This window comes from Triturus cristatus, chromosome 3_1, assembly GCF_964204655.1.
Source record: "Triturus cristatus chromosome 3_1, aTriCri1.1, whole genome shotgun sequence".
NCBI lineage: Eukaryota > Metazoa > Chordata > Amphibia > Caudata > Salamandridae > Triturus > Triturus cristatus.
In genome coordinates this window covers 610,762,943-610,835,031 of record NC_140583.1, presented here as the reverse complement: position 1 = coordinate 610,835,031, position 72,089 = coordinate 610,762,943, and positions in this window count along the sequence as shown.

Below are 72,089 nucleotides of genomic sequence, written 5' to 3'. Positions count from 1 at the left end.
CGCTCAACAGTCCTGTATGCTATTGCATGCTGTCGGCGGGTGCAAAGAGTGGGTCCAAAGCCCCCTGTCTACTTGCACCCATTCCTCTTTTGCATATGCGCCCAGATACCCCTAAGGGTGACAGTGCTGCGCTTTACAATTGCTCATTGATTGATTAATTGATATATGGGATTGCACCTGCGCATGGGTGTCACTCACCTGCCAATTCGTATGCTTGCCGCCGGATCTAACCCTGAAGCTAGGCACTAAATCCCACGCATGTGCCAAAGCGCCGTGCCCATTCAGGTTAATGCTTATTTGTGCATACAATGCACAGACTGCCCGCAGAAGTCATTGCACCAGCTCCTGCAGCGAGCACGTGCTGTGCAGGGGCTGCTGCTCGTGCGACCATGTTATTCCCGTAGATTGCTCTGCCTTCCCCGATGAAGTCAGTGACATGTGGTTCATTTTGGACACTTAGGCCAAGAAGGCGCTCTCTGCTCATCGAGTTCTCTGCTCTCTGACGTCAGCCTGAGCCCTCTAATGAGAAGCGCATGCGAGCCAAGCCCACGCTGTCCCGGCAAGAGGGGGGCCAGGGCTTCGTAAACAGCAGATTTTTCGCATAAACATCTTGGCAACGGGGCGGCAGAACATTACATCCACACCCTTCACCAAATGGACTGTGCCAACCTCCGCGGATAGTCAGAGGAAAAGTGGTGGCACTGCGTCACTGATTCACAACCAGGGGTCGAAGGTCAGATGAGCGCCGCCAGCCTCTTTTTGATTCTCACTTGTGGACGAAGAATAATCAACCTTACCTCCTCCTCAAAATGACACCAGCAGAGTATCACATCCCAGCACACAGCGGTACCGTGCCAAAGTGAACGTTTCCTCTGGGCATTTGTTTTCTTGGAACAAAATAAACGTGGCTTGATTCTAATCAAAACGAGGAAACCATTCCAACTTTTACACTATGCGTAATCCAAGCATATAATCAAATTTTAGGTAGGACGATCCCATTTGGAAGCAGAAAAATAGCCCAGGGCAAAGCTCGAGAAACAGTGAAGTGACGGGGCCTGCTTCACGAATGTTCGCACGTAGGTTCATCCGACGCGTGCAAAAATCAATTTACAAAAAATCTGTGAAAAATCCTGTCTAGCCGCTTAGCTATAATTATAGGGTAGGTGCAGTGCAAGGGGCCCACAGATGCGAGGGGCCCCACAGCCTCACAACTGCAGCTTTCCATTGTCATAGTGTGGAGGGGAGGGGGCGTTCTTGGCAGGATTTGAATTCCTGGGGCCGGTCCTTGGTCCCAGTCAACAACTCGCTCTGGCCATGCATGGGTTGCAAGAAGCACACCTGGGGGCATATTTACAAGGGCTTATCACCACCAGAACGTCAGTTTTTGTGATGTTCTGGTGGCGATAACCCCTTTGCCTTATTTACAAGACGGTGTTAAGCCACGTAACGCCTTGCAAAAAGTGCCCCTTTCACTCAGCACTTAGCGTGTAAGAGGTGGGCAATGGGTGTTGCAGTGGGCATTCTGGAACACCCATTACTTTTTGATGCTGTCCCCTATTTATAAGGGTGGTGTAAATATGGGGCAGCGCAAAAAAAGACCAAGGAAAACCTGGTCTTAACCTGTGGAAAACATTTGACTCTTTCTATGTGTGCTCAGCACGTATAGAAAGAGCAAATCGCCCTTAGTGATTGTTAATGTGCAGGAAGGTGTCCCTTCCTGCACATAAACAATCATTAGAAACGCCCAGGAGCAACTTCTATATGTGCTGCATTCTGCAGCACACATAGAAGTTACAAATTGCCATTATTGATTGTTTATGTGCAGGAAGGAACACCTTCCTGCACATGAACAATCATTCCCTGCAACTCAGGCACCCTTGCACTATGGTGCAAAGGTGCCTGCATTGGAGCTAGGCAGCTAAGTTTAGCACCGAAGAACCTAACCTTGTGCTGACAATGACCCCAGGAAGCATTCCCCAGAATGAACCATGTTGACCACAGAAGCAGGAGGGCCATAAAAACGAGAATAGATTGCTGGGGAGTTCATAATCAATGACTTAAAAAAATTGCAGCCTTCTGTAACTACTCTGCAAAGCCCCCTGAAAGGATTAAACCACAATATTCTCTCACAGCTGGAGTTTCATAGACTAATAAGGAACTGTTTCCTTTTAATTTCCGTTCTCTCCCATTCACCCCTTCACAGAATGTTTGTACATGGCATTTCTAGAGTACAAATCTAGTCAAAAGGAAGATGAGGGCTGTACGGGGTTAAAGACAACCACAAAGCCATCAAGTGATAGACAGTTGCTGGGTTGTGGACGTTAAAGCACAGTGATGTAGTGTCCTTTAAAGAGGTGAGTCTTCAACTCTTTCCTAAGTTGGGACAACATCCGGGCGGTCCTAATGGCTGGAGGAGTGGAAGAGGGCAATGTTTTTCTAGGTCCTGGGTGCATAGATGGAAAAAGCCTGCTACCTTCTGTGTGTTTTTTAACACTTCTTAGTCTGCAGTCTGCCTGTGTCGCGGAGGCATGTGTGCCAAGAACGACCAGAGATGATGAGCTTCCCTGCAAGATAAGCAGGGATGCTGGTCATAATGGCTTTGTTAATGATGCAGCTAGTTTTGAAAATGGTGCGGGCCGACAAGGAGAGCAAATGGAGTTCCATCACGTTGGGGGTGAATCGATCACATTTCTTCAGGCCCTGAAAGAGACGTACCACTGCATGTAGTTTGTTTGTGTGGAGGCTATAAAACGATGGAGCTGTTTGTTGTCCCTTTCCAGTTTCAGGAGTATGAAGACTTGAACAGCAGTTCTGAAGTCTTTTTCTGGTAGAAGCATTTTCCCTTTCTTTAGAAGAGAGAGCTGGTACCAGGCAATCTGTTTTTTTGTCAATGTGTTCCTCAAGATTAAGGTTTATGCCCAAAGTGAATCCAAGTCACTTGGCATTAGGAGAAAGTTGAGGTTTAAAGCCATCAAGGTGCATGTCATTGAACCAGGTCTGTAATGTTTCTAGTTTGCTGTTTTTTGGCAAATAAACAGGAGTTTGTCTTGGTTAGGTTAAACTTCTGGTAGGCACTGGGCAATCAGGTCTCTGGATGATGTGCAGGCAGGGTTTACGGCATTGGATTCTGAAGCAGAGGAGACTTTCAAGTAGTGTTGTATATTGGCATATTGGTGAATCTTGATATTATCTGTGAGTAGAGCATCAAGCAGCTTCATGTAGAGGTTGAAGAGGACAGGAGACAGTATGGAATCCTGGGAGACACCACAGGTGAAAGAGATATTTTGGGACCTGGAGGTGCCCATGTGAACAAACTAATGTTGATTGGATAGGTTGGGGGAGAGCCAGGGAAGGATATTGCTGGTAAATCCCATTTGAGGCTCTAGGATGTGTTTGAGGGTGGGATGGTCGACTAGGTTGAAGGCAGCTGAGAGGTCCAGTAATATCAGGAGGCAGGAGTCATCTTCATCTGGGTTTAAGAGGGCATCGTCTACAATGTGTAAGGCAATGGTCTTTGTGCTGCAACGTGATCTGAATCCAGAATGGTAGTTGTCCAGGAGATGATTCACTTTGGGTTGATCTTGGAGTTAAACTGCTTTTTTAATGATCTTGCTGATGAGTTGTGGGTGAGTAATGGGTCAGTCATTGTTGAGGTTGTCGGGGTCTAGTGTATGTTTCTTTAGGAGTGGGAGGATCTAGCCCATTTTGAGAGCTTTTGGGATGAGGCCTTAAGTGAGGAAGACATTAATAATGGTGAAAGGGGTGAGAGTGTGTTCCCAGAGAAACTTTGTTGAAAGCTGAAAGTAAGATATCATTGTCATAAGAAGTGGATTCTTGTATGTCAGCAAGATCTGAAAGAGATAGGGCTTTGATGGCTGACCATTTAAGAATTCTACAAAAAGGAGTGAGAATAAGAGATGGAGCAGGCCAGGTGTTCTCAATGTGCTTTTGATTTTCTGTATTGTTTCACTAAAGAAGAGGTGAAGGCATTGCACCTTTCTGTGGAGTGAGGAATAGGCGGGGATCACAGGGGTGGATTCAGTGCTTGATTGTCTTGAAAAGCATTCTGCAGCTATTGGTAGTTTCATTAATGGTGCTGGTATTGTATTTTGATTTGACTGATATGATGAGCTGTCTGTGTGTTGCATAGAGGACTTCAGTAGCATGAGGTTATCATATGTACTATATATCTTCCATTTTCTTTCTTCACTGTGAGTGGATCATGTTTTTCAGCAAAGTCTTTAAAGTACCAGGGCGCTGAAGGCTTTGGCTTGCACTTGCGTGGTTTATTTGTGGTGTGGATGTTCACATAATTTAAAAAAAACTGTGATGAAGTTGTTTAAAAGAGTGTGGGCATCAGGCATGAAGATGATAGCGTGAGAGATGAGTTCTAGCATTAGGTTGTTTATGAAAAGTCCTGGAAGGATCTGAAGGTTTGAGCTTCTCTTTTGTGTTAACCTTGGTTTGTTGATTGGACTGGCAAAGTGGTCAGTCCAGTTTGCGATTATGGGTGGTTTGCACTGGATTGTTAGAGATGCAGAGAGACAAGGTCGAATATGTGAACTTTGGAGTCTAGGTTGTGTGACATACTGTACCATGCTGAGTGTGCTGAGGAGGTTATGAGAAGTTTCTCTTGTCTTTTGGAGATTGTGCTGTCTGTGACGTTGAAGTCACCTAAGAGACTGGTGTGGGCATGCCGGCTGGACAAGTGATGAGGAGATCTAAGAATTCATCAATGAAGTCCTTTTTCTGCCCAGGGGTCATATGGATAGGATACAAGTTGATTGTCTGAGTTGTCGGGAGTTGGAAATGGCATGTAAGCAGCTCTATGGAGATGTTACAAGCTCCAAACCACAAGAACCAATGGACCTTCAAAGGACACAGGAGGGGATCTTTTATTGACTTTATTTTAATTTCGTCCTCCTTACAATTTTTTAGCAATAATTTTAATATCACAGAAAGTGAATTTAGTGATCATAACCCCTTAATACTTCACATGACAGGTCCACTGTCAGCAAAATTCGGGAATGCTCCAAGTAAGGGCGTACTGAGACCAAAAGATTGGAGGCGCAGATTAAAATGGTCTCAGGTATCCCCAGAAATATTTTATAACAAGGTTAAAATAGCATGTGCTGATGAACTGTCCCTATGTGCAATGGAGTGGTCTCCTCCAAAAGCGATCCTTTGTGCATTCGAGTCTATTTCACAAAAAGTGGCTGAATTGCTATGCGCCCCAGCCAGAGGTCAAACCTTGTCTGGTCCTAGATGGTTTGATTCCCATTGCTCTAAAGCAGCCAAGAGGTTGAGGGAAGACCTGTCATCAAAACCTAGAATTCAATCTGAAGTGCCCAGCTGTCGCAGGGAATACAAGGTAGCCCTTGCTAAGCGGAGGGGAGCATTGAAGGAAGAAGCGTGGAACAAATTGATCGATTCCAGCACTCTCAGAAATAGCTCGAGGTTCTGGAGTGTTGTGAACAGGCCCCTGTTTGACCATGAGGGGGGGGCCCTCGGCTCACAATTACTGAGTAGGACTGGGTACTTCATCTTAAAACTATGTTTGATTGCCCGTCTGAGCTTAACTGCAGGAACTCCCAGGACAGGAAGGACCCAGAATTAACATTTGAGAGGGGTGAGATCCTGGAAGGTATCACAGGATTATCTGTTGGTAAAGCGCCTGGTCCTGACGGGATCCCCCCAAACTTATTTAAGTCAGACCCCTCCTTTTGGGCACAGATACTGGTGGCAGTTTTTAATGCTGCAGCAAAGAATGGTTGTCCCCAGTCTTGGGCAACCTCTACTATAGTTCCTGTTTTTAAAAAGGGCGATAGAAATAGTACCTACTGCTATAGACCAATTTCGCTCATTGACTCAGTGGTAAAACTGGTGGGACGGGTCCTCTTACAGAGATTATCAACTTGGGCGGAGGACAATAAGATTTTGTCGGAAGTCCAGTATGGTTTTCGATCGGGACGCTCCATCGTTGCTCAGTGTCTTAATTTATTTATGATACTGAGCAAATATACTGTTGCTCGTACTGGGACCATTCACCTTGCCTTCATGGACTTGTCATCTGCGTTTGACTGTGTCAACAGGAACAAGCTATGGCTGTCCATGAGGACAATGGGAGTGGAGAACAGTATTGTCAATTTTCTGGAGGACCTGCACATGTCAACTAAAGCTAATGTCAGGTTCTCACAGGATTTGCAGGTCACGAGGGATTTTAATATCAAAAAGGGAGTCCAACAGGGCTGTATTTTGGCCCCTTTTTTATTAAATTTTTATATTAATGAACTGGATAGTGTACTAAGGGCAACGGGAGTTGATTACCCAAGTGTAGGACGGCTAGGGATTCCTGTCCTGTTATATGCGGACGACGCCGTCCTCATATCCAGGACTGAACAGGGTCTGCAATTGCTTTTAACTGCCTTCTCCAGATTCATGACTGACCGGGATTTGGCAATTAATAATTCCAAGTTGTATGTCATGCAAGTGGGGCAATTGGGGAAAAAGAACTTCCAGTTTAGTGTAGGTGATTCCAAGATCCCCGTACGAATGTATTTTCCTATTTAGGGGTCCTCTTTAATGACCAGCTCAAATGGGGCCCCCTATTACAGAAAAAAGGGGATCTAGCCAGGGTTAATTCAGCAATTTTTTATTTTGCATCTAAAATAGGGAAGAAACCAACAGGAGCTATGCTGCAAGTGTATCAGGCCAAAAGCCTGGCCATAGCTTCTTATGGCAGTGAAATTTGGGGATACACTGTTGCAGAAACCTTACAGATAGCGGATAATGTTTTTTTGAAACGCTTACTACCAGTGTTCCCCGTGGCACATCTAATTTAGCGGTCCACGAGGAACTGGGGGTTCCCTATTTCAGTGACGCACTTGCTTTGCGACCCCTGATTTTTTGGCGAAAATGTTGGTTAAATAAAGATATTTCTCTCACCCACCTGATCCTAAGAGAATGCATGTCTCTTGACAACTTGGCTCGTATTCTGTGACTGAGATATATTGAAAAAAGCTTTGATGGGTTAGGGCGGGGGGACTTATTTGCCAACCCTAATGTTATTACAAAGAAGGATGTGGATTCGACCAAATTAGACTTTTTGTCACTAAGGAATATGGAAAGGGAAGCCAAGGAGGTGTTGAAACCTAGCGTGTGGACGTATATAATGCTTAAAACAAACCCCATGATGGAACCCTACCTCATGGGGTCTTTGTCCACACATGAGAAATTTCTGATAACCAGGTTGCGGTTGAACCTTTTTCACGTTTTGCTCGCCAGACACAAGGGTTTTAATAGAGGTCAAGAGCTAGCGCCCTGCGGCTGCGACGGAAAGAACGAATTTTAGACAGGCTCGTCCGGCACTGGTGTACCTGCAATTATTGAAAGAGGACTGTATATTTTTTATAGTAGGGTTTTTAAAAGCCACTGTTAAATCTAGGAGTTATATGGATGTGTAAAGAGTGTTTCCTCCGGCTTTTTTATTTATTTCATGTAATTTCAACTGCTGTATTGGTTGTTATCTTAACTTATGCAATCTTATTTAAATTGCTTTTATGTCAATGCAACTTTTATGGTTTGAAAGCAAAAACCGAAAAAGTTTTTCTGATTGATTGATTGAACATTAAGGGCAAAAAAAGTATTCAGTGATGCGCACACGAGTATAACTTTGCCTATTTTACTACAAAAGCACATAGCTATAAGAGTTTTCAGTAATGCGCACACTATTAAAGTGGCAGTTTTGTTAGTATGGTGCACATCAGTTAAGTATATACAGCATTTTGAAGCAAGGACACCCCAGCGTATTTCTGATATGGGCACAGTACACTTATTATAAGAAAACACTGATCACTATATGCAAACAGGAAACAGCGTATCAGTATTCAGTGGTGAAATAAAAAATACTTGTATGAAAGGGTAGGTGCCCAGGGCGGAGTTGCGTTGGGTGAATATTAGGTGCTGAGAAACTTTATATCCATCAAATGGGTGAACGCTTGAGTCAATGGTATCCATTCAGAGTGTAACTGCACCTCCTCCATTTTGCAGATGCCAGGTGATCCTCCCATCAAGTGGAAAACTTGGTACAGAGCATTTATAAAATATCTGGGTGCCATTGGGGGTAATAGTTATTGCCCTGCTAGGAAAAGGGTTTTTTAAAACACAATTTGGGATTTGAAGGGCAGGCAATTTATGAAAACCTGCCAGCAGTGCATGAGGGCTCAAATGAGGAAAACAAGCTTGTTAAGTACCAGGAGGCTGTGAGTAAATTAGAAAAACAGTTTGACACGGAACCAAGTCTGATAGTAAATTGGCACAAGTTCTTCACTAGTGAGCAGCACCAGGAAGAATCAATTGAATGCATTTGTGACGACTTTATGTATTCTGACTGCGGAATGTGAATTTGGGGAATTCACATGTCAATTTCTAAGAGATCAAATTGTAGTCAGGTGTTTGGGCAACTATGTCCAAGAGAAAATACTCACCTTAAAAAAATCCATTCCTATCAAAGACTATTGATATTGTGAAAAGTATCGAGATTTTGCATAAAGCGTCAAAATAGTTAGTGAGAAAAGAAAACATAGGATTAAATATTGTGTTAGAAAAAATCTCTAGAGAACACAGAGCGTGGAAACAAGTGTCTCAGAAGAAGAAACAAGAAGTTTATAAAGAGCAGGAAATATCAAATCAATTTTTCAAGCAAACAAATGTTTGCTGTCAGTGTGGATTTCCAAACCACACACCTACAGGTAGGCAGTGCCCAGTGAAAAGTGCAACTTGTCAAAATTGGGGTAAAGTTGGTTATTTCACCAAAGTTTGCCAAAATAACAAAAACAGAGTGGGCACAGTAGTAGAGAATGAAAGTGATGAAGAGTGGAATGAGTTGAGTGAAAAGGACAAAGGAGATGGTTTTGATTGTGCATGAGGTTATAGAGTTGAAGTGTGTTGATCCATATACAGAGGCTGTTGTTGATGGAAAAACAAATATGTTAGTGGATACTAGTGCCAAGATGACAATCATTATTGCGGATTTGTTTTCTAACAAATGGGGGAGAGAATGAGCTCTTACCACTGGAGAGGTGCCCGGTATCTATTGAAGGAAAGAAATGGATCTAGTGGGGTATATTGACAGTTCCTTATAGTTTAAAGGGAGAGACATTGTTGGTAAGGTGTATGTGGCAAGAAAGGGGTTGAATATTTTGGGTTGGTACTAAGCCCGGGCGGAGAAACTGACTCCGCTCACGGAGCTGGTGGAATTCAGGAACGTTGCACTCCATGTGCAATGCAGAGTTCCTGCATTCCCCGCGGAGCGGAGTTTTTCCTACACCGGCATGTGGGGCACATACATAATGTGTGGAAACCATGTTTGTGAGTTGATACCAAATGTCTAATCTACAGGCCTGCACAAAGTTGACACAAAATCATTAGTCAAATGCATGTACTTTTCTATGGTGCATGAAGAAAGATGCTCTCGCAACGCAAGGCTTGCTCAAGAACCACATTCGAACAGTACAGGATGCTAGCTTAGCCACAAGCGCTGCAGCATCCCATATTTAGAAGTAACACTGCTACGTGCTAGATATTGCAATAATTTCTATGGAAAAGTACTAAGGCTGGTACATTTCATTAGGCTGAACATTCCCAAAAGTGTCACATACTCAGGAGACGTGGTCAGAAACAGTATGTAGCTTCCTGGAGGCAGCCATGTCAGAGTCGACCCACTTCAGTCACTACGGAGCCGGTTTGTTAAAATGACTACCCGTTGTGACTGAGTTTTGCCACCGATGCATGCACAAAATGGATTACTCCAACCACAGTACACACCAGAGATTGATGACATGTGCTGATCGCTCTCGATGCGTCTTCCGCTGATAAGAGTCTTCCTCTCTCCCTGTGTGTTGGCCCGCTGTGTAGTGCACCACTCAGGGTGGCCGGTCCAGGATGGAGCCGCCGAGCGACCCCTCGGAGGGCCTTCTTAAAAATAATTACTGCCCGGGCAGCGACGACTCTGCTTCGGTAACTAGCCCGCCACCACCATGTGCTTGGCTGTGTATTTGTGGCCTGGGCTGCTGCCTGCCTTTTCTCCGAGGTTTCTAGCGCTATGGAGTGCTAACGGAAGGAGGCAGGTCACAGTTGGAGGCTGGAGCACGGGAGCGGCATGCGGTTGACAACAGCGATATTGCCCAGGCCAAGCAGCTTATGCAGAGTGCAGACTAAAAAGAGAGCCGCCTCCGCAAGAGAGGTAAGTCAAGTCAAGTCAAGTCATGGATATTTATTGAGCGCACATATCACCCAGGGGTCTCATGGCACTTGCGTGGACTCCCCTTAAGCAGAAGGACAGAAGAAGAAAAAATGAAAAAAATACTATTAATGGTCAAACAGACAAGATTTAAATTCCTTGCGGAATCGATTGTGGTCTATAACAGAAAGTAGATGAGGTGGAAGTTTATTCCAAAAGGTAGGTGCCAGATATGAGAAAGATCTCCCGCCATTTCTGGCGGTACGAACTCTGCATGGAGTGAGGAGAGATTTGGTACTTGACCTTAATGTCCTAGTCGGCTGGTACCAGCAGAGTTTTTTTGCAAAATATCTAGGCCCGCTTCCATGCAAGTTCTTATGCACTAGACAAAGAATCTTGAAGCGGGTACTCTTCCTTATAGGAAGCCAATGTAGAAGCTTCAGATTAGGCACTGATGGGGATCTAGAAGGAAGGTTCACTACCAGTCTGGCAGCTGTATTCTGCAGGACCTGGAGCCTAGAATAGAGTTCTTCATTGATTGAGGCCAGCAGGGCAATTCCGTAGTCAATACGGCTGATGATCAGTCTCTGGACAAGTGGCTTACTCGATTCGATTGGGATCCATTGAAAGATTTTTTTTAGACTGCACATGATTCCATAACAGGTACCAATTACCTGGTTTACCTGAGTTTTCATTGATAGCTGGCTGTCAATCATTACTCCAAGGTTCCGCACCACTGGTTTTGGGGAAGGACAGGGACCCACATTTTGGGGCCACCAGTCGTTAGACCAAACTTCATGTGCCCTACCGAAGAGAATGACCTCAATCTTGCTGCCATTTAGCTGGAGATGGTTCGCACTCATCCAGCTATCAATGTGTATCATGCAGTTTTTAAAACATATCTTTGTGTCAAGGGGATCAGGTCCTAGGGTGATCACTAGCTGGGTGTCATCAGCATATGATAGGATCTGATCACCATAGCCAGTGGTGTCACATAAAGATTGAAGAGCATAGGGCTCAAAATAGAGCCCTGAGGGACTCCCATCTTTAATGGACGGCTACTAGAAACCATATTGTCAATCTATACCGTGGTGGTTCGATTGGTTAGATAGCTTTTAAGCCAGTCCAGGGCCTTACCTCTGGCACCCATCTCCCAGAGCCGCTGTTCTAAGATGCTGTGGGAGATGGTGTCAAAGGCAGCAGACAAATCCGACAGGACAAGCATGGCGGATTGTCAGTTGTCCTGGGCTAGTCTGGTGTTATCAATAACTTCCACCAGCGCTGTTTCAGTGCTGTGGGCAGCCCTGAAACCAGACTAAGACGGGTCCAGTAGTTCGTGGCTCTCCAAATGTGCAGTGAGTTGCTTATTGATCAGAGACTTGAGGACCTTTCCAAAATAAGGAAGCAGAGAACTAGGACGGTAATTACTTGGAGTTTTGGGATTGACTGTAGATTTTTTAAGGTTAGGCCTGACCCTCACAGCTTTCCATATAACTAGGACTTCTGATTGCAATAGTGACATATTAAATACATCAGTGAGATTTCTGAGAAGCAGAGGGTGGTGTTGAAAAAAGACGCGGTGGTATCGGGTCTACCGGAGAACCAGATTTGATCTTGGCCAGAGCAATTGACACTTCATCTGGGTTAAACAGGGTGAACTCCTCTAACAGTGGGAAAATGCTATCGCAGTCATTTACAATTTCTTTTGCTATTTTAGTATCATGTTTTGCTATTTTGGTATCATGTTTTGGAAAGGAATTGTGAATTGCGACAATCTTATCCTCAAAAAACGAGGAAAGAATATCTATCCAGTCTTGTGAGGGAAGATTACCTGGCTGGATAGGGGAAGTGGTAAATTCCTCCAAAATTTTGAAAAGCTCCTTATTGGAATTGGTGGCCTTTTCAATCCTGTTCATGAGGTATAATTTTTTTGCTGACCTAATGTTGACCAGATAGCTCTGATGGATAAGTTGACACTTTTCCCGATCTTCGGTACTTTTACTTTTTCTCCAATTCCGTTCCGCTGTCCTACTAGAGAGTTTTTCCATTTTTAATTGTTCCGTGAACCAAAGTGAAGTCCTAGGCTTAAATTTAACCCTTGAAAAAGGGGCCATAATGTTCAGCGTCGATGTATTTTCTGCCTCAAAAGAAGAAGCTATGTGGTCGATACTCTCAGTGTGAGATAACAGAGGGGGGCTAAAGTGAGCTGAGAAGGATGCAGTGGTGACTTTCCGCCAAGGCTTTCTTCATGTAAGTTCGCTGCTACAATCCTTTTTCGTGTTAATTATTGGTATGGCAAATTTCAGCTGATCATGGTCGGACCATAGCAGGGAAAGTGGGGGCTGTACTTTTATACTTGTTATATTAGTAAATACAAGATCAAGAGTATGTCCAGATGAGTGGGTAGGTCCCTCCACCATTTGAACTAATCCCAATATGTCCAGATTGGTGATTAGTTGACTTGTATCAGGATCTGATGATAATTTCGCATGATAATTAAAATCTCCTATCAGAAGAAAATTATCAGCTGCTAATACATGGGGGCAATGGCTTCCAGTAAATTATGTATAAAATTAGCTTTTGTACCCGGGGGCCTATACACTATCGCTCCTCTCCAGATTCCCTTAGATTGTCTTTCGATTCTGAAAATGCATAGTTCTAATAGGTCCGATGTAATGGATTCTAATACAGTAATTTCCAATTCAGCCATTGTGGTTATTGCTAAATCTTCTCCTCTCATGATATTTCTATCTAATCTAGTTAGATGGTATTGGGGAGGGAAGGCAATGACCACATCTTGGGAGGCATGCTCATGGAGCCAAGTTTCAGTAATGAAACAGATGTCGGGTTTTTCGATGTCCAAAAGGCTCCATATTTCTACAGTATGCCTTGGGACTGAACAGGCATTAAAATATAGCCCTTTTAATTGAGTGCATGATGTGTGCCGCAAGACTCTCTTGAGTCTGGACAATTACACCTGCAAAGGGTACTGCTATAGCCTATGGTTTTGTCTGTTGGTGTGACATAAGTTTGGTACTCTGCCCGCTTGGCGGAGTTTTCTGGTAACTCTGCGGAATTCCACGTAGTGAAACTGCGTGAGCGTCGCCCAGCCTTATTTGGTACCATCAAGGTATATTCAGGATCACATTGACACCTGGCAGGAAAGTTCAAGTGTCACTCGTGAACGATGAAGAGCAAACGCTGCCCCAAGGATTAAGCCTAGCAAATTGTGTGTGGGTGGAAAAATGTAAAGGTGTGTTTAAAAATGTGTTGGGAAAATCAAAGTCTTTAAGCATAAAATCCGGGTGTAGGATGTGGTAGTGCCCCTAAAACATAAGATGAGAAATGTCTCTTTCAGCATCAGGGAGGAACTGGCAGAGATGTTGAGGAAGATGACCATGGATGGGGTGATTAAATCCGTTAAGTCCTCACTATGGTGAATCCCCATTAGTGATGGCTAAGAAGACGATTGGAATATTAAGAATCAGCATTGACGTAAGAAGCCTAAATACGTTTATATGAGGAGACTCCCATCCACTACCACGCGTTGATGACATTATTACAAACTTTTCAGGATTGAGGGTTTTCAGTAAGATTGATGTAGCATCGGCCTACCATCACGTTGAATTTGATCAGGCAAGCACACATCTAACGGAATTTGTTTCTCCGATTGGAACATCTCAGTTCAGAAGGATGCCGCTCGGGTTGGATTTGGCCGCATCCGTTTTTCAACAGATTATGGAATCAGTATAGCAAGGGGTTGAAGTAGTGGTCACATTCCAGGATGATATACTAATAGCAGCGAGGTACATTCAGGAACCGAATGGAGTGTTGCAAACACTGATGGAGAGACTGGACATGGCAGGCATTGTTGCGAATTTCAAAAAGTGTGTTTTTGCTAGGCCACACATGGAATATCTGGGACATGTGATTTCAGAGAAAGGGGTGGAACCACGTCCAGGGATGGTGGATGCCATAAGACAGACTCCTGTTCCAGAAACAAAGGAACAGGCCTGTTCATTTCTAGGGGATTGTAAGTTTTTTCGAAGTTTGTCAGAGACATTTTCAGACAATATAGATCATTTCTGGATGTTACTCAAGAAGAATAAGGCATTTGAGTGGAATGAGACATGCAACACAGAAATTGAAGTATTGAACCAAGAAATTGGGTCCGCCAAGGTTTTAGCACCATTCGATCCGAGTTGTCAGTGCTTAATCAGGTTGGATGCCAGTGACAGTGGGTTAGGGACAATACTGTCATAATTGAGTAGTAAAGGGGAAAGGACGATCAGATTCACTTCAATTACACTGAGGGACAATGAAAAGATGTTCTCTGTCATTGAGAAAGAATTGTTGGCATGCTGCTGTGCAGTAGAACGTTTTAAAAATGTTGTGTGGGGAAGGAAATTTACCCTAATGACAGATCGTAAGCCATTAGTGAATATATTGGGGCTTATTTACAAGCCTCTTGTGCCACCAGTTCGTCACTTTTAATATGGGCAAAAGTGACGTACCGGCCGCGCAAGGAGCTTGTAAATAACCCCATTGGGTGGTTGTATTATTAAGGATCACACACCAAGGATAGCTAGATTAAGTTCTATCTTGCTACAATACCACTTTTACATTCAACACATACCAGGTGAAAGAAATGTGAGGGCAGACTATCTGTCAAGAGCACCTCAGGGGGTTGACATGTTAGAATTATCTCAAAATGAAGAGGATGATGAGGAATGCTCCATTGCTGCCATTGACGTGTATTGTGAAGGTGGATTTGAGGAAAGTGTGTGGTTTGAGTGTTTGAAGGCAGATGAGTTTCTCAAGCTGGTGCAGAAATAAGTGTCAGAGGGATGGCTGAAGGAAAGGTTATTACATCCCAGTTTACAACCATATTTAAAGGTGGTTAATGATTTGACTTTGGAAAAAGGGAACATGGTAATGAGAGGGGTTGTTTGTACCACCCAGTCTTTTACACAGCAGGATTTTACGCTCTGGGCATCAAGGTCATTTAGGTCAGACAATGACAAAAAGGGAAATAAGATCAGTGTACTGGTGGCTCAGTATGGAACCAGAAATTATTCAAACAGTCAGTGAGTGTGTAATATGTGCTACTAGTGACAAGTCTTTGAAGACAAGTACTCCTCCAGTTCATCCTGTCGAACTACCAGAAGATCCTTGGTCAGAGTTGGCCATAGATTTTATTGGGCCATTTAGGGTTCTTCCTCAAAATTTAAAATATGCAATCGTTGTTGTTGATTATTACAGTAAATGGTGGGAGGTTGAGTTTGCCCATGAGCCAAATACCAAAGCTGTGACTTCTTTTGTACAAAAAATTGTTATCAGAGAGGGATTTCCCAAGGAATTAGTGTGAGATAATGGGGTGCAGTTTATGTCAGGTGAAATGAGAGAATTTTTGACAACGTGTTGTGTTACTCTCAAACGGGTGTCATTATATCCTCCGCAAGGCAACGGTTTTGTTGAGAAAATGATCCTTACGTTGGTAGAGTGTGTGTAGTGGGCAGTAAAAAATGGGTTTGAAGTACGTAAAACTGTTGTCGGCATGTTGTTTTCCCGTCACACAACTCCTAACTGTGTTACGGGCAAGACATCTTTCAAAATCATGAGGGGCCGTTTACCTGCACTTGCAATGTGTCCATCATAGTTGAAGGGTTGGAGGACTAAGTCTGAGCACATACGTCTCTCAGAATTCATTCAAATGTAGAAAGATCTCTGATGAAGATGCAAGAGTATTTTGATAGTAAACATTGTGTCAGCAAAACTGTTAAAGGACCCAAATGGTGGATTCTCAGCAGAGTTGTGAAAGTTGACCATGACCAATTTCGAATTCAAAAAAAGAGAGGGAAAGGTAGAAGGATATGCTAGGTCCACCCTCCTATTCCAGTAGTTGACACAAAAATATCCAAGTTCACGGATGAAGAACCAGCCGCGGCCCGTGGAGGGAGTACCGTGGGGCGGTAAGGCGGGGCGGGGGAGGAGCATGGTGGGGGGCTCTAAAAACCGGAATATGGATAATTGCAGGTAAGTAAACAACTAAATAAATAAAACGAATTTCGTAGCGCGCGCTGCATCGCATTTTGCGATGCAGCGCGCGCTACGAAATTCGTTTTGTTTATTTAATTGTTTACTTACCTGCAATTATCCATATTCCGGTTTTTAGAAGCCCCCACCCTACCCCTCCCCTGCCCCGCCTTACCGCCCCACGGAACTCCCACCACGGGCCGCGGCTGTGAAGAACCTAGCCGTAGAGGTAGATTATCATCAAACGAGGGATGTAATCTTGAAAGGAAAGATGTCCTTTCTTGAGTCCCCTCACTCACCAGAGTTTCCTCACGGTGACATGCTTCATCATAGGGGCCATCTCAACCCGCTGCAGGTTGAGGCGTGCTGCGACTTGCAAGAATACGTAGGAGCACTTTAGTGAGGAACTATGTGTAGTGCAGTGGTGTATGTGGAGTGGAGTCATTTAAAAATATCTAGCTAGTGAGCGGAATTACTTTATTCTTGCCCCTAGTTGATATATTAAAAACGGGGTGGGTCTCTAGGTCAACCTGGTTTGCAATGAGTCAGGGGTCCTAGTAGAGTGCCAACATGTTTCGAGCTTACCCCCAAGCTCTTCTTCAGGACACCACAGGGTCCAGCCCTGTGTGTACCACTCCAAGGTGCAGTAAAATGGTGATATTTACAAATGCCGGTTAATGAGCATTAATTGAAAAATATACATACGACATTTAATAATGTTCAGTAGGTATCTGCAATGAAGAAAAACAACGATGTTAAGAAACAACATCCTGCCATTAGCAGGTCCGCTAGGAAATAATCATGTTCCCCAGTTGTAGTGCCTAGAAAGGACAGAAACCGTGTCTTGCACCAGACTATATGAAAATACGTAACGTCACTTCCTGTGTAGATGGTTGATGGGAAATGAAAAAAAGCATACAAAGTTTTCTTCTCACAGGTGCTTGTTTTTGCATAAGTAATGTGTGATACAATTGTATGTTGACACAATTACATCAAGTTTTGTATACAAGATTTGAAATGCACAATGTATCTGTTGAGCTTTTTAATTAAATGTTTAAAAAAGTTGATTACTGTCGAACAAGACCACAATTAATCTGTGACTCCCGTACATAAACATCTCCTAAATCCATGGTAGAAAGCGGCCCTTAATGCATGTACTCAGTATGTTTTCAGCCTTTATCCTGCTTAAACAGGCCTTTCCCCCATCTCTTTAGGATTATTATATCTTTGGCAGTTAGGTAGGAACCAGTGTCCACATAATGCTTAGGCGCACCCTAGAGATGGGACAGCCATCTAAAGCTCAACCCAAGCTGGAGCCAGATGCATGGTTCTGGCTCCAAAGTCCTCTAGAAACCTCGAGCTCAGAAAGAGCCGAGCTTTCATGGGAGGCGATGTGGCCAAGTGGCTACATCTGCCAACCATATAACATTGAGAACCGGATCATGGCCTCAACTCAGCATCCTGAATCCCAGCATGTTTTCCAGTGCCTGCCAGTAGTGGCCAGCATGGCTCACAGGTGGGAGGGCAGCATTGTGATTGGTCGGGACTGCGCCCCGCCAGGGGCTAATGGGGTGGGCATGTTTTCCATGCAGGCTGCAATGCAGACTGCATAGAGAAGGGCATAGTGTGCATGGCTGGTTTGGGCAGCCTGAGAGGGCTGACCAAACTGTCTTTATTCACTCAGGAGTGGGCAAACCACTCCTGCCCTGAGCTGCTCAAAGCTCCTGATCCTTGTTCCAGCTGCTGCCGGCGGAACTCTCTTTCGTCCTGCTACTGCTACTGCGATTGTTGCTGGACGCCCGTTACCCTAGACGCCTGTCTCGTTTTTACAACAGCCTTCATTAATTATACTTCTGGCACCGCTGTTGGGACCTGTGATACTTCGTACAAACACCTCCACGGGACACCCTAATTCCAGGACGTCAGTTGCTCCAATTACTGCAACCCTTAATGACCGAGCACAAATTTGTTCATCTTGAGGCTCCAGCCAATCCTGGCGGAATGTCGTTGAGGAATTCCTTTCCCCTGCAGTCCAATACTGACCCTGACGCCAATTACTCCACATTTCTACTTACAGATTTCCATCCTTGCACCCTCCTGGTGGGCCTCATGCAGCACTTCGATTAAACTGGAACCTGGTCCTGATGATGACCTGTATTGACATCAGGTGGAAACGTCGTTGACTTCCTAGCGCAATTTATCAAGCGCATCTGTGTTTTGGTCTTTTCAACCCTGTGAATTGATGCCTAGTTATTTTTAAAAGAGATGGCACCATTACTAATGTTTTTTTTATATTTTATATCACTGTTTTTTATGGCGCCATCCCTCGCTGGTTCACACTTGTCACTTTGCGTCGTTCACAGTCTTTACGAGCACAAACTTGCACAAGTATTACAAGTTACATGCCATTAAATTTAATACAGTGCTTTTTTCCTTGTTTCCATCTAATTCTGAACATAAAAGCACTCTCAGCAATTCTTACATAACCATTGATGTCCCCCTGTTTTCGTATCCCCTTCTGTTTCTCTACAACTATTGTGTGCATATTTAACTTGCATTTAATTGATACCTGTTGAGGAATTGTTATTTGTTGCAACTGCTGAAAGAGCAGAGCAGCCCCGCCCACCCGCCTGCAATGCAAAGCAAACATAAAATGATAATAACTACAAGTTATTAGCATTTTATGTTTTGGCTTTCTCGCACTGCGAGAAAGCAGTGGGCGACACTCCTCCGCCCTAGTGAAGGAGCCGGCTGTCAGGAATTCCCGGCCAGTGACACGCTGACCAGAGAAAAACCTTATCGAGGAGCACGAGCGGCTACAAACTACATTTCCCGGCATGCCTTGAAGGTCACATTGTACGTGACACTTACGCAAAGTTGGAAACATAGAAAAGCAAATCAGAGAGCTACTGGCGCTGCCGATTATTCCTCCGCAAGGTTACGGACTTCTCCTAAGGACGCTTGTGAGGTGTGGGGTAAGAGTGCCAGTTGGCACACATCTGCGTGTTGTTTCGGTTGGGGAGTGAGACAGCGGGGTGCAACGAACTCGCCTATCTCCACCGTGGTTTTTCCTCTTCCGTTGGTTGAGACCAGCATTAAGTGGTCTCTTGCGGAGGAGGTTCCTGGCCCCACTCAAGCTTTTCGGCTCCTTTTCTGCAGTTCTCTTCCGTTGGCTGAAACCGGCATTACCCCCAGGTCCCTCCGTCCTCGACACCGTCATGGACAAGTGAGATCTACTATCTCACTGACAGAAAAAAGAACGAAGGAATGCTGGACCTACCCTCCCCCTCCCACTGGGAGTACTTAAGGAGTACCGTCCCAGCATTCCTCCTGTTCTTTTTTCTGTCATCCTGACAGTGTGAGGACGCGGCAGGAGCGTGGGCGCTCCTGCCTTCTTTCTGGATGTAGCGTTGTGGCTGCTGGGTCTTACCTGGTGCCGGCGGCCCTTCGCTGTTTGCCTCTCCCTCCCTGCTGGGCTTGGGGGGAGTGGCGCGGGCCTCTTCGTTTTCCGGACCTCGCGGCGGTGTAATACCGCGTTGGTTCTCTCCTGGCCCGATGGCCGCCTCTCCCGGCCTGCTGGGCTTGCTGGGGGGCGCGGCCGCGCTGCTCCTCTGATTGGTTAGAGCTGATTCCCCGGCCGGATGTGGTCATGCCTGACTTCCGGTTTTTGAGCGTGGGGATGGAAGTCAGGCGCCTCGTGATTGCCGGCTTTGGGGAAACTCGTTTAAAAACGAGCGTTTGGGGTGAGTACCGCATAGCGGTTATTATCTCTGGTAAAATTGCTGTTGTTGGTGTGTTTTTGTGATGGGAAAGCATTCCAGGAAACGACATCACCGGGAGAGGTCGTCCTCTTCCTCTAGTGCTTCCAGGTCTCCCTCTCCTGCCAGGTCCAGGCGCCGTGATACTGGTGCTGATGCGCATATTAAGCGCTTGATCAGGGAGACTTTGTCTGAGATGGGTGATGCTGGATCCCGTCGCAGGTGTCCTGCTCCTGTTTCTTCGGACTCTAGTGGCGATGAGTCTGCGGGTTTGGGAGAGGAGGAGTTAAAAGGCAAATATGTGGACAAGGAGACTATGTCCGCAATTGTGCAGCATGTTAAAGAGAACATGGGGTTCCCTGACGGAGACGCGCCTAGTACCTCTAGGGGCCCTTTGTTGCGACAATTTCAGAGTGCTGCCACTGTCGATGTACCTGTCCATCCCTTCATCCGAGATGTTTTGAAGCGCGAGTGGGCTGATCCAGATCGCATCCTGATTCCGCGATTCATGACTAAACTCTATCCTCTGCAGGATATGGCTACTGAACTGCCTGATTCGATTCCTATTGACTCGTTTGTGGCTAGTTTGGTGGGGCGTACTTCCCTTGCTGAGGATGCTGTACTGAAGGATCCGGTTGACAAGAAGGCGGATGTGGCGCTCCGTAAAGTGTATTCTGGTTCCCACCTGGCCTTACGAGCAGGCATCTACGGGACTTATGTGTCGCAGTCACTGTTGTCTGACCTGAAGTCCCTCTATCAGTCTATGGATAATGCCACGGACTGTTCTGGTTTGCTGGAGCAGATTGAGCGTCAGGTGGAACTGCTATCTGATGTCTCCTTTGACGTTGTGCGTGCTTCGGCTCTTTCCGGGGGAGCTTGTGTGGCTGCACGGCGCAGTCTTGTCCTTAAGGACTGGAAGACTGACTCTGCGCAGAAAGCATGCGCTTTGAGGTTGCCCTTTCAGGGTACTATGTTGTTTGGGGGGGAGTTGGAGGCGAAGTTACACAAATTGTTTAAGGAAAAGAAGCATTCCTCTTCCTTTAAGGTCTCTACTACTGCTCCTGTCCCTTCTAAACCCAAATCTTTCTTTCGCCCTGCTTCTCGTAGACAGTTTGTGAGAGGCCAGGGTAGGTTTGCTTCTGGCCGTGGTCGGGACCGTAAGGCTAAATCCCCTCCACCTGCCAAGCCACGTTCCTGACTCCTTGGCGGTGGTTCCCGGGTTGTTGGTTGGAGGGCGGCTGCGCTTCTTCCTGGCTGCCTGGGTTCAGTCTTGTTCCGACGTCTGGGTGTTGGACATCATTCGCCAGGGTTATGTTCTGGAGTTTACGACTCCGCCTCCGGACTCGGGTGTTCGGCCGACTCCTTGGCCTTCGAGTCGCGTAAAGTGGTCTCATCTCTCTCTCGGGCTTCTGGACCTTCTTCGAAAAGGTGCCATTCAGGAGGTTCCCCCGTTGGAGACGGGGTTGGGTTTCTATTCCCTGGTCTTTCTGGTTCCAAAGAACACGGGGGGTTTCCGCTTAATTTTGGATCTGCGGGTTATGAACAAATGGGTGGCCAGAATTCCTTTCCGCATGGAGACTTTACAAAGGATAATTCCGTTGGTACTGCCGGGGCACTTCATGTGTACCCTCGACCTTCAGGATGCGTACTACCATGTCCCGATCCATCCTCGGTCCCGCAGGTTTCTGAGGTTTTGTGTTCAGGGACGTCATTTCCAGTTCATGGTCTTGCTGTTCGGTCTCCGGTCGGCGCCACGGGTGTTTACGAAGGTGGTGGCGCCTTTGGTCGCATGGCTTCATCTCCAAGGGGTGGTGGTATACCCCTATTTAGACGACTGGTTGATCCATGCTCCATCTCGGGTCCTGTTGCTGGAGGCCAGGGAGGTGGTGTGCTCAGCGTTGCGGGCCCATGGTTTCCTGATCAACTTGCCCAAGTGTCAACTGACTCCGTCTCAGGACATGGTTTTTATTGGGGCCCGATTCCGTTCGGATCTGAACCGTGTGTTCCTCCCCGAACCTCGGGTGACGACGTTGGTGTCCCTTGCTCATCGTTTCTGGTTGGGGGGAGCCTTTCCGGTGCGCCTTTGGTTGCGTCTTATGGGTCTGATGGCGGCGACTGTTTTTACAGTAGCATGGGCGCGGTTTCATCTGCGCCCCCTTTGGGTGTACCTTCTGTCTCTTTGGGATCCCCGGTCCCTCGCTTTGGAGATTCTCATTCCTGTGTCTCCAGTGGTCCTCCCGGTTCTTCTTTGGTGGTCTGTGAGGGATCATCTGTCTTTAGGTCTGCCCCTGCAGTCTTCTCCTTCTCTGGTCTTGATTTCGGATGCCAGCGCCTTGGGTTGGGGGGCGACCTTGGGGTCTCGCTCCCTTCAAGGTCGTTGGTCCTTTCTGGAGAGCCGCCGGTCATCCAACTGGAGAGAGCTCACGGCGGTGTCCCGGGCTGTGATGGGTTTCCGAGCTCTGTTGCTCGATCGGAACGTGTTGGTGCGGTCCGACAATATGGTGACGGTGGCCTATCTGAATCATCAAGGGGGGATTCGTTCGGCGTCTTTGAATGCGGTAGTGGTGCCCCTGTTTTGTTGGGCGGAGGGCCATCTGCTGTCTCTGACGGCGGTTCATCTTCGGGGAGTGGACAACTTTGTGGCGGATGCCCTGAGTCGGTGCTTTCCGGATTCTCTGGAGTTGTCTCTCACCCCGGTTGTGTTTCGGCTTGTGTGCGGGAGGTTTGGGCGTCCCTTTCTGGACCTCTTTGCCTCCCGGCACAATGCTCAGCTCCCTCGGTTTTGCTCCCGGTTTCTGCAGGAGGGTTGCTGGGGGGTGGACGCTCTGTCTCTCCCGTGGCCGTCGCGTCTCCTCTATGCCTTCCCCCCCCTGGCGCTGGTTCCCAGGTTTCTGGCCCGGTTGTGTCAGGAGGATCGGGAGGTGGTGGCGGTGCTACCGTTTTGGCCTCGGAGGTCTTGGTTTCCGACGGTGCGGCTTTTGGCGGTGCAGGGTCCTTGGTTTCTTCCCCTGTCTCCGTCTCCTCTGCGGTCTTCCCCGTACCTGTCTCTTCTCCGGTTGCGGTTGTCGGTGTGGAGGTTGAAAGGCAGGGTTGGCGACGGCGCGGTTTTCCGGAACATTTAGCGATGGCTCTTCAGCGTTCCCGACGGCCTTCTACCCTTAAGGCTTATGATCGGCATTGGGGTAATTTTAATCGCTGGTGTTCTGCGTTGGGTGTCTCCCCTTTGTTCTGTTCCGTGCCGGTTGTCCTTCAATTTTTGTGGGAAAGTTTCGAGAAGGGTTTGGCTGTTTCTACGCTGCGTGCCCAGTGGGCCGCTGTTCGGGCTTTTCGTTCCCCGTGGGGGAATCTTTCGGATGTTGAAGATTTGGTTTCTCGTCTTCTTCGCAGTTTTACTGTTTCCCGGCCTGTGCCTCGCCCTTCTTTTCCCCTGTGGGACTTGCCTTTGGTCCTGCGGGTTTTGGTCGGTCCTCCTTTTGAGCCCTTGGATACGGTGGATTTAAAGTTTCTCACCCTCAAGGTGGTTTTCCTGGTGGCTGTCACCTCTGCTCGACGTCTTGGGGAGTTGGGGGCCTTGATGGCACGTGCTCCCTTTCTGTCTTTCACGGAGGGTGGGGTTGTCCTCCGCCTGGATTCTTCCTTTGTGCCGAAGGTTTCTTCGCAATTTCACAGGTGCCAGGAGTTGGTGTTGCCCTCCCTGGGCTCTGTCTTGGATTCTCCCGGTGGTCCCCGGTGGTCTTTGTTGGATGTGTGCAGGGCTCTGCGCATTTATCTTGACCGCACTGCGGGATTTCGCAAGTCGGACTCCCTTTTTGTCTCCTTTGGTGCGGCTTCTCTGGGGTGTAAGGCTTCTTCTGTGTCCATCGGCCGTTGGCTGAAGCAAGCCATTTCCTTGGCCTACTCTCTGTCTGGTTCTCCTCCTCCTTTGGGGGTTCAGGGTCGTTCTACGAGAGGGGTGGCTGCTTCTTGGGCGGAGGTTCGGGGTGTTCCTCTCTCTGAGATTTGCAGGGCTGCCACGTGGGCCTCTTCTAATACCTTCATCAGGCATTATCGTCTCCTCAATCTTTTGGGGGATGATGGAGGTTTTGCATTGGGGGTGTTGAGCTCTGTTCGCTCCTAAATGTTTTTTTCTGCTTTATTTCCAATAAATCTCTGGGTTTGTTTGCTATCCTGGTGGTTTGTTGTGTTTTCTGGTATGAATGCCGGTGTTTGCTTTGGTATTTCTCACTTGTCCATGACGGTGTCGAGGACGGAGGGACCTGGGGGTAATGTCCTATTACTTACCGGTAATCTTCATTACTCCGGGTCCCGTAGTCCTCGACACCGTCATGACTTCCCTCCCTCCCTCCCTGTCTGCCGGCCTTCATTGGTGCTTGGTATTTCAGGAGGAATGCTGGGACGGTACTCCTTAAGTACTCCCAGTGGGAGGGGGAGGGTAGGTCCAGCATTCCTTCGTTCTTTTTTCTGTCAGTGAGATAGTAGATCTCACTTGTCCATGACGGTGTCGAGGACTACGGGACCCGGAGTAATGAAGATTACCGGTAAGTAATAGGACATTACGCGGTCTCTTGCGGAGGAGATACCCGATTTCACATGAGTATTTTTTGGCTCATTTCATAGATTCTTTCCTCTTGGTTGAGGCTGTCAGCACGTAGATTCATGCGGGGAAGAGCTTTACTTATAGACGCATGACAAATGGATATCAGTACATGAGACTGTCTATGTCTTATGTGTCTCTGATGTTTAATAAGCAAGACGCCATTTGGGATGTCACAATATGAATTACAACATTGTTACTCTTTGAACTCCCTGTTAACATTGAAAGGCTCTCTGTTGTGAATCAACAAAGGGGAGCAGTGCTTCATTGAGAATATTTGAAGAACGTTGACAGAATTGACCATTCATGCACTTTGTTTCCAGTTTTGTTTGGCGCTAGTGATCTTTTGGTTATGTCTGGTTCTTTGTTTTGTCTTTTTTTTACCAGAAGAGAGATCCAACGATGGGGTGCACCATCTATGATGTTCGAGTCTTATAGGTGTTATTACATTTGTATTTAGGTATGTTCGAGTAAGGGTGGGGAGACATTACGTATATATATATAGTGTATGAAAACAAAAGAGTAAGATAAGAATTGTTTACATCCGTGTTCTCTTTTCTTTATAGTTTCATGTGGCACAAAAAACCTCACATCCACCCCTACTCTCTTCTGGCTACATGCTCTCACCTTTTCTTCCTTTACAGGTAGGGTATGCAAAACATAATGTGTTTTGAATGTGGTGTTCACTCTTCTCTATGTTACTGGAACATACATATGCTTATAGAACTGTACGCTTATCCTGTGTTCCTGTGTCATCCTCAGATCTCCCTCCTTGCAGTCCCTATCCTTTCTTTCCCTCGCTTGACTACCCCAAAAGTCTGTGTGTACTTACATTCCAGACTTGGGGCCGTCGAGAGGTGGACCCCCTTGAGCATTAGCGCAGTCCGAGGATTCTGGAAGGAAGTCTGACACCGCCCCTGGTGCCCACAAAAGAAAACATGTCTTTTGTGAAGCACAGTTATGTCCTAAGACCATGTGTGCGTTTTGCAAAACTGCCCAAAATAAAATGTGGACTCTGCCTGTCACACACTCACTAAATCTCATCCACCACGAATTAAGGACAAAGCATTGATGTCAGAAAGCAATACCCACATAAGGGTTGAATTGTACTGTCTGAAACTGGAAAATCTGGGCTCAATCCCGCTTGATAAATTGGGTGATTTTAAGCAAATACTTAAGTTTACCACAACTCTTGTGTTTGATTTAGTATCCTATAACATTGCTCTATGTATAATAAGAATGTAAGCAACACTTAAGTTATACATGATCACTGACCTGCCTCTTAGCTCACTAATAACCTTTTCATCAGGGCAAGGGAAGATATTTTTTTCAGTTCATGTTTGAAAGCATCAGTTTTAGTAATTAATTTTCAAATAATCTGATGTACTGAGCCCGAGCCGACATTTGGCTCATCTCTGACTTGGCTCCTCCTGTTAATTTGTTGACTCATCAGCCTCTAGCTCACACTATTACAAGTTGTTAGAATCCAGGTTCTCTGGTTGGCACAGGTAGGTACTTGTGACAAGCAGGGAACCTTTCCTCTAGTCAGGGTAAGGGGTTACACTCCTAAAACAACCCCTGCTCACCCTCTAGGTAGCTTGGCGCGAGCAGACAAGGCTTATCTCAGAGCGTTATAGGTTAAGCATTTGTTAACACATACAGTAACCAAGTGACAACACTACAAATGGACACCACACAGGTATTTATATTAAAAATAAGGATTCTTTATATAGGATTATCACAAGACCATTAAACGATTAAAAATACACAATACGGTTGCTTAGTTGGTAGAAGATTGCTTAGTTTCTCTTAAGTTCTTAAATGCGACACTTTAAGTCAATGTACCTTAGATGCGACACGCAGGACAACGAAAGTGTTGCAGCGATGCAGATGCGTTGAAGTTCTTGGTGCAAAAGAAATAAAGACGGGATCTTCCAGATGCGTTACGCTTCTCCGATGTTGCGAGAAGACTCGACTCGATGCGTCAGCTACAGCGGCGTCACCCTTGACGAGATGCGACGACAGCGGCCTTGGCAGCGGCACTCTTCTCTGACGTTGCGAGACGCTTCCGCTCGATGCGATGCTGCAGCGGCGACACCCCTTCTGCAAGATGCGACGACAGCAGCTCCGACAGTGGCACGCTTCTCCGTGGATGCGAGGCGCTTTTCTGGATGTGGTGCAATGCGACAACTACGATGGCTGCGATGGCGACACGCTTCTTCGGCGTTGCGAGACACTTCTGGATGATGCGAGACGCTTCCGCTCGATGCGATGCTGCAGCGGCGACACCCTTTGCGAGATGCGACGACAGTGGCTCCGACGGCGGCACGCTTCTCTTCCTTGCGTCGCGCTTCCAGCTCCTTGTGACACGCAGTCCCTCAGAAGGCCCAACAACAGCAGCAGGCACTTCCAAAAGACTCTGGGGAGCTGGGGGTGAAGTCCACTGGTCCTGGGACTTCGTTCAGGGGGCAAGCTCAGTTCAAGCCCTTGGAGATCTTTTTAAAGCACAAGTTGAATCAAAGTCATTAATAGTCTTTCTCCTCTCCTTCAGCAGCAAGGCAACCACTGCAGGCCAATCCCCCAGGTCAGGGACAGTACTCCTCCTACAGCTTTCCCAGTTCCTTCTCCTCTGGCAGAGGCTCTTCTTGTTTCAGCAGGATCTAATTTCTTGGGAGCAGGGTCCCAATACTTATACCCCTAATTCCTTTGTTCCTCTGGGGTAGAGGAGCCTTTGCCCAGTCCAAACCAGTTCTTGAGTACTCAGTTGACATGACTCTGCCTTTCTATTCAGGGTGCAGGGCAGAGACATCAGCCGCTCCACAGGAGGTGGAGCCAGCATTGTGGTAGCAGAGCACAACCCTATTCAGAGCCCAGGTGCACTCCCATCTGGCTGCCAATCTTCCTATTCACCACCAGGCTACCTAGCCCTGCCCCTCTGGGTTTCCCCAGCCCTGTCACTCACACAACCAGACAGGCAGATACACATCATAGCAGAGGCGGGCTGAAATGGTCAGGCAAGCAAATACCAACTTTCTAAAAGTGGTATTTGCAAACACAGAATATTAAAATAAACTTTACTAAAAGATGTATTTTATTATTCTGAGTTCAGGCATACTAAACTCTAATTTCTACCATGTTCCCTGGGTCTGTTAGGATTATAGAATGTAACAATTCTAGCAGCCCATTCTGGCCTATGGAGAACAGGTAGCCTTACAATAGTGAAAAACGAAAATGGCTGTAATTCACTATTAGGACATGCCACACACATCAGGGCTTGTCCTACCTTATGCTTACAATGCACCCTGCCCTTGGGCCTACCATAGGGGTGACTAATATGAAGTTAAGGGAAGGTTTAGGGACTGTCAAGTGTGTGCACTTACCCAGTCAGCATGACAGTACCAGACTGCACGCAGGTTCTGCAATGGCAGCCCTTAGATACATTTTACCAGGCCGCTTCTGTGGGTGGCACAACCAGTGCTGCAAGCCCACCAGCAGCATTTGTATTTACAAGCCCTGGGCACTCCTGGTGCACTTTACTGGGGTCTGACAGTAAACCAAATAAGCCAATCATGGAATCCAACCAACATATACATTTTAAATAGGGAGCACTTGCACTGTGGCACTGGTTGGCAGTGGCACAGTGCTCTGAGCAGCTAACACCAGCAAAACACATGAGGCACAGCGACAAATTGGAAGGGAGACTCACGCCAAGGTGCCAGATCTAACACGTGTCCCCTCCAGCTGAAAAGTGGGGAGAACTACCCTACCCCAGGGAGTTCTTCATCACTAAGGCGGAAAAATCTGGACAGAACGTCAGCATTGGCGTGATCTGTACCAGGGCGATGTTCCACCGTGAAATCCATACCCTGTAGGGAAATGGACCACCTCAACAGCTTTGGATTCTCACCCCTCATATGCATCAACCATCTGAGGGGCCTGTGGTCTGTCTGAACCAGGAAGTGAGACCCAAACAGGTAGGGTCTTAGCTTCTTCAGCGCCCAGACCACAGCAAATGCCTCACGCTCAATAGCACTCCATCTCTGTTCCCGTGGTAGTAACCTCCTGCTAATAAAGGCTACAGGTTGATCTAGGCCCTCTTCATTAATCTGTGAAAGAACAGCCCCCACACCATGCTCTGAAGCGTCTGTCTGAACGATAAACTCTTTGGAGAAGTTGGGAGCCAAAAGCACGGGTGCCGTGCACATAGCAGCTTTCAGGGCCTCAAAAGATTTCTGACAGGTGTCAGTCCAGATCACCTTCCTGGGCTGCTTCCTTGAAGTCAGCGCCGTCAAGGGGGCAACAATGTTGCCATACCCCTTGACAAACCTCCTGTAGTACCCGGTGAGTCCTAGGAATGCTCTCACCTCTGTCTGGGTTTTGGGCGACTCCCAATTCAGGATGGTTTCTATCTTGGATTGAAGGGGTGCCACCCGGCCACTCCCAACTTGGTGCCCCAAGTACACCACTGAACCCTGCCCGATCTGGCACTTACTCGCCTTGATCGTGAGGCCTGCCTTGCGCAGCGCCATCAACACTTCCCAGAGGTGGCGCAGGTGTTCCTCCCACGTGGAGCTGAACACTGCGATGTCATCCAGGTAGGCTGCACTGAACGAATCCAGCCCAACCAACACCTGGTTGACCAACCTCTGGAAGGTGGCAGGGGCATTCTTCATCCCAAAGGGCATAACCCGGAACTGGTAGTGCCCATCAGGGGTGGAAAATGCTGACCTCTCTTTGGCCTCATCGGTCAAGGCGATCTGCCAGTACCCAGACGTTAAATCAAACGTGCTGAGGTAGTTGGCAGCCCCTAGCCGATCTATGAGCTCATCAGCTCTGGGGATGGGGTGTGCGTCAGTCCTGGTGAGAGAATTGAGTCCCCTGTAGTCCACAAAGAACCGGAGTTCGGGTGTGGCTCCCGGCGTTGCAGCCTATGGGACCAAGACCACTGGGCTGGCCCAAGGACTGCAGGAAGACTCAATTACCCCGAGTGCAAACATCTTGGAGACCTCCTCCTTGATGCAGGCCCTCACCCTGTCAGTCACCCTGTAGGCCTTGTGCCTCACAGGTGTACTATCCCCAGTGTCCACATCATGGACACACCAATCAGTGACACCGGGGACCAGGGAAAACAGGTCAGAAAATTGTCCCAGCAGCTGGCGACAATCATTCCGTTGCTCAGGGGTCAGGGCGGAAGAGAGGATGACACCATCCACTGACCCATCTTGCTCCTTGACTGACAGGAGGTCAGGAAGAGGCTCGGTCTCCTCCTCCATCCCAGCATCTGACGCTAAGAGCATGCCCACTTGGGACCTCTCCAAGTGGGGCTTGAGGCGGTTGACATGAAGGACCCTTAAGGGGTTCCTTGGAGACCGCAAGTCCACCAAGTAGGTAACCGGACTCTTGCTATCCACCACCTCAAAGGGACCGGTCCACTTATCCTGGAGCGCACAGGGCTCCACGGGGGCCAAGACCCATACCTTCTGTCCAGGCTGAAGCTCTACCAGAGTGGCATTCTGGTCGAACCACCGCTTCATCTCCTCCTGGCTGGCTTCCAGGTTTGCCTCAGCAAGTTCCCTGAAACGCCTAGTCTGGTTTCTGAAGGCCAGCATGTAGCTATATATATTCTGGGGAGGTTTCCTGGGAGATTGCTCCCAGCCTTCCTTGACCAGACTTAGAGGTCCTCTCACTGGGTGTCCGTACAGAAGCTCAAAGGGACTGAACCCTAGAGACTTCTGTGGCACCTCTCTGTAAGCAAAGAGAAGGCATGGTAAGAGGACGTCCCACTTACGCTTCATGGGTCCTTCCAGGCCCATTATCATGCCTTTGAGGGTTCGGTTGAATCTCTCAACCAACCCGTTTCCTTGGGGGTGGTAAGGTGTGGTGAACTTGTAGGTTACACCACACTCTTGCCAAAGGGATTTCATATATTTAGATATGAAATTGGTACCTCGGTCAGACACCACCTCTAGAGGGAATCCCACTCGGGAGAAAATTCCCATCAGCGCACGTCCCACCACGGGGGCCGTCACTGTCCTCAGAGGGATGGCTTACGGGTACCGGGTGGCATGGTCCACCAGGACCAGGATGAACCTATTGCCCATCGCTGTCCTGGGGTCCAGTGGCCCTACAATGTCAATCCCCACTCGCTGGAATGGGGTACCGACCACAGGGAATGGTTGGAGTGGAGCCTTCTGCTTCCTTCCACTCTTCCCACTTGCCTGGCAAGTTTGGCATGTTCTGCAGTGAGTATCTGAACTACTGCGCATTTGGGGCCAAAAGAAGTGGGTGACAAGCCTTTCAAAGGTCTTGTCCTGCCTCAAATGTCCTGCTAAGGGTACATCGTGAGCCAGCCCCAGTAGGAAGGCTCTGAAGCGCTGGGGTGCTACCAGCACACGGGCTGACCCAGGCTCAGCAACCTTAGGCTCAGAATACAGGAGGTCATTCTCCCAGTAAATGAAGTGTGTTCCGGACTGATCACCGTTGGCCTGGTCTGCAGCCTGCTGCCGCATACCCACAAGAGAAGGGTATTCTTTCTGCTCCCTGCAGAACTCTTCCCTGGAGGGTCCTCCTTCTTGCTGCCAATGGGTCAGCTCAGGCAGGTCCCCCAGTTCAGCTATCTGCTCCTCTGTAGGTTCCAGGGCATCCCCCTCAAGGTCTGCTCCCTCCTGGACCGTGGAACCTCAGGGGCCGGTTTCCCGTGCCCCCTGCTCCTTCTCTTTAAGGCCGGTCCCTGGGCCTCCCTCTCAGGCTCCAGGACCTCTTGAGCACCTCTACTGGCTGCCATGGACTGTGTGGTGACACACGCCCAATCCAGCATACCCAACATCTCCAGGTGAGCACTCCGCTCCACCTTAGCCCACGGTGAGCTCTCCAAGTCGTTCCCTAACAGACAGTCTACAGGCATGGCGGGCCTCACAGCTACCTGAAGAGTACCAGAGACCCCCCCCACTGAAAGGGAACCTAAGCCACTGGGCAGTGACTCTCGGTGTTATCGGCGGCAATAACCGGATAGAATGCTCCTGGGACAACCTACTCCTGAGACACCAGGTGGCGCTTGACAGCCGTCACACTGGCTCCTGTGTCTCTGAGAGCTTCAACCCTATGGCCATTTATGGTCACCCACTGCCTGTATTTTTTAGTGTTCTCAGGCAGCTGGGTTTGGGGGACCACTTCACAGTCTTCTAATGAGACAAGGGACATCTCTGTGGGACCCCACCCACCTTGGACACCCAACTCCTCCCCCAGGGCTACACTAGTCACCTGCCGGGAGGGAGCACCAGTGGGTGCTGGTTTACCAAACAATGGACACTTCACATCAGAGGCAAAATGCCCCATGTTACCACACTTGTAACATTTGATGGGCCCCTTCTGAACAGGTGTACCTGTCGGGCCCCAGTCGGTTTCTGTGGCGGGGGAGGCTGAGAACCTTTCCCTTGGTTCCCTTGGGGATTACTTTGGGGCCTCTTCTGGAACTCCCTCTGTTTACCCTTGTCCCCCCCCACTCTTCTGCTGGGGACCCTGCCCACCTTTGGCGGAATCTCCCACTTGACCCTTGTGGACCCTGGTACTGACCCAGCAGTCCGCCTCCTCAGCAAGCTTCCTAGGGTTAGTCAGCCTACTATCAATCAGGTGCTGGCGTAGCTCAGGAAAACAATTACTAGACAAGTGCTCCCATGCCATTAAATCAAGAAGCCCTTGAAAATCATTAACTTTGCTACCCTTCACCCAACCATCCAGTGCTCTGCAAAGAAAAGTCACATACTCAACATACGTACTGTTTGGAATCTTGGTGCAACCCCTGAACCTTTGCCTATACAACTCAGGGGTCAACCCATACCTAGACATCAAAGCAGCCTTCATATGGGGATAGGAATTATAATCATCTGAAGGCAAATCCAGCAGTGTATCCCGCCCCTCACTAAGGAACCGTCCCCACAACCCCTCTCCCTAATCTTTCTCAGGGACCCGGTGGGAAGACATGGCTACCTCATAGGCCTTAAACCACTGCCCTATGTCATCATTTTTGAAAAATTCTTTTACTACAACTTTGGGTATGTATACTCTTGATTCCGCCTGCACTGATGGTGTGCTGCCACCAGAGGGAGCCTTTTCTAGACTCTGGGCTTTCAGCTCCAACTCCCTCAAAACCTTTTCATGTTCATATTGTAGCTTCTTTTCCTCTAGGGCCAACTTTCTACTTTGCATTTCAAATTCTAACTGCCCACTTAACTTGAGCTTGGTCAGCTCCAATTCATGCATCCTACACTCTTTTCTATCTGCCAGCTCCTCTGGAGATAGACTGTGGTTAGAAACACTGCTACCAGCAGGGGAAGGGGTTCTCCTTCCACTTGGACCTTCTGGCCCATCTAACTGTTCCTCTGCATTATCATCATCAATGGCATTCCTTGCTTCTACCCAGGCCCTCAGCGCCTTGTAGAACTGTGGCTTGTTTTTACATCCAGTAGTAAAAACCTTGAATTTCCTGCAGAAGAACTTTAGCTGCATCAGCGGGTAGCTGTCTAGTTTCTCTTCTTCCCATTCCCATTCAGTATTCACAGAGACTATGGATGCTGCTTTCTCTACCATGGTTAAGCTTGGCAGTAGTCAAAAATAGAAAGTCCCAAAAAGAAATCTACCAACAAGTATTGGTTGCGTTTAAGGTCTGCACTCACTAAGTAGTGTTCACCAATCACTGTACATGAGTCACAAATGCAAGTCCAGAATCCTCACCGCTGACCACCAATCTTAGAATCCGGGTTCTCTGGTTGGCACAGGTAGGTACTTGTGACAAGCAGGGAACATTTCCTCTAGTCAGGGTAAGGGGTTACACTCCTAAAACAACCCCTGCTCACCCTCTAGGTAGCTTGGCGCGAGCAGACAAGGCTTATCTCAGAGCGTTATAGGTTAAGCATTTGTGAACACATACAGTAACCAAGTGACAACACTACAAATGGACACCACACAGGTATTTATATTAAAAATAAGGATTCTTTATATAGGATTATCACAAGACCATTAAACGATTAAAAATACACAATACGGTTGCTTAGTTGGTAGAAGATTGCTTAGTTTCTCTTAAGTTCTTAAATGCGACACTTTAAGTCAATGTACCTTAGATGCGACACGCAGGGCAACGAAAGTGTTGCAGCGATGCAGATGCGTTGAAGTTCTTGGTGCAAAAGAAAGAAAGACGGGATCTTCCAGATGCGTTACGCTTCTCCGATGTTGCGAGAAGACTCGACTCGATGCGTCAGCTACAGCGGCGTCACCCTTGACGAGATGCGACGACAGCGGCCTTGGCAGCGGTACTCTTCTCCGACGTTGCGAGACGCTTCCGCTCGATGCGATGCTGCAGCGGCGACACCCCTTCTGCGAAATGCGACGACAGCGGCTCCGACGGCGGCACGCTTCTCTGTGGATGCGAGGCGCTTTTCTGGATGCGGTGCAATGCGACAACTACGATGGCTGTGATGGCGACACGCTTCCTCCTCGATGCAAGACTCTTCTCTCGATGTGGTGCAATGCGACAGCTAGGATGGCTATGATGGCGACATGCTTCTTCGGCGTTGCGAGACACTTCCGGATGATGCGAGACGCTTCCGCTCGATGCGATGCTGCAGCAGCGACACCCTTTGCGAGATGCGACGACAGCGGCTCCGACGGTGGCACGCTTCTCTTCCTTGCATCGCGCTTCCAGCCCCTTGCGACACGCAGTCCCCCAGAAGGCCCAACAACAGCAGCAGGCACTTCCAAAAGACTCTGGGGAGCTGGGGGTGAAGTCCACTGGTCCTGGGACTTCTTTCAGGGGGCAAGCTCAGTTCAAGCCCTTGGAGATCTTTTTAAAGCACAAGTTGAAGCAAAGTCTTTAGTAGTCTTTCTCCTCTCCTTCAGCAGCAAGGCAACCACTGCAGGCCAATCCCCCAGGTCAGGGACAGTACTCCTCCTACAGCTTTCCCAGTTCCTTCTCCTCTGGCAGAGGTTCTTCTTGTTTCAGCAGGATCTAATTTCTTGGGAGCAGGGTCCCAATACTTATACCCCTAATTCCTTTGTTCCTCTGGGGTAGAGGGGCCTTTGCCCAGTCCAAACCAGTTCTTGAGCACTCTGTTGCCATGACTCTGCCTTTCTATTCAGGGTGCAGGGCAGAGACATCAGCCGCTCCACAGGAGGTGGAGCCAGCATTGTGGTAGCAGAGCACAACCCTATTCAGAGCCCAGGTGCACTCCTCCCACCCATCTGGCTGCCAATCTTCCTATTCACCACCAGGCTACCTAGCCCTGCCCCTCTGGGTTTCCCCAGCCCTGTCACTCACACAACCAGACAGACAGATACACATCATAGCAGAGGCGGGCTGAAAAGGTCAGGCAAGCAAATACCAACTTTCTAAAAGTGGTATTTGCAAACACAGAATATTAAAATAAACTTTACTAAAAAATGTATTTTATTATTCTGAGTTCAGGCATACTAAACTCGAATTTCTACCATGTTCCCTGGGTCTGTTAGGATTATAGAATGTAACAATTCTAGCAGCCCATTCTGGCCTATGGAGAACAGGTAGCCTTACAATAGTGAAAAACGAAAATGGCTGTAATTCACTATTAGGACATGCCACACACATCAGGGCTTGTCCTACCTTATGCTTACAATGCACCCTGCCCTTGGGCCTACCATAGGGGTGACTAATATGAAGTTAAGGGAAGGTTTAGGGACTGTCAAGTGTGTGCACTTACCCAGTCAGCATGACAGTACCAGACTGCACGCAGGTTCTGCAATGGCAGCCCTTAGATACATTTTACCAGGCCGCTTCTGTGGGTGGCACAACCAGTGCTGCAAGCCCACCAGCAGCATTTGTATTTACAAGCCCTGGGCACTCCTGGTGCACTTTACTGGGGTCTGACAGTAAACCAAATAAGCCAATCATGGAATCCAACCAACATATACATTTTAAATAGGGAGCACTTGCACTGTGGCACTGGTTGGCAGTGGCACAGTGCTCTGAGCAGCTAACACCAGCAAAACACATGAGGCACAGCGACAAAAAGTGGAAGGGAGACTCACGCCAAGGTGCCAGGTCTAACACAAGTCCTTTATTATTTAACTTGAATCCTATTTACAAGGGTTCAGTGGCATCTGTCTTTCCACTGGTTACCGATCTGAAAGCTGCCTGGCGAGCCTGGGGTTACTTTACAACCTGTTTTTTCCCAGCTATACCTTGGTGCGAAGGTGTAGGGACCTATTGGGCCTGCATTTTGTTTATTAGACAATGTTGTTTATCTCACAATATTTTACTCCTTACTAGGTGCATGCGTCTGGGGGATAAGATTATGTAATTCTCTGGAAAGGACAAACACATAGGCTCAGAGACATTCTGTTCAGACTAACTCAAAAGGTGCCCATTTTGCACCGTGCATCATTCCGAATGCGTACGATTATATTTTATCTTGCTAGACTAGGAGAGGTGTCAGGCTACCCTGTGGGTGCTCGTCATCTCATCCTCCCATTTTAAAAAAGTGCCATCTTTGACCCTGTGATTCACAGTCTTACCCACACCGTTACCTCTTGCATGCACCTTGTGGGCCGAGAGTATTGCAACCAATGACAAAGAATGGAATTGTAGGTCCCTGATTTAATTATGTTAAGAAACCATGGTGAAGGAAGATAGAATCATGATGAAAACTGGCATGAAGGGAGGATGTTAAGAATTGAATATTGACTTCAAGGAATTAAGGTGTGGCAAATGCGAGGTCTACCAGAGGTTCCATTCATAGCAGATAGGCTACTAGGAGTTCGCAACTCGAGAATGTACTATGTAGATCATGCACAAACCTGGAAAAGAAAACAAATAGCTGGGAATCTATGAAACAGTAGTGACCACGTGAAATGAAGCAAGAGATATAGAAGCAAGCTGAGTGTAAATAGAGAACAGGAGAAACAAGAATACAACCTTGAAGAACATTATACTGATGAGGAAAGCAATCAGTAGGTTGGCAAGCTGAAGACAAGTAGTAGGGCAAGGCCTACATTAATTACAAAAATCTCACCACAGATTGTTGACTCACAATATTGCTAAATGGTTATTAAGTAATAAACAGAGATAAATGCAGTGAGCTAAAATCTTAACACACAAACATGTAAGTAGAGCCAAGAAAATAGTTCCTGAAGGAGGAGTGACCAGAGACATTGGAAGAAAACAAGGACAGCAGACAACCAGCAATTCCAAATGAAGACAGAGCATTGCAGAGAATAGAGTGATCCACTGCGTCAAAAGTAGTTGAGCCCCAGAAATTGAGACAAAGGGGTAATCAAATTTAAGGAAATATTTACAACTTGGGAAGAGTAACAGTAAAACAGGAGTTAAGAAAGAAAAGTTGATTCGAGAAAAAATGACATAGAAGGCAACAAGAATGCAAAACAGCAGGGATATATAGGTCAGTTAAGAAGGAAGAGAGCTTGGTGTGGGGTGGAGGGATCTTCCTGAGAGCAGTGGATTGAGTCCTACAGAGGCAAATAAAGACCTAAGAGGCAGTTAGATGGAGAAAAGAAATAAGAGTGAAAAAGCGGGAATAGATGTTAGGAGAGCAAATGAGGAAGTTACAGAAAATGATGATCAAAGCTTATTGATCTTCGGGTACAAAGGGTGGTGAAGTTCTGAGCAAATTAGCCAGTCTGCCTTTGGTCCACATTTAGCATGTCATTATCTTTCACAGAAATTGTAAAAGTGCAATTTCATCTAAACAATGACTTTGCTACCACAAATGGTGACACAAGCCTGCTACAAGCTACGCAATATCTATGTTTCAAGGTTTGACAGTAGACATGTAAGATAAATATGTTGTCCAAGTTGACATATTTTTATCATGCTGGTTTAGACCAGTTATAGCTCAGATTATTGGAAAATTCGCAAATTTAGGCTAAAAGCCAGTGGTCATCCCAATATAAACTCCTTGATCTGACCAATAATTTTGAGATGCTATCACACCAGGTTATCATAAAACGTCCAGCCAGACCGCTGTATCATCCATTCTTATACCACGAGTCATTATAAAGAGGAGCTGAGCCCAGCTGACAGTGTGGTTTCCTTCCAATGGTAATATTTTCTCCCCGCTGAACTCAGATAGTAACAGATAATCAGCTGTGAACAGATATGCAGTGCACTGGGCCTAAAGAAACTCTAGAGGCAAGTTACCTATCCCAAGCTCTCATAGTGCAGCACAAAGAAGTAGCTTTGGGTTGGGAGGTTGTATAAACATCCTAATTGTGTTGGAACTGTTCATTTTATTTTTGCTGCTAGCAATATGTTTAAGTGCTGTTGTAATATTTTTTTGCTTGGTTACTACTCATGCACTAAGCAACAGGAATAGACGGTTGAAATAAAACACTTAAATATATTTAGTGTATTTTCTTAGTGCAGTGCTATTCTAAAGAACAAAAATGGGTATGAATTACCACTACATCCCAGAATGCTTTACGGGACTGTTAGTAACCCAGGAATCACGGACACACATAAGCAGGTATGCTCAATGGGTTGTGTGGGGCTCTGATAACTGGGACTCCCCTGCTCAAGCGTTTGTGTACTTCACTCAGTCCCTGCACCTGTTGGCAGGGCTGGACTGGCCATACCCAGTGGGCCGCCAGGGTGGGGGCCGGTTTTAGGCCCCTGGGGGGGTCGTTTTTGTTACCGGGGGCCAGCAATATTGGTCCTCTGTAACAAAATGGCCGAAACCGGCCCTAGCAAACAGCTCGGCCTCATCCTCCCTAGCAGTTTGCCAGGGTCAGTTTCGGTTCCTAGTCCGGCCCTGCCTGTGGGTAGAGAGGCCAAACATTGTATGACTGGACAGAGTCTCAGGTTGCACACCAGTGATGGGTGTTGCATTTAAACATGAAAGAGAGAGGGGTCCAGCACCCAGGGGAAGAAAGAGGTTAATCGGAAAGAGAACAAAGAGATGGAGTAGCAGAGGAGATGCAATTGTTGTGTTTTTGATAGTAGTGGATTTTAGCTTGTAGACGAGTGGAATAAATGTCATCAACAGGACCCTCCGAGTTCATGATAAGTAAACTCACCAAGTAAAAATTCATACAAGAAGAAGACTGTGAGCATGCTAATGGTTAAGCAGTTAATATTCTCTGGTTTAGGAGTTTTAATTATCACTCTTTCAAGCATGTTCATATTCCTAGTCCCCACCATCCTCAATTAGAGAGACAAATATATGTATACCAATGGCAGAGTTGCAACAGTAACAGATACTTTGACAAATTATTTTATGTTCATAAAATAACAACTTTGTGAAATAATTATATATTACATTTTCCAAGTTATCCAACAGTAAAACCAAAATAGCATTATCGTGAATTGTTCGTATCCTCTCCATACAGAAGAAAGAATCAGGAAACAAGAATATACTGCACAAGTGCCACAAACCATGAACCCATCAGCAGTGTGGCCATCACACCCTCTCTCTACAGTGTGGGATAGAGACAACATAGGGGTAAACACAAAAGCAGTCCAGATTCCTCAGTTCACAAACAGTGAACAAGCAGCTCCCATACAGCCTTAGAGCCTGCCATCATGGGCTCTACTGGCAATTAAAGGCCCACTCCAGTTTTAAACAAGGGAGCAGGCTTTTAATGGCAGTAGAGCCCTCTATGGAGGGTTCTAAGGATATTGGAACATGTTGCTGTGAACAAACATTGGAATGATGATACTCCGGCATTCTACCAGCCATTAAAAGCCCGTAGCACTCCATAGTCTTCTATAGAGTGCTCAAAATTCCAATGTTCTAATATAGCCTTAGACACAGCCGTATAGGTCTCTACCGGACATTAAAGGCACGCATCCAGTTACTTTGGGTCGGGCCTTAAACTAGGAAGCTGGCCTTTAACGGCTGGTAGAGCCCACTATGGAATGCTCTAAAGCTATTAGAACAGTCTGCCCCTAGAGAGCAGAATGTTCTAATTTGTAAAACAAAGGCCTCACAGAGCCCGAGGGGGTCTATATCCCCTATGGCTCTGAGAGACCTTTATTCACAGCTGTTGCTGTGAACAATCATAGGAATGTTGATGCTACAGGCTTCTACCCGCCATTAGAATCCCGGAGCACTCAATTGTTTTCAATGTAGCACTGAACATTCCAATATTCTAATACAGCATACATAGTGATTAGTGAAGTGGGGAACAGGGTGGCACCACATTAAAGGGAATCCACAAATAGAAGGTAGGAGTGAATGAGGAATAGTATTGGCATGTGCCCCTCCTGACACAGCAAACCACACCAAAGAGCCACCTGGACATCAGAGATAAACAGACCACCAAACCCAGAATAGGGTCACCAATGGCATTGGACACTATGTGCTGTCCCAACAGCCAAAGTAGCACCTTGTAAGAAAACAAACTTAAGAATATCTTTCAGAGTTACCAATGGAGGTAGAATTAAAGACACATTTCGTTCCCGTTGAAACACATCGTAGCACTCGGGATTTTTAGTTGGAGAATCAGGGAATATCATATTCTGGCTATAGCCACCAGGAGCAGGCCCTAAGCCGTGTACTGTGTCACGTACTATCAGTAACCTGTATTCCAGTGTTAAGTCAGCAGTTTAGATAGATACCAAATGGGAAATTCCTATGTATTAATTTGATTTCTATTTAACCATCAATGCTCCTCAACTCAAATAAACACAAAAATAGGCAAGCCTGAAAGCATGGAGCTTGACTTAAATGTATAGACTGAGTTCAGCTCACACTGTCCATGACAAATTCCATCGAGTTGCCAAGCACATGCAGCGATTTAGGTAATCTCTACATGCTATGTTATTGTGTATTTGTATAGTTCAGAGCTCTCCAATTACTTGGCCCCTTTGTGGTTTGTGCAGGTGCGTCCTGTGGTTGTGATTTATCCAGTTGTGGTTCTTCCCCAGGTAGTTTAATTTCCAACTACACTGGTTTAAATGGGTTGATGTCTAGTGTAGTTCCTCCTAATAGAGGTGTTCCATAATTGGGTAGGGTGGATTCTAGCATCTTTACATCCTAACCTATGTGAATGTCATCTGTGCAGAAGGTTGTGCCTGCATGGTGAGTCGTGTTGTGGATTCAGTTTGCAAGGCCCTCCACATAATCGGTATCATTTTTGGCAGTGTTGTTCTGTAGGGGACAAAGGACCGACCTTCTGCCCTTCCGAACAACCTAGGTAATTGCATGTCTGCCTCACCATGGATTATTTAGAAGTCGTCGACTTCTTTCCAGAAGTCTTTTCCTTCTTTCCACTTGGCTCAGCGTTTTGCCCCCTTTCGCTTCCTATAACACTGTACTGAGCTATGACCTCTTACTCAGTAAGCAAGAAACTATGCCTCAACTTTCCATAGTGGGAGAGAATGGATTTCTGAATAGGACTAGAATGATACAACCAGACAAAACAAGGATCACCATACGTACTCCGAATATTACCTTCTCATAATTATCGTCCAATTCATTAAACATCAATAAAGCACCCACTCTGGTAGCTCCATCACCTTCAAAGAGTAAGCCTTTACGATCAGACAATTGATCCACCGATGTATGTTGCTTCTTTTAAGCCTTTTTTGGAGGAACCAAAATTTACCAAGAGAGCCCCACATGCTTTCAAATTCCCATCATGATCCAAATACTGCAATACCACGCTGTGGGCCTCCAAGAACCTCAAAGAATAAGGCAAAACATCTGACCGAAAAGCAGGAAGAACAACTTCCTTACCTAATCGAATTTCAGAAAGAATTTTTGGTAAAAATGTCAGTCTGGGAACAAGAATCAAAACATCAAATCCAACTCTTAAAATAAGGTGATGTACAAACTTTTGATTGATTGCAAGTCACCCAACTTTCTCAGTGAAACAATAGCTACTAGAAATACCAACAATTGGGAATGAAGAACAATTGGAAAGGAGGAATCTGCAACACACTCAAAACTAAATTCAGACCCAAACTAAATGAATAACTCTCCTAGGTGGATTAAGGAGCAAGGAAACCATCAACAATCTGGAAACCACATCCCCCATAATTCACATGTCCCACAGGGTTCTGAAAGCATATATGGCAGTACATTGTATCTTAAGAGCAACAACCACTAACCCTCTTTAAAAAGCATCTAACAGGAAATATGATCTCCTAGCAGGAGGACATGATAACGAATAGACACTTTTAGAAAGACTCCAGAATTGAAATGAAATCCAATCATGAGCATATTTTTTCTTGGTGGGTAACACCTAGATTGTTATAGCGCTTTAGCAGCTTCCTGTGAAAGCCCAAATTAAGCCAAACCTAACCTTCCAGCCTTCAAATTGCCCTCTTCCAGCTGTTCAGTGAGGGACCCATCAAGGTTAGCAGAACCAGAGGGCATGGAACCTTGAGATAAGATCCAAGGAGTGTCCGCCGTCGTTTTCAACAGCAATGGAAACCAGCTTCTGTGCGGCCCGTAAGGAAACACTATCATGATTACGACCCTTGTACTTTGTGTAGAATCTGACCTATCAAAGGGATATGTTGAAAAGTGTAGAAAATGCTCATGGGTGAAGGAACCAGTAAAGCATCCATCCACCCTGTAACTGGGTCCCCAAAAATGATTTTGTTGCAAACAGATCGATTACTGAACATCCATAATTGAGACAAATATCCTAAAGGAAGAGATAGGAATGTGTCCCAAGAAGCGAGATAACAACGATATACAACTGAGTCAATCTAGCTTTTGATTCTCTACGCCCTCTTATAAAAATTCTTTTGATTGCATTTTGTAGATACGTTACACAAGATCTATCATACAATTTTCAACGTTTCCAGTCGGAGCAAATATGATTAACATAACATGGCATATTGTGACTACAGCCTTTTGGCAGCTTAACAGATTTAAGGGGAATATGTATCATGCTATTTTGAGGTTGCAAACACTGCAGATCGCAAACAAATCGTGTTTGCGATCGCAAAATAGCCATCTTCAATGTATAAGTGAAAATCGCAGCGCAAAATATGTATTCGCAAATGTAGAGAATACCTATTTTGCGAGTATGACAATCTGCAAATTTTTTCGTGATTTTGCAAATACCGACACACTATTTGCGATATTCGCAAAAAGCGTCATCGCAAATTGCGAATTCGCAAACATATGTATAAAAAAATCACAAATTGCGAATTACTGAAAATCGCAATTTTGCACATGCAGTTTGACACCTACTCAAAGAAGAAGGGGGCATATGTATCAAAAAGCATTTTGCGATTCTCTAAATGCGATTTTTAGTGAATCGCAATTTGAGAATCGCAAAATGCAATGTATATAAATAAATCGCAAAATATCAGCGATTCTTTAAAATTCACAGAATACGTTTGTGAACTCCATATTAGTGATTCCTTATTTGCGAAATCGCAAATAGGAAATCGCAAAATTAGCGAATCTGCAATTCAGGTGCAGCTTGATGACATCAAACCCAGGAAGTGTGACTTCCCATGCTGTTCCTGATTGCCTGAGGCTGTGTGAGAGGCTAGGAGGAGAAGCAAACTACTTTGACTGCAACACCACCAAAACCAAATGGATCCCCAGGAGAAGGATAAGGAAGAGGCTGGGAGCAAAAGGAAGCATAAGTTCAGTGAGAGGGAGCAGGAGGTTCTAATTGAAGAAATGGTCCTTAGCCATGTGTTGCTGTTTGGGAAAAAATCCCTTCATGTCCCAGAATCACAAAAACGAAAAATATGGCTGGACATCCAGGCAAAGGTTAATGCCATCAGTGTAACCCAGCGCTCCGTTGCCAACCTACGCAAGCGCTGGTATGATATGCGCTCAAGGTCCAAGAACAAGGTGGCAACCAGGCTTGCGGAGGCGAAGAAGACTGGCGGGGGAACATTCACTAAGACTGAATCCACGCCCCATGAGGAGTTGTTGGAGTCCACCCTACAGCCTGAGAGTATCAGTGGTGTGGCTGACTCGACAGCTCCGACACTCCCAACACCAGACAAGGTAAGATGCATGTCAAATCAGCCCTGACACATTACCTACTCAATCACACACTCAGGAATGCACCAACTACAAAGTAACAATGCAACTCCATTCCACTTTTTCCAGCACACCCACCAATGCATCATGGGAGATGTAGTCACACACATTATACAGTGGAGCAATGAGACACAGCAATGTAGAATCAGTAGAAGTAAATTAGTAAAGGCAAAAAACGCTTGGCAGTACTTAGCTAACCTAAATTCAGAAAACTTTTTCAGTGAACAATGTGAAGCAGAACAAACAATTAAAATGTGCCTTTTCATTTACAGTTCAACCTGAAACACAAGATGACAATACAGGAGCTGAGGAGGCAGCACACACAGAGGACCAGGCAGGGCAAGAGGACACAGAGCAGACGACCCTGCCAACACCTGTCCCACGGAGACACCGTCAGATTGTGCCTCCACTTCCACTGTTAGAGGGAGAACCAGTCCATGGGGATGAGGCCCAGACAGACCAGGAACAGCGTAGAGAAGAAACATGCAGGAGACGCAGGCCAAGGGGAACCACCAGCGCAGATGCTGCAGAGGATCCTACGGTGGTTTCCAGCCTAGAAGGCGCCTGCAAACAAAATCAATGAGGTCAATACACAGGCAGCTGGTGTCTGTGAACCATAACCTGACTGACATGAAGGAGGGCATCAGAGAGCTGAATGTCAAAATAGATGAGGGACATAAGGCCTGTGCGGACAGCATCAGAGAAATGACGGGCACAATAAAAGAACTCTGTGCCACCATGAAAAGAGACCAGGCATCCAGACGCAGGGGGAAACAACATCTCTACACCCGTCTGGACACTTATAGCAAGGCGGTCAACCGCCTGTCTAATGCCACTTCCGTGCTGTCACACCTCTCAGTTAGCATGCAGGTCGAAATGGCACACTGCAGCCAGGATGTGGCCAAAGGGTTGGTGCAGGTGACAAATGCAGTAGACCAGCTGCAGACAGATACCATATGGGAAACAGGTCTCCTGGGCTCAGGGGATAGTGAGGAACTCTCAAGCCGAAGCAGCATTGCCCCACCAATTGCCGAACACAGACTGCACAGTGTGAGGCAGGGAACACCATCGGATGCCTCAAGGGAGAGCAGTCAGCACCCTGAGCGTGCAACAGCAGGACGTGCACGCAAAAAATAAACTGTCACCACAGCAGAATGCCAATGGGTGAAGTAACCCATGGCATGTGGACTTTTGTTCAGCCTTCATCCATGCACTGTGGACATGACATGTGCAACAGATTGTGCCACACATAAAGTGTGTTTTTAGTCTGTGTGACTAATATTTACCTGCAGCTAAAGGAAAAATAAAACACAGTCCCTCCCCACCTGACCCCTCCTCTCTCTTGGGGGCAGCGGTGACAGCACTGCGTTGTCTTGTGTTAGGGCCCAGGGCCTCGTCCCCTAGTTTACTCCCCAGTGTCAGGCCTAGTGACTTCCCTCAGCGTGTGCAGTGTTTCCTGGGCAGCGAAAAGTGGTCCTCCACTTTACTTTTTATTTTATTTACTCCCTGCTTGCAGGATCCGATGTGTTTTTCCCTGGGGAACCTGCAGCAATGGTGACACAATGTCTTTCTGCCCAATAGGGTGTTGGTTCAGCCCAGGGACTGCTCCATTCTCGGGTCACTCCATCTGCTCTCGTCCCCAGCGGGGCCCTGTCCGTGAACTCTGGTCGCAGGAGGGCAGCCTCGCCTCTGGCTGGCCAAACTCCCACAGACCAGATAGGGACCCACACTCTGCTCCCTCGGTGGCCCTCGACTACAGTACAAGCAACCCCATTACCAATCAGGAGCAGAGGGCCGGCCCTCCCTCCAGCAATGGTGGCACAATGTCTCTCTGCAAGCCAAGGCGTTGATTTGGTTCTGGAACAGCTCAGCGCTCACGCTGCATCATCCACTCTCGGCCCCAGTGGGGGCCTGGCCCATGTACTCTGGCCGTTGCAGGTGCATCCCCATACCCCACAGCATGCAGGGTCATGCCGGGGGAGACATTCACCCACACCCGCTTTCTCGGGGGCCCTCGCCTACATCGCAAGCAGCTCCCGATTGCTAGTCAGGAGCGGAGTGCCGGCACCCCTTCCCAGCCATCCTTCATGAGCGCACCTGCCCCGAGCTTACTGCTCCAGAGCCGCATGTGGAGGGCAGGTCCTCGTCGTCTGTCAGAGGGCACAATGGCAGCCCTTGGGTCCCCATCCAGGACCACCGCACCCAGCAACACCTCCGCTTCAGTAGGAGGCGAAATGGCGTTGGGGCTTAGGATATTGGCCGGATTCAGAGATCAGTACACAGAGCTCGGCTAAGGAGCCTCCACCATCTTGGCAGCCTAGGCCATACCCTGACTCTCTACACCCTTGACATGTGCTGCAGAGAGTGGATTGACTTCTTTGCCCACCCCATAAACTCAGATATAAACTCTGTTGCCAACTTGATGATTTATACAGGGCTTGGGTATTATAGTCTCCATTTGTGTAAGCACTGAACGACCCAGCATAAACGGAGCAAATGTTATCAAAGACCTCCAAACTGCGTTCAGCTCCCTCCAATTAGAGGAATGCCTTGCATCCATCAGAGATAGCATCAGATACTGGCATCTGTCATTGCCACACAAGAAATTGTAGGATCTAGGTATATCTCTTATAATAGGTGACTGGCTGTCATCCACCATAGTAGCTGTCGTCTGAGGTGCTGTCAACCCCTGATCGTAATCCTCCGATTCAAGAAGATCACACCCACAGCAGATGTTGTACCAGAAGATGCATATGATAACTTCAAAGCAACAAAAACGGTTGTGGTGACCTATTGCCACACCCACTCTATGTAATTTGTATTACACTGTGCTCACTCCCAGGGTCAACCATTTAGAACACCTCACAAACATAAGATTTGCGAATCCTAGGAGCAGGAGCACCAAATGGGCAACTGGTCTATCATAAAGACATCCCCCAATCAAATCACAATAGCCCGACCATCAATGAAAAGGCAAACCTTCAAACAATTCAGCAGAAGACAAGTATCCCAAAAAACGTTTGAGTCTTTATGATAGACTAGTTGGTCATTTGGTGCTCCTCCTCCTATACTTCGTAAATGCAGATGACACCTGCTCATGGAATTGAAAACGTCTCTGATGTGCTGTCAACCAATAAGTGACTGACACTCTCTTGCAACAGAGAAACACATTTCCAGAGAGATGTAATCCTACTCAGAAAGAGACACACTTTGCCTAGTGTATTTCTAAAATCCACCCTGATGAACTCTAGTGACCTCATGGGATGCAGCAGATGATCAACCAGCCTTATGGGGCACTTGTCAGATGATAAGATGGTGCATGGATCACCCAGACGAAATGAGTGCAAAGGAAATTGTGGAATAGAAGAAATAAAACTTTATTGAACGTGGATAACTTAGTGGAATCGTTTGTATTGACTTAACGCTGTGCGTCCGGAAGAAGGAGTGTTACTTCACCCCTAATGGCTTTGTAATTAACTACACGTAGCGATTGGGCAGACCACGACACGGGCCGCACGCAAACAAGTTTAAAATGGATAAACTTTTCAGTGAGATCTACAGAAGCAGGTGTGCACTTGGACGCCCCCATTTCGTGATGTATTACTTGCCTACCCTTAGGACAAGTTGCACCCACCGAAACGAATTACGGCTAATATGCAATCAAAATAAATTGTCACATGAGAGACCATGTCACCGCAAGAACTTGAGCTTGTGAACTACTCTAAAAAAAATGGCATGACGGACGATTTTTGTTTCCAATCATGCATCATTGTATTCGAAATATAACCAGAGGTTGTTTATTACATTTTTTAAGAATGGTTCAGTTCAATAACAGCCTGATATTTTTAATCATTCACACGGTACACTTCAGAAATTGATGTTTCAGATAACAACTGTGGGTGGGTGGGGAAAACGAGTAAGTTGCCTGGGGAGGTTTCAATCATAGGGAGGGAACGAGCGGGATGAATGAAGATCAGAAAAAAGAGGTGGATTCACAGTTTTACGAGGTGGCTGAAGACGTGGGGTATGGGAGTTGTAGGCTTAAGGAGAGCGTAGGTTCACGAAATTGGTTGATGGGAGAGGGCGGTACTGTAATTCGAGAGTAGAAAAAGTGAACAGCTGAAAAGGAGCAGATTATCGCTTTATACAACGAAAGGAACTATGGGGCATATTATCAAGACAGGCGATAAAATTATCGCCGCTTTAGCGGCAGAAAAATGCCGCTAAAACGGCGATAATGTGCTTGATAATATGCTCTATGGAATTCCAACTGAAGCCAATGTTAAATGTGAAGGACATCTAACCTGAGCTTCATTTGGAATTCCATAGAGCATATTATCAAGCCCATTATCGCCGTTTTAGCGGCAGTTTTCTGCCGCTAAAGCGGCGATAATTTTATCGCCTGTCTTGATAATAAGTCCCTTTATGAGAAGGAGATTATGCCGATACAGGCCGAAAGTATTTGGAATGGCGTTGAGGGCTCAATTTATGGGGATGGGTTAGCACTGCCTAATGGTAATATGAATTTATGGAACTTTACGTTGAGGTATTATGTTTAAAAGCGCAGCCGAGTGAATTGGTTAGAACTGTTTGGGAAGGTGAAACGAACAGACAGTGGACTAGCGACACAATTAATGAACAACACGATGTTCCATTCATTGGATGAGGTTAAATAGGTGAAGGTGAATTAGGGTATGTTTATTCAGTGGGGTAGAAGCTTGTTTGGGCACTTTGTTGATAACGTGTGGTTACGCTAGTAGAGGGAAAATGTTAATTAAGTGGGGACCGTTATAGTAAGGCATGAATAGTGAGATGTAATGTTAATATTGATTGCACTGAATGCATGAATAGCTGAACATATAACTTAATGTTGGTGTTGTTTAATTTGTAGTGAACCCCTGACGAAGGACTACAATAAGTCCGAAATGCATTGAGAATGACACCTTCTACAGAGGATGATAAATGTATTGTTCTTGCTTCAGAAAAAGGCCTGGATTGGCTCATCTGCCGCATTAGAATTGAAAAATATATTATGTCTCTCATGTGACCTGATGAAATTAGTACAAAGGAAATTGTGGAATAGAAGAAATAAAACGTTATTGAACGTGGATAACTTAGTGGAATTGTTTGTATTGACTTAACGCTGTGCGTCCGGAAGAAGGAGTGTTACTTCACCCCTAATTGCTTTGTAATTAACCACACGTGACGATTGGGAAGACCATGACACGGGCTGCACGCAAACACGTTTAAAATGGATAAACTTTTCAGTGAGATCTACAGAAGCAGGTGTGCACATGGACACCCCCATTTCGGCATGGATCAACCAGCCAACCAGATAGAGGTGAAACATGATCCCCTCTATATGAAGATGTCCTACCAATGGTACTAGAATCAGGGCCGGACTGGGAACTGAAAGCAGCCCTGGCAAATTTTTCCAGAGCAGCCCCCATCTGGCGCGCAGCGAGCGCAGCGAGCGAGCCCGGCCACTACTATTTTGGAAAAGACAGACCAAAATGGTGCATTTTACAGCACATTTTTCATTACAAATTTAAGTGTAATAACTTTTAAAGCACAGTAAATAGTATATGATGACCTTAAAGAGCACCTGGTTATCCAGTCATTATGACTACAATTAAGGCAGGTCAGGTGCCTCAGTGCCTGCCTGGTCACGAGGGGGCTGGTGGTAGACAGTGGGTGTGGCGCCGAAAGTAAGTGTACGCGGGCCGCAGCCTGCACGCACAGTGCAGTAGCTGGGTGGACTGGTATGGTAACTTGGGTTGAATTTAGTAGTGCGTGTGTGAGGCACATGCACTACTACATTCAATCCAAATACTGCACCGCAGCACCTTTGTCTGTCTGTGTGGGTAAAAAGCACCACTGCCGTTCGTGAGTGAGAGGTCACCCCACCAATGGCAGTGGTGCTTTTTCTCCCCAGAGCAGAGGCAGGAGTGCACACTGCACTGTGCATAGCTGCCAAGGCAGGAGTGCACACTGCACTGTGCACAGCTGCCAAGGCAGGAGTGCACACTGCACTGTGCATAGCTGCCAAGGTTTCAGATTGCTATGTGTGACATTTTCAGAAATGCAGTGTAATTATGTGTGATATTCAATGACTATGAGTGACACTTTCTCATGAGCATAAATCAAGCAATGAAGACAAGGGAAACATATAAATATCTGAAATTGCACCTATTTGAGCAACCAGAAACTCCAAGATCTTAAACTGTTGCACTAGTGCTGCTGGGAAATTCCATCTGTAACTGGCTCTGCTTCAGACTGTGATTGCACCAAGCAACCCACCCACTGCTCTAGTGGTCTCAAAAGGACAGAATATAAAAAATAGCAGTGGTCTGAAAATACAGACAATTAGAGCTTGTATGATAGCGGCTATAGTTAGTGGAGCGCTGTAAAGCTATGCAGACCAATGTTTCCAGGATTTCACTTCTGAAATGGACTGAAAAGTGTCCAGATGCATTTTAGCTTCCAGTACAGTGCTATAAAAAGTTCACAAATAAATACAGTCAATAAAAGTGTATCATAATTGTTAGGTGAAATATTCATTCTAAATAAAACATTAATGTGAGGCAGGGCAGTACAAGAAGTTCAGGCAAAAAGCCAACAGCAACTGGTGGCGCTGTGGTTTGTGTTTACGCGCTTACGCCAGACCCCTTTTTCATAGCTGCCAAGGTTTCATATTGCTTATGTGTGAAATTTTCTTAAAATCAGTGTAATTATGAGTGACATTTCAACGACTATGAGTGACACTTTATCGCGAGCGAAATCAAGCAATGAAGATGAGGGAAACATATAAATATCAGATATTACACCCATTTGAGCAACAAGAAACTCTAAGAAGATGTTAAAACTGCTGCATAGCACCAGAAATGGAAGAGCACTAACCAGAGACAGACTGCATGACAGCGGTTCGCAGTAGCAGAGGGCAGACAGGCACTGCAGCAGCTCAGAAGATGATCTCATTGATCTGATCATTCATAGCCACACACTAGCCTAAAAGCTGAATTTATAGCATAGCAGCCACATTTCCAGATTGCTTATGTGTGAGATTTCCCTGGTTTAGTGTACTTGTGAGTGACCTTCTACTGCCTAATGTGTGGCAAAATCAGTGGCACTTTCTCCCCAGTAGAAATAAGCAATGAAGTCCATATTGAGAGTTAAATATCACAAATTACTCACCTTTTGGGCAATGAGGAGCAATTACCAGACAATATTGTCCATTTTAACACCTTTAACAGCCAATCAGAAGTAGCCTGACCCACTCAGTGCATCCTAACTCCATTGACCGGATCAGAAACAGCCAGGGCCAGCCCAGTGTGTTGGAACCCTGAACACTTCCAGCAGAATTACCCCTGCTCAATGCACTCTAACCCCCTTACCTCCATCAGAGCCATCCCAGCCAGCTGAATTTCATTCTAGCTCATTCGTATCCACCAGAACTAGTGTGACCCTGCCCAGTCCATCCAAACAGTTTAACCCTCAACACAACCATCCTGGCCCTGCCCAGTCCCATCTAGTAGCCTTTTCCCAGTATGATTTAGTCAGCCCTGCCCTGTGCATGCAAACACCAAATCTATCCAAACCAGTCAGTTTAAGCAAATCTGGCCCCAGATACAGCAACCAGAACCAGACTATAGAGTTGGTACCTGGCTGTTTTTAAATCTGGCTGATTACAATTTTAATGTCTCTGCGCACAAATCACCAAAAGTTGGCATTTTTTACCTCTTATCAGTGCACATTTAAAAACAGCAAACATACGAGTAAAAGCACTTTAAAATGTGTGGAGGAGCTGCTTTGATGGTCTGTGACTAATAAAGTAATAAAAGGCAGAAAGTCAGTGTTAAAAAGGAATACGGCCTATTTGTATAGAGTCCTGTTTATCATGTCTAGGCTTTTGGAGAATCTTCCAACATTAGAAAGTGCCGATATTATTCCCTGGGTAAAGTGGCAGCCGTACTGGTCTATCCCTCGCCACCATTTCCCATTCACAGCACAACTCACCGGTGACAAGTGCTCCTCATTGCCTAACTGCCAGGATGAGCGTCAGCGTTTCCTCATTGGGCCGGGCTGGAGGCGACCGGACAGTGTTGTTCTGTGCTGTGTTGGGTGAGCCAGGCTCATATGTGGGTGGGCCTGGCCCACCCGCTAGAACCCGGCCTGCCTACCATGACTGGCAGCCCAGACCCAAACTACAACACCCCGTACCTAAAAACAAAAGTGCCTTTAACTATGGTAACAGCACACAAGCACAAAAAGGGTTTCCAGACCCAGACTAGGTACTTTCAAACCAGATTCTGTGCTGAATATTGCACAGAGAGTGAGTCCAGGCTGCCTTACTTTATAGAGCCTACAGGAATCGGTCCGTTGCTGCTAAAACAAGGCTGCCCTGCCACTGCCACCCACCACCTCAGACCTCACACTGTGTGTGAGACCTGGGAGTGACCCGAATGTAGGTAGAGAGCACGCGCAGCACTCCAACAGCGACGCTCTAATGCACCTCCTCGAATGTGTGATTTCGGGCTGAGTTTTTGTCATATGGATCAGATTCAGTAAAATACTAATTCCCCAGGACGCAAACACCTTAGCAGGCGGGGTATAGTGCTGCCGCCTGCAACTGTCTTTTATTTGTTTTATTGAAATCTTTTCATCTTACATTAGGAACATTTCAGTGTCAGTATTTTGAGGCGCCCCAGACGTGTCAGGAGGTCGCTGCCGCCTATACCTTTTGTTTAATCCCGGCCCGGCCCGGCCCGGCCCACAGTGCCAATGCTATGATACATCTGATGATTGCAAATGCAATTTTCAAAAATAAAAACAACATGAGTGACTCACCTGCGGGCGGCAGACAGTCGGCAGCACGGAAGGGCAGGCAGGTGCTAGAAATAATTAAATTATGGGGTGCCTGTGCCTCCTCACTCAGTCTCTGGCTTAGTTGTTCTGGAATGCTCGTGCTCCTCTCGACCTGGCCTCACGTCACGGGTCACGCGCACTTTTTAGTGCGCGAACTCCAATGCGCATGTCACCACCACCGGCCGCCCCTCCCTAGATGGGTGAACTAAGACCGTGCAGACAGACTGTGGCAGAGACGTGCGCGCGACCCACCCCCTATTAAATGGTGCACAGACATGCTCCCAATGCATTATACAGATGATAATGGGTGAGAAAGATCCAGAGTCTGAGATTGCGCTTTTTTTGCCTATGCGCGGAGCGAGTGAACTTCTCAGATTTATTTTATCTGACTAACGCCAGACCAAAAATTGCCCCAGCAACAAAACCGGCCCCCTGCCAAAAAACCGGCCCCCACCCCTGGCAGCCTACCGGGGGATTGCCCGGTGCCCGGCCTTGCCAGTCCGGGCCTGACTAGAATACTCATGAATATTCTGGTGGTAGTCACCTTCAGGTCAAAAGGGAGTACTGTGAATTGAAAGTCATGTCTGAATACAGTGAACTGGATACATTTCTGACGAGGAAGCCAAATCAGCATGTGCAAGTAAGCACATGTAGATCGGGAGACAACATGAATTCTTAAAGTCTCATACTGTTTTTTCCAATGTTTCCATCTTGAAAGTCATATTTGGGGTCCATGTGTTGAGCTTTTTGTGATGCAATACTATGAAAATTCTGCATGAGACCTCAGGAACCAGAAAGATTATTAAATAAAATCCTGGACCCCACTCCATGGGTGGACCAGGAATTACATCCCTTTTGTCCTATAGTACTACATGCATTCCATAAGTGTCTAATAACCTTGTCTGATCACTTGGGCAGGTGTGATAATTGGATATGAGACAAATGGAAGGGATGAGAAATCTATCTTATCACCCTACACTATACAGATAGAACTCATGAATCTCAAAAAGAATAATGACACACATTCCTGAATGCTTTGAGATACTCAGCTAGATTAATTATAGTGTCCACCATAAAGAGCCTAAGTAACTGGTTCTTCTTATCGATATTTCTAACAGTAGGGTACTCACCTTAGAATAGATACCAATGCAGGACCTTCCCATGGTAGAGGTTGGTAGAGTCGCAGAGGCCAAAGTGTCCTGCAGAACCAAACAGGCAAAATATCCATCTTGGCAGAACTGGCTGTCAAGGCAGTAGTGCTTTGTGAACATACGCACTGATGCCCACGTCGAAATCTGGCAGATGTCAAGGACAGGTACTCCCTGCACAACTGAATTGACAGTGGCCTTAGCTATGGTGGAATCGACTCCCAGACATTCCAAAGGCTCCCTATTGCCAGTTTTGTAGCAGAACTTAATACAAAGAACAAACCACCTTGACGCGATCCTTCTTCACAGCCTTCCCCTTCTTTGCTCAAGGAAAGCCTGCAAAAATATAGGCCATCTGCTTGATAGTCTTCAGTATGATCAATCTAAAAACTTAAAGTCCTTTCGAGTCCTATCTATGGAGCCTCTCCTCCTCCTTCGAGGGGTGGAGGGTAGCAAAGAAGGCTGGTATTTTGATGGATTGCCTAGCATGGCAAGGAGTTACAACTGTTGGCAAGACCTTGCGGGTCTAAAGACAAAACAAACAAAAGGACACATCACAGCATTGCCTGTCAGGGGTCAGAGTCTCAGGCACTGCACCAAGTCACAAATTTGTTCCATTACCCAGCAAAAATGCAAATCGAATGAAATCAGTTGCCACTGCTCAATCTCCATGCATGGAGCTGTAGATTGCATACAGTGCAGTGAAGGGCCCTATCCTACTGATGGAAAAAGAGATCTTTGCGAGTGGTACTGTGATTAGAGGACAAATGCTCATGCTTATGAGATCTTAATACCACACTCTCCTGGACCAATCCTGGGCCATTAGAATGACTTGGGCCAGATCATTCCTGGTCTTGTTTTGAACTCGGGGCAGGAGAGATAGTGGTGGGAAGGCATACAAGAGTCCCATGTTCTATTGCAGCCTGAAGACTTCTCCTAACCAGTGTTCTTGTGAGAACAGCTCCCACAAATATTGACATTGCACAATCAAAGGTGGCAAACAGACCTAGCCATGGTCCTGTCCACTGGCAGAAGACACCTTGAGCCACCTCGGAATGCAGATGCCACTCATAATCTTCCAGGCATCGTCTGCTCAATTTGTCCTCTTTGGCATTCACGGACTCCACCAGATGATTGCATGCAGAAAAATGCAATTATTCTCCAGCCATCTCCAGAGACACAAAGCCTCCTGGCACAGGACTTAGGACCCCACTTCACCCTGCTTGTTGCAGTACCACATGGCTGTGGTGTTGTCCGTAAGTACCTTCACCAGCCTCCCTTTGATAAATAGCAGGAAGGCTTCCAGGCTCAGACAACTGGCCCACAGCTCCAGCAGACTGATGTGCAGCTGGCCCTCAAATGGAGACCTGAGTCCTCTGATCTCTACATCCCCGAAGGTGAACCCCTCCAACCCACCAGTAATGAGTCTGCCACTGCCATCAGTTCTTTGTGTACGAAAGAGAGAGGGATGCACTGGACAAATTGCAGTGGCTCAGCCACCACTGCAAATCCTGGGCATCCTCGAGACCCGACCCTGGTGTACCTTGAACCACAGGCCCTAGTCTTTCTTCGAGGATGATGATAGAGCAGCAATAACATTCCCTGCCTTTCTCCATGCCAGGTACCCTCTCAATGCGGTACAAAAGGGGGTGGTGATGGACGGAGCATCAGAACCAATCAAACACTCACACCCAGTCAACAGATCTGGGTTTGATCCATCACCGTTCTTTAGCCCACTCTGCCACCCCAGTTCAGACATGGCCATATGCAAATCAGTCTGACCCTGTGCCTCATGGGAACAGTCCAGCCCGAACTGCCAAGCCATGCCTTCCCTGGACCGGAAACAAGCTTCCTAGGACCGGTTTCTGGCATTTCAGCCGTCTTCAGCCAGGCTTGCTTGAATCCAGTGGCAAAGTGAGCAAGGGACTCACGTCTGAGCATACCCTGCCAACTTATGGCGAACAAAGCGGTACAAAAGGGGGTGGTGATGGACGGAGCATCAGAACCAATCAAACACTCACACCCAGTCAACAGATCTGGGTTTGATCCATCACCGTTCTTTAGCCCACTCTGCCACCCCAGTTCAGACATGGCCATATGCAAATCAGTCTGACCCTGTGCCTCATGGGAACAGTCCAGCCCGAACTGCCAAGCCATGCCTTCCCTGGACCGGAAACAAGCTTCCTAGGACCGGTTTCTGGCATTTCAGCCGTCTTCAGCCAGGCTTGCTTGAATCCAGTGGCAAAGTGAGCAAGGGACTCACGTCTGAGCATACCCTGCCAACTTATGGCGAACAAAGCGGTACAAAAGGGGGTGGTGATGGACGGAGCATCAGAACCAATCAAACACTCACACCCAGTCAACAGATCTGGGTTTGATCCATCACCGTTCTTTAGCCCACTCTGCCACCCCAGTTCAGACATGGCCATATGCAAATCAGTCTGACCCTGTGCCTCATGGGAACAGTCCAGCCCGAACTGCCAAGCCATGCCTTCCCTGGACCGGAAACAAGCTTCCTAGGACCGGTTTCTGGCATTTCAGCCGTCTTCAGCCAGGCTTGCTTGAATCCAGTGGCAAAGTGAGCAAGGGACTCACGTCTGAGCATACCCTGCCAACTTATGGCGAACAAAGCGGTACAAAAGGGGGTGGTGATGGACGGAGCATCAGAACCAATCAAACACTCACACCCAGTCAACAGATCTGGGTTTGATCCATCACCGTTCTTTAGCCCACTCTGCCACCCCAGTTCAGACATGGCCATATGCAAATCAGTCTGACCCTGTGCCTCATGGGAACAGTCCAGCCCGAACTGCCAAGCCATGCCTTCCCTGGACCGGAAACAAGCTTCCTAGGACCGGTTTCTGGCATTTCAGCCGTCTTCAGCCAGGCTTGCTTGAATCCAGTGGCAAAGTGAGCAAGGGACTCACGTCTGAGCATACCCTGCCAACTTATGGCGAACAAAGCGGTACAAAAGGGGGTGGTGATGGACGGAGCATCAGAACCAATCAAACACTCACACCCAGTCAACAGATCTGGGTTTGATCCATCACCGTTCTTTAGCCCACTCTGCCACCCCAGTTCAGACATGGCCATATGCAAATCAGTCTGACCCTGTGCCTCATGGGAACAGTCCAGCCCGAACTGCCAAGCCATGCCTTCCCTGGACCGGAAACAAGCTTCCTAGGACCGGTTTCTGGCATTTCAGCCGTCTTCAGCCAGGCTTGCTTGAATCCAGTGGCAAAGTGAGCAAGGGACTCACGTCTGAGCATACCCTGCCAACTTATGGCGAACAAAGCGGTACAAAAGGGGGTGGTGATGGACGGAGCATCAGAACCAATCAAACACTCACACCCAGTCAACAGATCTGGGTTTGATCCATCACCGTTCTTTAGCCCACTCTGCCACCCCAGTTCAGACATGGCCATATGCAAATCAGTCTGACCCTGTGCCTCATGGGAACAGTCCAGCCCGAACTGCCAAGCCATGCCTTCCCTGGACCGGAAACAAGCTTCCTAGGACCGGTTTCTGGCATTTCAGCCGTCTTCAGCCAGGCTTGCTCGAATCCAGTGGCAAAGTGAGCAAGGGACTCACGTCTGAGCATACCCTGCCAACTTATGGCGAACAAAGCGGTACAAAAGGGGGTGGTGATGGACGGAGCATCAGAACCAATCAAACACTCACACCCAGTCAACAGATCTGGGTTTGATCCATCACCGTTCTTTAGCCCACTCTGCCACCCCAGTTCAGACATGGCCATATGCAAATCAGTCTGACCCTGTGCCTCATGGGAACAGTCCAGCCCGAACTGCCAAGCCATGCCTTCCCTGGACCGGAAACAAGCTTCCTAGGACCGGTTTCTGGCATTTCAGCCGTCTTCAGCCAGGCTTGCTTGAATCCAGTGGCAAAGTGAGCAAGGGACTCACGTCTGAGCATACCCTGCCAACTTATGGCGAACAAAGCGGTACAAAAGGGGGTGGTGATGGACGGAGCATCAGAACCAATCAAACACTCACACCCAGTCAACAGATCTGGGTTTGATCCATCACCGTTCTTTAGCCCACTCTGCCACCCCAGTTCAGACATGGCCATATGCAAATCAGTCTGACCCTGTGCCTCATGGGAACAGTCCAGCCCGAACTGCCAAGCCATGCCTTCCCTGGACCGGAAACAAGCTTCCTAGGACCGGTTTCTGGCATTTCAGCCGTCTTCAGCCAGGCTTGCTTGAATCCAGTGGCAAAGTGAGCAAGGGACTCACGTCTGAGCATACCCTGCCAACTTATGGCGAACAAAGCGGTACAAAAGGGGGTGGTGATGGACGGAGCATCAGAACCAATCAAACACTCACACCCAGTCAACAGATCTGGGTTTGATCCATCACCGTTCTTTAGCCCACTCTGCCACCCCAGTTCAGACATGGCCATATGCAAATCAGTCTGACCCTGTGCCTCATGGGAACAGTCCAGCCCGAACTGCCAAGCCATGCCTTCCCTGGACCGGAAACAAGCTTCCTAGGACCGGTTTCTGGCATTTCAGCCGTCTTCAGCCAGGCTTGCTTGAATCCAGTGGCAAAGTGAGCAAGGGACTCACGTCTGAGCATACCCTGCCAACTTATGGCGAACAAAGCGGTACAAAAGGGGGTGGTGATGGACGGAGCATCAGAACCAATCAAACACTCACACCCAGTCAACAGATCTGGGTTTGATCCATCACCGTTCTTTAGCCCACTCTGCCACCCCAGTTCAGACATGGCCATATGCAAATCAGTCTGACCCTGTGCCTCATGGGAACAGTCCAGCCCGAACTGCCAAGCCATGCCTTCCCTGGACCGGAAACAAGCTTCCTAGGACCGGTTTCTGGATTCTGTCCATCAATTGTTGTTTTTGCATTTGTCACCCCGAGTGGGAAGGGTATGCTCAGACGTGAGTCCCTTGCTCTCCATGCCACTGGAATCAAGCTATCCTGGCTGACGAGGGCTGAAAGCCCGAAACCGGTCCTAGGATGCTTGTTTCCAGTCCAGGGAGGACCTGGCTTGGCAGTTCGGGCTGGACTGTTCCCATGGGGCACAGGGTCAAGACTGATTTGCATATGGCTGGGTTCAAACTGGAATGGCATGGTGAGCAAAAAAACGATGGATTTAGGCCCAGATCTCTGTACTGGGGTGAATGTATGACATTGTTCTGCATTCTGTCCATCAATTGTTGTTTTTGCATTTGTCACCCCGAGTGGGAAGGGTATGCTCAGACGTGAGTCCCTTGCTCTCCATGCCACTGGAATCAAGCTATCCTGGCTGACGAGGGCTGAAAGCCCGAAACCGGTCCTAGGATGCTTGTTTCCAGTCCAGGGAGGACCTGGCTTGGCAGTTCGGGCTGGACTGTTCCCATGGGGCACAGGGTCAAGACTGATTTGCATATGGCTGGGTTCAAACTGGAATGGCATGGTGAGCAAAAAAACGATGGATTTAGGCCCAGATCTCTGTACTGGGGTGAATGTATGACATTGTTCTGCATTCTGTCCATCAATTGTTGTTTTTGCATTTGTCACCCCGAGTGGGAAGGGTATGCTCAGACGTGAGTCCCTTGCTCTCCATGCCACTGGAATCAAGCTATCCTGGCTGACGAGGGCTGAAAGCCCGAAACCGGTCCTAGGATGCTTGTTTCCAGTCCAGGGAGGACCTGGCTTGGCAGTTCGGGCTGGACTGTTCCCATGGGGCACAGGGTCAAGACTGATTTGCATATGGCTGGGTTCAAACTGGAATGGCATGGTGAGCAAAAAAACGATGGATTTAGGCCCAGATCTCTGTACTGGGGTGAATGTATGACATTGTTCTGCATTCTGTCCATCAATTGTTGTTTTTGCATTTGTCACCCCGAGTGGGAAGGGTATGCTCAGACGTGAGTCCCTTGCTCTCCATGCCACTGGAATCAAGCTATCCTGGCTGACGAGGGCTGAAAGCCCGAAACCGGTCCTAGGATGCTTGTTTCCAGTCCAGGGAGGACCTGGCTTGGCAGTTCGGGCTGGACTGTTCCCATGGGGCACAGGGTCAAGACTGATTTGCATATGGCTGGGTTCAAACTGGAATGGCATGGTGAGCAAAAAAACGATGGATTTAGGCCCAGATCTCTGTACTGGGGTGAATGTATGACATTGTTCTGCATTCTGTCCATCAATTGTTGTTTTTGCATTTGTCACCCCGAGTGGGAAGGGTATGCTCAGACGTGAGTCCCTTGCTCTCCATGCCACTGGAATCAAGCTATCCTGGCTGACGAGGGCTGAAAGCCCGAAACCGGTCCTAGGATGCTTGTTTCCAGTCCAGGGAGGACCTGGCTTGGCAGTTCGGGCTGGACTGTTCCCATGGGGCACAGGGTCAAGACTGATTTGCATATGGCTGGGTTCAAACTGGAATGGCATGGTGAGCAAAAAAACGATGGATTTAGGCCCAGATCTCTGTACTGGGGTGAATGTATGACATTGTTCTGCATTCTGTCCATCAATTGTTGTTTTTGCATTTGTCACCCCGAGTGGGAAGGGTATGCTCAGACGTGAGTCCCTTGCTCTCCATGCCACTGGAATCAAGCTATCCTGGCTGACGAGGGCTGAAAGCCCGAAACCGGTCCTAGGATGCTTGTTTCCAGTCCAGGGAGGACCTGGCTTGGCAGTTCGGGCTGGACTGTTCCCATGGGGCACAGGGTCAAGACTGATTTGCATATGGCTGGGTTCAAACTGGAATGGCATGGTGAGCAAAAAAACGATGGATTTAGGCCCAGATCTCTGTACTGGGGTGAATGTATGACATTGTTCTGCATTCTGTCCATCAATTGTTGTTTTTGCATTTGTCACCCCGAGTGGGAAGGGTATGCTCAGACGTGAGTCCCTTGCTCTCCATGCCACTGGAATCAAGCTATCCTGGCTGACGAGGGCTGAAAGCCCGAAACCGGTCCTAGGATGCTTGTTTCCAGTCCAGGGAGGACCTGGCTTGGCAGTTCGGGCTGGACTGTTCCCATGGGGCACAGGGTCAAGACTGATTTGCATATGGCTGGGTTCAAACTGGAATGGCATGGTGAGCAAAAAAACGATGGATTTAGGCCCAGATCTCTGTACTGGGGTGAATGTATGACATTGTTCTGCATTCTGTCCATCAATTGTTGTTTTTGCATTTGTCACCCCGAGTGGGAAGGGTATGCTCAGACGTGAGTCCCTTGCTCTCCATGCCACTGGAATCAAGCTATCCTGGCTGACGAGGGCTGAAAGCCCGAAACCGGTCCTAGGATGCTTGTTTCCAGTCCAGGGAGGACCTGGCTTGGCAGTTCGGGCTGGACTGTTCCCATGGGGCACAGGGTCAAGACTGATTTGCATATGGCTGGGTTCAAACTGGAATGGCATGGTGAGCAAAAAAACGATGGATTTAGGCCCAGATCTCTGTACTGGGGTGAATGTATGACATTGTTCTGCATTCTGTCCATCAATTGTTGTTTTTGCATTTGTCACCCCGAGTGGGAAGGGTATGCTCAGACGTGAGTCCCTTGCTCTCCATGCCACTGGAATCAAGCTATCCTGGCTGACGAGGGCTGAAAGCCCGAAACCGGTCCTAGGATGCTTGTTTCCAGTCCAGGGAGGACCTGGCTTGGCAGTTCGGGCTGGACTGTTCCCATGGGGCACAGGGTCAAGACTGATTTGCATATGGCTGGGTTCAAACTGGAATGGCATGGTGAGCAAAAAAACGATGGATTTAGGCCCAGATCTCTGTACTGGGGTGAATGTATGACATTGTTCTGCATTCTGTCCATCAATTGTTGTTTTTGCATTTGTCACCCCGAGTGGGAAGGGTATGCTCAGACGTGAGTCCCTTGCTCTCCATGCCACTGGAATCAAGCTATCCTGGCTGACGAGGGCTGAAAGCCCGAAACCGGTCCTAGGATGCTTGTTTCCAGTCCAGGGAGGACCTGGCTTGGCAGTTCGGGCTGGACTGTTCCCATGGGGCACAGGGTCAAGACTGATTTGCATATGGCTGGGTTCAAACTGGAATGGCATGGTGAGCAAAAAAACGATGGATTTAGGCCCAGATCTCTGTACTGGGGTGAATGTATGACATTGTTCTGCATTCTGTCCATCAATTGTTGTTTTTGCATTTGTCACCCCGAGTGGGAAGGGTATGCTCAGACGTGAGTCCCTTGCTCTCCATGCCACTGGAATCAAGCTATCCTGGCTGACGAGGGCTGAAAGCCCGAAACCGGTCCTAGGATGCTTGTTTCCAGTCCAGGGAGGACCTGGCTTGGCAGTTCGGGCTGGACTGTTCCCATGGGGCACAGGGTCAAGACTGATTTGCATATGGCTGGGTTCAAACTGGAATGGCATGGTGAGCAAAAAAACGATGGATTTAGGCCCAGATCTCTGTACTGGGGTGAATGTATGACATTGTTCTGCATTCTGTCCATCAATTGTTGTTTTTGCATTTGTCACCCCGAGTGGGAAGGGTATGCTCAGACGTGAGTCCCTTGCTCTCCATGCCACTGGAATCAAGCTATCCTTGCTGACAGCCCGAAACCGGTCCTAGGATGCTTGTTTCCAGTCCAGGGAGGACCTGGCTTGGCAGTTCGGGCTGGACTGTTCCCATGGGGCACAGGGTCAAGACTGATTTGCATATGGCTGGGTTCAAACTGGAATGGCATGGTGAGCAAAAAAACGATGGATTTAGGCCCAGATCTCTGTACTGGGGTGAATGTATGACATTGTTCTGCATTCTGTCCATCAATTGTTGTTTTTGCATTTGTCACCCCGAGTGGGAAGGGTATGCTCAGACGTGAGTCCCTTGCTCTCCATGCCACTGGAATCAAGCTATCCTGGCTGACGAGGGCTGAAAGCCCGAAACCGGTCCTAGGATGCTTGTTTCCAGTCCAGGGAGGACCTGGCTTGGCAGTTCGGGCTGGACTGTTCCCATGGGGCACAGGGTCAAGACTGATTTGCATATGGCTGGGTTCAAACTGGAATGGCATGGTGAGCAAAAAAACGATGGATTTAGGCCCAGATCTCTGTACTGGGGTGAATGTATGACATTGTTCTGCATTCTGTCCATCAATTGTTGTTTTTGCATTTGTCACCCCGAGTGGGAAGGGTATGCTCAGACGTGAGTCCCTTGCTCTCCATGCCACTGGAATCAAGCTATCCTGGCTGACGAGGGCTGAAAGCCCGAAACCGGTCCTAGGATGCTTGTTTCCAGTCCAGGGAGGACCTGGCTTGGCAGTTCGGGCTGGACTGTTCCCATGGGGCACAGGGTCAAGACTGATTTGCATATGGCTGGGTTCAAACTGGAATGGCATGGTGAGCAAAAAAACGATGGATTTAGGCCCAGATCTCTGTACTGGGGTGAATGTATGACATTGTTCTGCATTCTGTCCATCAATTGTTGTTTTTGCATTTGTCACCCCGAGTGGGAAGGGTATGCTCAGACGTGAGTCCCTTGCTCTCCATGCCACTGGAATCAAGCTATCCTGGCTGACGAGGGCTGAAAGCCCGAAACCGGTCCTAGGATGCTTGTTTCCAGTCCAGGGAGGACCTGGCTTGGCAGTTCGGGCTGGACTGTTCCCATGGGGCACAGGGTCAAGACTGATTTGCATATGGCTGGGTTCAAACTGGAATGGCATGGTGAGCAAAAAAACGATGGATTTAGGCCCAGATCTCTGTACTGGGGTGAATGTATGACATTGTTCTGCATTCTGTCCATCAATTGTTGTTTTCGCAGGTACCCTCTCAATGGCACCCTTGCAGGTAACAGAGGTAACAGAGGATTCTGCTGCCTCCTGCAGCAGAATAGAGAGATGGTAGCTGAAATGTGATTTGATGTGAGGGGAATGTTGGGTAGGGAGGAGCGAAAAGCTCTCAATTTTCAAAAGTCATCTGTCAGACATAATATATTACTAACCCGGGAGGAAGTACTGGATTCTGCCACCAATTGGGCAGCCATGCGCCACCAAGGGCTGATGCCCATACTGGCCTGTATGAAGTCTGTCAGTTCCACATTTGCAGCTCCAACAGGATTGGTTATCTTTTACATCATTGGCTGGGAAGGCTGTCTCTACCTACCTGTTATGTTGTGTTGATTTGTACAGCACACTAATCACCCTAGAGGGTCACTAGGCGCTTGGGAAAGTGTATAGGTGTGTTGTCCCCAAGGTGCTTATAGAAAGAGCCAGGTCTTCAGCTTCTTACGGTACTCAAGAAGTGAGGAGGAGGTACTGATGTGTTGAGAGAGGTTGTTCCATGCCTTGGGTGCGATGTAGGAGAATGAGCGACCTCCAGTTTTGCTTTTGGAAATGTCGGGAGTGTGCACGAGTGATAGTGAGGCAGAGGGCAGGTGTCTGGTAGGCTGGTGGAAGTGTATGCAGATGTTCAGGTATTCTACCTAAAATGTCAGCCCCCGGAGAAGACCAAACGTTTCTGAATTTCTGTGGACATTTTTGCCAGGTCTCAACAGCCTCAAGGAACACACTGTAGATCTGATATCTTTAAACTATTCCAAAGCAGAGTCTGTCTTCTTTTCAAAGAGGCAAGGCTCAAAGGGCATATCCATTCGCACGATCTGTACATTGCCAAAGAAACCAGTGGACCTCATCCAGGCATGTCTGCAGAGGTTAACGTTGTTACCAACAGCTCTGCCAATCCAGTCCATCATATCCAGATTTACTCGAATAACATAAGTGGTTGTGCCCTGCCAACCATGTATTGCTTGAGCCAACGATGGCCGAAGGTCCTCTGGGGCTGCCAGCAAGATCTTGATGGCCATATCCTAAGGGGCATGCATGTAGCGGTCCAACAGGCAGACTGCATTCACAGATTGAAGCACCACGTTTGCAGAGAAAAACATATCTTTGCCAAAGGCATACATTCTTTTGGATTCTATATCCGAAAGACTTGTTGGAAATGAGTTAGGGCTTTTCTTGCTGGTCAAGGTTGGTGCAATAAGACTCCTGGGACTAGGCTGCTTGGTGAGAATGTCCAAATTACCAGGCGCCAGTCTGTGATGTTGGGCTACCTGCCGGCCAACAGGCAGGCAAGAATTTGGTTTTCACCAAATGAATGTGATTGTATCATTTAATGGAAGTAAGGGTTCATATTAGGCCAGGGAAAAGTTTTAATTACATCAGCGTTATGTGCATGATTTCAGGAATTCTACTTGTTACATGAAATGCCTGAAACGATGCCATTACACCATGTTGCATAATGACATGCTGTTCACTGCAGAACTTTACCACAGACTCACAGGTATACAGTGAACGACCAGAACATGAGCACTCGTTGCTCGCGCCACTTGTCTTTTTCTCACTATTTCTCCACCACAAAAGGCGTGCTCATGTCAAAAATGTATACGAGGACGTATTTCACATTAAAATATAGCGCTATATGATGGTTCAGCATTTCATGTAATTAAGTGCAATTTCACATAATTTTACTAAAATGTTGCCTACTTACGCGAAAGCACATTACGCAAATTTTACACACCACTAGCTCAGATGTGGTTGGCCCAGGCTGTAGACAAACACTTGTTTTAGTCTCAATGGAGGGCGGTGAATTCTGGGACTTTGCCTGACCTCTGAACCACCACTGCACTTGAGGCATTTGTTTCGATTGAGGGTCCATGTGGCGATCCAAGTTCTGTCTAAGGTGAGATAAAGCTCACTGGTGTTTTGAAAATCAAGTTATAAGGCATTATGAGTGGAATGAGGGGGACAAGCCATTTTCCTCACCATAACCATCATCAATATCCTGGGGTGCACCCTGCTCTAGCACAGGATCTGAGTCAGAGACAAAAAGATAATGGAGTTGCTCCTAAATGTCAAAGGCCCTTGGATATTTCTGTTATAACAGGGAAGCCAAGACTCCTCATCCTCATGTCCCTTGACTCCGGCAATCAAGACTTACTCACAGCAGGGCATACTTACAAGGGCTTTATCTCTGCTTTTTTGGCTTATAAAGCCAAAAAAGCGGCGATAAAACCAGCGCCCTATTTACAAGAGGGTGCTAACATGCATAATCGCATATTAGCAACCCTTTTCTCAACGCCTCCCTTTGCATCGCCAATGAGATGCAAAGTGGGCATTACTGGGCGTACCCCGGATGGACCACCTTGCAAATATCGCTGATGTTTACATTGCAATATTTACAAGGCAGCCCACATGATTTTAGCAGACGTTAGATTTTGGCGAAAACTTCAGTTTTCGCCAAAATCTAACGTCTGCTAAAATCCTGACTTAGCCATCCCTAACATAGAGGGTGGATTATGCTGATATGACCCTGTGGGTCGTATCAGCAAGGTTATCGCTGTTTTGCAGGGAACATCGTTGGAAAACCAGCGATGTTCCCTGCAAACGGGCAATAACCTCGCTATCTCTGGAATTTTTATCACCCTGGAGAAACGCGTTGTTAATAGCGCGCTACCAGGGCGGTAAATTCCAGAGTTAGCCTGCGATAATATTATTATCGCTAAGCACGGCCAGCAATAATTATCGCTGGCCATTGTAAATATGCCCCAGAGGTTGTTCGGCGCTAAGGGTTGGACACAATACACAAGACCAGTCATCAAAGATGAAAAAGCATTGGCAAAGCCAATAGGTCTGGCTTGCATTTTGAGTCCTATCTAAAATATTTTTCTTTCAAGAACAAAAACAACCTTGCCGCAGTGAAAACAACAATCAAAAAACTATCACTTTCTGTATAAAATGCACTTATGAGAGAAAGAACTAATGTGTGAAGATTTCGTGCACGTTTGAGATGTAAATCGCCCCTCGTGCTTTTGAAGACAAACACTCTCTAGGAGGCGGAATGATACAGCACAAACCATTAACATGAGCAAAACAGAGCAGGTTACAAAGATCACAGTGGGAACCTGAAGTGCTTAGCGTGGGCAGTTGTTGAGTTATCATCCCATATAAACCAAGGCTTTTCCTTGAAGCCAAATTCAAACTGTGGAAGAGCTATAGAAGCCTATTTAGTAGCATTCTGCAGAAGTCTCAGCACTGCACCTAATTGGTGCATCAGTTAAAGGTTGCATGGCATGATCAGGTGCTAGCCCCGTCTAGCACAAATCTTGATGTCTCCTTAGCTCAAGATAGCTCAGCAGGCTTTGGTTTCTGTGGCGAAGCAATTGAAAAAGTCTATTTAGGTCAAGAGGAGGTCATCAGCTTGCCCTTGATCCGAGGCTGAGGGCCTCAGAGGGATCTGGGGAGAGGCCAGCCTCCAATTATAATGGCAATTCAAACTTTTAGTTCTTAAGCTGTTTGTGGTCCTTCTCACGAGCAGGAAAATGGATCTTTCTGGCCTATTTCTGGATTCGGCCCACAGAGCCAGGTAATTGAAAAAGAACTATTGCAGAATCAGCATTTGGGGAAAGGGCACAGCTAATAAAGCTGCTTTTAGCCAGCTTTGAAGGAACTGTTGCTGCGTGGGCCGTAGCCAGAATATCCTGAGGGGAGCATTGGTACCACAGGGGGAGAAAACCCGGTTTCTCATGCATTCATACCTGTCAGTGATCTCAATTTATGCATTTGTTTAATCCACCAGAGAATGTAGGGGCAGTTGTGGAGCGTAGCACAGACCACACTAGATTTACACAAGGTGGGTCAGTGGCCCTTACACCATGAAAACAGAAACTGTATACTCGTGGGATAGAGGCCAAGTATTTGACTCTGTAATAATTCCAACTAGAGGGGCACCAGCCATTTGCCAGGGATATTATTCATTGAGATGGATTAGGATCAGCTGGAGGTAGCGGAGTCTTTCCCTGGCTGGCTGCTTACTGCCCCAGGCACTACCCTTGCTTACCCTGATGTGTGTGTCATGATCACAGTGGCACCCAGTAAAGAAGGCGCTAGGAGCATTGTTTACTTTCAATAGTGTTCACTCACTGCCAGGAGAGTAGCTCAGTCAATGAGACTTAGGGGGTGTCAATCTCTGACTTCCCAACTAAATAAGTAGTGGCACAAAGGGTGAATGTGTAAGGTGACCAAGGTTCAGGATGGACTGTTCCCAAAAGGAGCAGGATCAATAGTGGTTGCATTAGGTGGGCCTCTGGGCTGATTTAGAGTTAAATGGACACATACTCTGTTGCAAAGGTGACGGAGTACCCTGTCCACCAAACGCAAGGGCCGCCAGCTCGATTTCAAGTCTGGCGGACCACAAGTTTTATGCAGACGAAGTGAAATTTACTCTGTCAGTATAAAACGCTCTTCGATGGCCTGACAGAGTAGGTGCCATTAGAAGTAAGGAATCTGAGTGCTCACCCTATTTACAGCAGACCGCCCGATGTCTTTTGTTTTCTCTATCTGTCCATCAAGCATATCCTGGTAGTGAGGGATAGTAAAAAAAAAAGTAAACTTACCCCCACACCACGAGAGAAAACTTGTGTAGCGGTCATTTGTGGTTTTTATTTTTGGAAAAAACCCGCCTGCTTTGCTTTTGAAAAATAAACAACTTTGGAAAAGTCTGATGGCCAATCATCATGTTTGATGGATCCATCCCTTAAACTTTACCATCCATGATAGCAATTTCTGCCAATGTATAGAGTTGTCTGCCGGGTTGGGGGATATCTATAAATTAGGCAGGCGGAGTAAAAACAGTAAAGTCCTCCGCTATCTATCCTCCCTGTCTTTACTCTGTCTGCCAATCCTAAATCAAGCCCTCTGTCTATAGTGGCACAGTGGACGAACAACAGTGGTTTGGGATGCTACTTAGAGCGATTGTTAAGGTCTAGACTATTTACATGCATTTGCCCCATCACCTTTTGGAAATTTGATTTGATTGCAAATAATATGCCTGGAAACCTGAGATTGGTGCAGCTTTCCAAGCATACTACTGCTAATGTTTGCCAATTCTAAAAAGTATAAAATTTGCAACCATGCAAGGTGTACTTCTGTGGGTGCAGATCTGCTACTTTTTTGGTAAACTGATCACTCAGCGGCATATTTTAAAAAAAAGTGCCACAACTTAGCACAACAAGCAATGGTGGGGTGCTGCGTTGATTCACCTGAAGAGAGCAGAACTGCACCATATCTTCAAAGAAATGGTGCATTTCAGCTCTGTCCATAGGCTGGTGCCCTTTGGGCTGAAGAGCGCCTGTGCAGGCACTCTTGCTACATAATGTAAAGATGCCTTCATTATGGTCAGGATAATTTTTGTGGATGAAGGATACCTCCACATCTGATACCACTATACTAGGTATCCTATACCCCTCGGTGCCCTTACATAAGCAAATAATGGCACCCGGTGGTATGCACTGGACTAGATACCCCTCAGTGCCCCTAAATAATTATGTAAGGGCACCAATGGGTGTCCACTCTGCCCCTTGGCAGAATTCCAGGGAATTAACTCCACCCACCCCTAGCACTGACCTGTTGTCCTCACAGCTAGCACACAGCAATGTTGAATGTCTGCCCTTTGAGATGTGAGATTAGCAACCCGCACTTGCTGGAAACTGCAGAAGAGTTTTCATCTCATACTGTGGACAGCAGATATATCGCCACAGCGATGTAAACACTCAGACCCTTCAAGAGATGCTCTTGTAAAACCAAATCTTTTTATCTACCAGGGCAGTATTTGTAGTGAACCATCCGGCCACTGCAATACAATGTCTGCACCTCAGCCTTCCGGCTCAGGCACGGACCAGAGGCTATAAATAAACAGGGTGGCAACCGCTTGTGGTCACCCACCACTAATAGCAACTGTGTCTGATGTCCGCTATTCCTAAAAGTAGAGGCCCCTTACCCCTGGTGGCCCCAAGAACCGCCACTCCACATTGGCAACAGGGCAGGGCCAAGAATGCGACGTGCCTGGCCGCTGTCACCAAGGAGTGTGTGGCGAAAGAAAGCGGAAGCGTGTCTTACCGTCGCTAGCAGCTGAAGATCCAAGCTGCATGGCGGAGAGCACCAGAGGTTCAGTATTGCTGGTAAGACGGTGGTCAGCAGCGCGATCGCTGCAACAGGTGAGGAGGCCGCAAGTGCAGGGGCTGCGTGTTGCTCTGTGGGTCGGAGGGGCAGTAGGGAGAAGCGGGGGTCTGCAGAAAACAGCTGTCAGTGTGGTGCTGCGCGGCTCCACAGGGATTGCGAGAGCGCTAGAGCAACCACAAATAGACCTCTCTTCCCCGCCTGCGGTGCGCGCAAGCTGGAGAGGTGAAGAATGCAAAGAGGCCAGAGACTGACTGCAGTGCGAGGCGCGGCCTGTGCGGAAGACCACGTGGGACAGGGAGACCGTGAGGAGGAGAGAGCCACACATCTCTCACTGTTCCCGCTACAGAGCGAGCAGAGCAAGTGGGCGCATACGCCGAGGAGGAGCAACAAAAGGAAAAAAGGAAAATAAAATACAAGAGGAACGGAGCAGAAAAGGCACACAACAGTGGAGCTAACACGCACACTGACACAACAAACACAGGCAAAGGCAACACCCAGTAAAGAGGGCTAGAGTGGGACAAAGGACACCACAGGGGATAGACAAGAAGTGTGGTGGAATGCAGAAGGTCAAGCACCGGGAGTTGAGGAAGGACCCCAGCAGAGAGGGGATCAAGGAGGTGGTGAGCATGGAGAACCCATCAAATGCCCAATGATATAAACAAAACGCAGAAGGGCATGTCGGTGCAGGCGGGAGATGGTGCGGATGGTGGTGTCAAAGGAGTGGTAGAGTATCATTCACCATCCGCGTTAGCAGCGCTGCCCCCATACAGTCAGCTGGCAGACCCGGCTGCACCTTCCTGGAGGAAGGGGATTGGATGACTTGAAATCTTTTTTCTGGAGGCACAAGAGACTAATGGGGAGGTCAAGCAGTTGACGATGCTCCACATGGGTGGAGATGAATTATATGAACTGTTTCAAGACCTGCCCAACACCAGAGACCAGAATGACTATGAAGCAGCCGTGGCTGCACTCAACAGACATTTCGACCCACACTGAACTCCGATTTCGAACACTTCAAGCTGCGTCAGACGAAGGAACAGGAGGTAGAGACAGTGGACCTGTTCTATGCACGGCTCCAGAGATTGGTAAGCTGGTGCACAGGAATAGATAAACAACCCAGCTCATACAAGGGTGCAGGTCGTCTGATCTAAGGAAACTCATCCTACGGCAACCCGGCATCTCGCTGGATGAGATACTGCTTCTTGGAAGGCCACACAAGCTGGCGGATGTCAGAGCAGTGGAAATGGAGTCGGCGCAGGCGTGGGGATCTTCACAGATGCCGCTGTCGCCCCCGTGATGATCAAGGAGGAAAGGTTTGACGCAGTCCATAAAGGAGACGGACGAAGCAGTAGTTACCCTAATGCCCGCCAGGGTAGACGTGGTCACAACAACTGCGGGATGGAGAACCACCTACCGAGAAGCTGTAAGGCCTATGGGAAGTCATGCATGCAATGTGGCAAGATAGGCCATTTTGCCAAAGTGTGCATGAGTTTGAAGGCAGTGGCAGGAACAGGAGGATGCTGAAAAAGGTTGGAGAAGGTCAAACAGGTAACAAGGGAAGCAGAAAGTGCATAGAACTTGAACGCCCTGTGCCAACAGTTTCAGGTCATAAATGACGACGACGATGATGACACATTCATGATATCTTGCACTGGGCGATGCAACAAGAAGAAGAGGCCCCCACTGATGTGCCAAATAACAACTGGCCACAACCAAGTGACTGCTCTCATCGACACAGGAGCATCAGTAAACGTCCTGGATGCTAATCACTACAGCCAGCTCAGTCCTCGCCCACAGTTGATGCCCATGATGGCGAGGATATTCACGTACTGAGGGGACACTCCCCATTCCTCTACAAGGGGTGATTGAGGTGGAGGTCCTGCACGGTGAAATCTCGTCAAAGACCAAGATCCATGTGACCAAGGATAGCGCAGGGATCTTACTGGGTTGCCATTCGATGGAGGACCGTGGGCTGGTTATGTTTGCGTTCCAGGTTCACCAGTCTCATGCAGCAGACATCATGGCAGAGTTCCCAGAGCTTTTTGAAGGTATGGGGTGCTTCAAAGGAGTGAATGTGAAACTGCACATCGACAAAGCAGTCAAACCGGTGGCATTGCACCACAGAAGAGTGCCATTCCACCTGGGTCCGCTTGTGGAGACAGAGCTGGACAAGCTTGAGAAGGCAGGCAGGCATCAAAAATATGTCGGGACCGACGCCATGGGTGTCCCCATTGGTCATCGCTCCCAAACTCAAGCAGCCTGGAGCGATCAGGTTGTGTGTAGACCTGCGTCTCCCCAACAAGGCCATCAAGAGGGGAGACACATTTCACCTATCGTCGACGAGATAGTCGCAGAGATCAATGAGGCAAGGTGGTTTTCGAAGGTGGACCTCAACTCCGGTTACCACCAGTTGGTGTTGGACGAGGCCAGCCATTTCATTGTGACCTTTTCAACTCACGTGGGACTGTGCAGATTCAAGCATTTCAGCTTAGGAGTGTCATTGGCGGCCGAA